This window comes from Dendrobates tinctorius, unplaced genomic scaffold (assembly GCF_039654945.1).
Source record: "Dendrobates tinctorius isolate UK_male_01 unplaced genomic scaffold, ASM3965494v1 ptg000105l, whole genome shotgun sequence".
NCBI classification, from domain to species: Eukaryota; Metazoa; Chordata; class Amphibia; order Anura; family Dendrobatidae; genus Dendrobates; species Dendrobates tinctorius.
This window is the reverse complement of record NW_027361773.1, coordinates 4,520,179-4,592,267: the sequence shown is the minus strand read 5'-3', so window position 1 is coordinate 4,592,267 and position 72,089 is coordinate 4,520,179.

Here is a 72,089-nt window from a genome sequence, read left to right as displayed (position 1 = left end):
TGTTCTCCCTCACAGGTCATTCCCCTTTGACTATTGGGCCGCTAAATTTGACGCCTGCCCTGAATTGGCACAATATGCCTTACAGGAGCTCGCTTGCCCTGCTGCTAGTGTGCTATCGGAAAGAGTCTTCAGTGCTGCTGGCTCAATCCTGACAGAAAAAAGTACCCATCTGTCGACCCAAAATGTTGATAAACTAACCTTTATTAAAATGAACCATGGATGGGTTTCAAAGGATTTTGTCCCACCTTCACCTGAAGACACATAGGTTGCCAGAAAAATGGCTCGCTTTTATTCTCCTCTTCCTCGGACTTCTCCAATTTCTCCATTTGCAGCTGCTGAATGTCCAACATCAACATATGACATTTTTTAAACCTCCCTAACTGGGCTGCCTCCCCCCCATGGCTGGGGTCACCACCTAGCGCACGCAACCGTGCGAGTGCCATTGCCCTGGACAGGTGGGTGGGCCGACTCTAGGGCGCCGGCACTGGCACAGGGTCCCTCATAGTGCAATCAAGTGTCTCTGTCGGTGGGGGTGCACACCCGCCGTCAGACACACCGGCGTACTATGAGGGGCCCAGTGCCAGTACCGACGCCCACGAGTGGGCCCCCCTTGCTTGGGCAGGGCCCCAGCATTTGCAATATTTACCTCTCCCTGCTCCTCCGCTGTGTAGTCTGGGCTGTCAAATCCATCCCTGGGACTGCCACTACAAATTTGGTGAACTGATAGATGATGGTTAAGACATAGCTATGCCCTGTCCTGCTGGCCGGGCTCTAGCTTCAGATGATCAATGGCTTCCATTTCTTATGGACGACGACTCACAGTGAGATGCAGTGGTGGTTTATCATCAGCTTTCACAGTTTTCCTACACACAGACGTGTGACATTCCTGCCCACATTTTTAAATGTGCCCTCTCATGCCAAACCAATAGAATTGTCTACAGCCTGCGGCTTCTGTCTTTTGCACTCCAAAGTTACCTGACAGATCATGATAGGCAGTGAGGACCATGTCTACATCTCTCCCTGTGATCAAAATTTGATGGAGATGAGTAACGGTGATAGGATCAATGATACTGCGATACAGCAACCCTTTCTTCACAAAGAACTGTTTTCGCTGTCTCCACACACAAAGTAATTGAGGGTCAGCATCGCCTCTGAGAATTCTCCAGGGAGTTTTTCCCATGATTAGTAATTCCTGAATTTCTGCAATCACTCGACTTTATGTCTGTACTTTTATCCATCTCGCTTCCTCTTGTGGAGAGTCTGGACTGTCTTACTGAGACAGAAATATATATGAAGATTTAAAAACATCCCAACAGTGTATACGGGTGTACGCTTCAAAAACATTTCCTTTTTTCTACTTTTTAGATTGTTGTCTAATCCATACTGAAGCTGTGAGTGTCTTTGTCGGACTCCGGAAATAAACACGGAGATTTTAAATATTTAAACTATGCTATATATACCTGTTATCCGGTGATACTGTACACTTTCTCAAACTTCTGCAATCTTGTTGAATCCATACTGTGCCTGAGACCGTCTGAGTCTGCCTCTTGATTACAGATGAGTGGTGTTTGAGTGGAACTGTTGGCCAAGTTCAAATTCTAGCTGTTTTGGTTGGTGTTAGATCCGTTCGTCGAACTACAACACTTTGATTAAAATTCGGCTGTTCGAGTTTCCGTACGAGAATGTTTCGTTAAACAAAAGTGGATCTTTTTTTCACATTAATAATGGTTTTCAATGATAATAGACAGTTTTAGGGCATAGTAGCGGTGTCTGGTAGCCAGCGGTGTAGTACACCTGTGAAGGAGCTACACCGTGTGTGTTTCTAATAATTTTTTACCGCATATTGTCCTGAAAATCCTTTTGGGCCTAGTAACTGTGTCTGCTACTCAGATGAGGAGCCCACCCGTGAACCGAGCTATGCCGCCTGTTTATGAAAGAACCAGTTTTTGACTGCATTTACATCACTTAATACTTTGTTCCTAGTAACTGTGTATGCTACTTAGCAGAGTTGGCCACCCGTGAACCAAGCTATGCCTCCTGTTTATGTAAGAACTGTGTGCTACTCAGCAGAGGAGCCCAGCTGTTAAGCAAGCTACAGCACCTGTGGTTTGGACACTTAATTTTTTTACACTCTTTCTGGAATGCCGTTTTGGCCTAATTCCGGAATTACGGTTGACCTGCAATTACTGGGAAATGCTTGTTCGCGGGGAAGAATTGCAATCCCAAATCCCCATCAATAACGGGGTTCAGCGTATTATCCACACCTGTAAGCAATACACGCTGGTCCTTTCATTGTAGCACGCGTGCAGCCCCGGACATGTAAGGGCATGACAGACCTGTTATTGGCCTATCTTGCATGCCAGAGCCTCGCGTGTCCCTCTAGTAAGCTGGACACGGACCGTGGGGGCATGCCTGAGTCTCGTTCGTTAATGGAATTAAGCTTGCTATCTGTGCAGCTTTTTTGTGGATGGCATGGTTGAGGTTGCCCATGTTGAGTCCAACTAAGCCGCAGGCTCCACTCCTGGTCGTGCCCTTCTTGACATTCCTTTAAGGTTCAGCTTTGCAACCATACTGCCCCCGGAAACCAAATATTTTTCCTGACAGTGAAATTCTGGTCAAAGAGCGCGATGACATCACGTCTGTACACCCTCTGCCTAAACAGTCCAAGTGCAGAGAGATGGAAGATGGGGATGACGAGGAGTCCAGAGTACAGGGATTCCTTAGCGAGGAATTGTTTTAAAGGTTGGGAGCACTTTTTGGGGAGCACGATACTCTGGATAATGATATCTGGGGCCCACCATACACTGGAGCATTCCAAAGGTGGACATCAGTCACTGGAGCAGCACTTACAGGGCCCATTATACACTGGAGCATTAGAAATGGGGCCCATTATATATGGAGCATTATTTGGGCCCATAAGACACTGGAGCTTCATCCATGGTGAACAACATATACTGTAGCATTATATGGAGCTCATCATATATTGTATCGAACAATATATGGGACCAATGATTCTGTATGGAGAAATATATGGGCCTCATTACTCTGTATGGCTCACTATGCGGTGGCCATAATGCTGTATGGAGGAATATACTGTCTGTTTTTGGAGCTATTGGAGAATTTAAAATGGATATCAGTCATGTGATGTAAGAATTGAAGTAATTTTCATTGTACTGTACCGCTATTTCTCTGCCGTATCAAAGGATCATGAATTGTGTCATGTGTTAAAGGAGCCCAGTGATGCTCTTTGGCCCTGGGCCCACGAAAATTTGGAGCCAGCACTACCCCCCCACAACTTTAGCCAAATAAACCCCTGTTTTCAATGCCTAACTATTAGTGTTGAGCATTCCGATAGCGCAAATATCGGGTATCGATCGATATTCGTAGTATCGGAATTCCGATACTGAGTTCCGATACTTTTAGCATATCGAATACCGGAAACGGAAGTTCCCATAATGCTATGAGCCAGTTTGATTTGATTCAGCCAATGACAATCCTCAGAAGTGTTGGCACATCGTGTTAGGCATATAGGCATGTTAAGTAATGGCATGGCTGTGATTGGCTGCTGAAATGATGTCATGATGCAATATAAAAGCCGCCGCCATTTCGTGTTCACTCTGCTGTGAATTCAGTTAGGGACAGGCTGCTGTTCAAGACTCTAAGGGACAGTTAGAGATAGCGATTTTACAAATCATATTGTGCTTTACCCAGGCTACATAATCAACCACTTTAGCTTTGTTTTGCCTTGCAGCAGTGTTCACAACTGTCTGCAAGGTCTGTGTGAGTGCAGATCACACTGTGTAGTGTGTCCTGCAGCCACGTCTGGTTGTAGGCCGCTCAGCGTGCGTCACTGCCTCATACATATTTTTCTTTTATTGCTGCTCATTTTTCATTCTCCTATTAGTGTGCATCCATCCGTATCCATCTACATTGAGAACACATGAAACTTGCACAAAAACTGAACGGGTCAATAAGACCTTGTTCACACCACCCAAGAACTAAGACACAGAAACAGAACACAGTATGACAAACGTGCATAAATACTCTGCTGTAAAATATATGTAACTGTAAGTAGCAAGTGCTAGTAAAAGATGTTAACAAAATCAGGGTATTTTGTTGATACGTTTTTCTGCAAAAAAATGTACGCTAAGCCACTCCGCCGCGTCAAGGCATACCCTTCTCGGAGCAGTCCTATCTAATATATTTAAAAACCTGAACATGTGAATATACCTTCATGAGCAGGATTCAGAAAGGCACTGCCCAGTATGGGCTCGCTGGGCGAAATGGCTTTTTATGGATGTCCCAAAAGAGAGAGGCGGGGATCTCCCAAAGCTTGCATAAGCAAGAAATCAATAGATTCAGAACACATGAAACATGCACAAAAACTGAACGGGTCAATAAGACCCTGGTTTTGTTAACATCTTTTACTAGCACTTGCTACTTACAGTTACATATATTTTACAGCAGAGTATTTATGCACGTTTGTCATACTGTGTTCTGTTTCTGTGTCTTAGTTCTTGGGTGGTGTGAGCAGGGTCTTATTGACCCGTTCAGTTTTTGTGCATGTTTCATGTGTTCTGAATCTATCGATTTCTTGCTTATGCAAGCTTTGGGAGATCCCCGCCTCTCTCTTTTGGGACATGCATAAAAAGCCATTTCGCCCAGCGAGCCCATACCGGGCAGCGCCTTTCTGAACCCTGCTCATGAAGGTATATTCACATGTTCAGGTTTTTAAATATATTAGATAGGACTGCTCCGAGAAGGGTATGCCTTCACGTGGCGGAGTGGCTTAGTGTACATTTTTTTGCAGAAAAACGTATCAACAAAATACCCTGGTTTTGTTAACATCTTTTACTAGTACTTGCTATTTACAGTTACATATATTTTACAGCAGAGTATTTATGCACGTTTGTCATACTATGTTCTGTTTCTGCATCCATCTACATTGGTTGGTTGCAAACACTATAGGAGTAGACAGCGGAACCTTTCTGCAGCCTTTCAGTGCTAGTGCCCAGTTATCTGCACTGTTCACGGCTGTCTGAGAGGTCTCTGTGTGTGAGTGCAGCTCACACTGTAGTGTGTCCTGCAGCTATGTCTGGTTGTAGGCCGCTCAGCGTGTGTCACTGCCTCATACATATTTTTGTTTTATTGCAGCTCATTTTTCATTCTCCTATTAGTGTGCATCCATCCGTATCCATCTACATTGGTTGGATGCAAACACTATATAGGAGTAGATAGAGGAGCCTTTTTTCTGGCTTGTGCCCTTCAGCCACAGCCAGATTAGTATTACCCTATTTTTTGGAGCCTCATCTTTTGCATTGTAGGTTACCTTCCTGCATTGTAATAGCTCCAAAAAGTTTGTGATACTATCGCTTTCAAATCTTTGGTCACATCCTTTTTGTTTTTTTGAAAAAAACAAAACAAAATAAAGTTCACCAAACACTCCATTTGACAGTTGTGTAGGCCACATTAGCTCATATTAAAGTGTAGTCCACACACTTTATAAAATTAGTGTTTCTTATACCTGTTAGCAGCTGTTCAGGAATAAGCACACTAAGCCCCCCCTTTGTTCTTTTCTGCAAAACTTTATCAGTCTACCAAGATGAAGAAGGCAGGGAGTAAGGCACGTGGGCGTGGAGTTTCAGCAGGGAGAGAACGTGGGGATTCTGCAGGGAGAGGATGTGGGGATTCTGTGCCTGCTGCGGGCACCAGTGAGTCAGCATCCCCCAGTTTTACCAGGCAACAGTCCTTTATGAGCAGCTTTGTAGGACCTCGCCATACCCCACTGCTGTGGGAGGAACAAATTGAAGCCGTTGTCAGATGGATGGCAGCTAACGCATCGACTTCAATGACTTCCACATCCTCTCAGGGCCAGAGCACTGAAGAGCAACCATCTGTCTCTTCACCACCTGCCAAATTGCCCAGGCAGTCAGAGAGCCCTGGACAGGAGCCATCACAGTCTCTACTTCTGTTCTCTGAATCTGTTGGCTTGGAAAGAGGCGGCCAGTCAAGCAGCATTCAAGAATGTGAAGAATAGGGAGTATGCAGTGAGGCGCAACTGCTTTGTCCCTCTGAATCTGAGGAGGCGGGTGGGCCAGTGCCTATGGTCAGCACACCTCAGTACACATCAGATGATGACGAGACTCAGGTGCCCCTTTCTGGTGCGTACGGTGCTTGCGAGACTACCCAGGAGAAGCAGGTGTTTGAAGAGGGGAGTGTAGATGATGAGGTCCTTGACCCATCATGGCGTGAGGAACAGGAAGGTGGTGGGAGCAGCTCTGAGGAAGAGATTCCCTGAATGACCAAAACAGGAGGGAGAGGGAGGGGGCAGACTTGGTTGCCAGTAGCCTCCACTTCGGCACCCGTTAGGAGCATTCCTCTTCCAAAAGCCATAACGGGCGCTCCCAAGACTTGTAGTGCGTGGTCCTTTTTTGACACAGTTGCAGATGACATTTGCTTTGTCAAATGCAAGCTGTGTCATCAGAAAGTCAAAAGAGGGAAAAGTGGCAGCAACCTCAATACCACAAATATGTGGAAACATGTGCGGATCAAGCACGTGGTGGAGTTTCAAAGACACACTAAAGACATAGGCCAACCTACAGCACCTACCCCAGTAACACAGGAACAAGTGTTGATTGTGCAGACTCCACTTCTGAGCAGCAACTAGCAGTGTTGGAGGCCAGGGTAAATACTAGAGACAGAGTGAAGCCAGAGGCCTAGTTGGAGCATGTTTAAAGTCAGTAGTAGTCTACAACAGATATTAAACTTGATGAAATTAGGCCTCAGCCTACACCCTGATTGACCCTGGGCTCCAACAACACCAGTTGCTGCTCAGAAGTGTCTTTGGCACGGGTACTCCCTCCTGCCCAGCCTAGGTCCAGCACGCCTGCTGTTTCCGGGTAGTGTCAACGTCACTTTGCCACCAACACGTTGTCCTGTCGTGTTGCGGTCGTGTTAGCCGAGTCTATGGTGCCTGCAGTTTAGTTGCTTCCTATGTGGGCTGCGGGTTCTGGTAATAAAGGCTGGTTCCATAGTGCCAATAGGACAAGCACCCCCTGTAGGACTGTGGGTTTTGGTAACTGCGGCCGGCTCGCAGCCTTGCAACTTTGCTTTTCATGGGTACCTTCTGCTATCCATCCGGGTTCCAGCACCATCAGCTGGTTCTCGGCAGTGCCTGTGGCCTAGGTGCCTCCTTCTCGGTATCCGAGTTCCAGCAATGTCTTATGGTCCTTGGTAGTGCTTTGTAGCACAGGTACCTCCTGCTTAGTAACCGTGTTCCAGCACCGTCAGCTGGTCCACAGTTGTGCCATTGGCTCTTGTTCCATCTGCTGCCCCTCCGGGTTCCAGCACCGTCAGCTGGTCCTCGCTAGTTCCATTTGCTCTTGCAGCTTCTGCTACCCATCCGGGTTCCAGCACCATCAGCTGGTTCTCGGCAGTGCCTTTAGCCTAGGTGCCTCCTTCCCGGTATCTGAGTTCCAGCAACGTCTGCTGGTCCTTGGTAGTGCTTTGTAGCACAGGTACCTCCTGCTTAGTAACCGTGTTCCAGCACCGTCAGCTGGTCCACGGTTGTGCCATTGGCTCTTGTTCCTTCTGCTGCCCCTCTGGGTTCCAGCACCGTCAGCTGGTCCTCGCTAGTTCCATTTGCTCTTGTTCCTTCTGCTAACCATCCGGGTTCCAGTACCATCAGCTGGTTCTCAGCAGTTCCTCAGCCTTCTTGTACCTTCTGCTACTTTTCCAAGTTCAAGCTCGAGGAAATGGTTTTTGGTTCTCACTCTGGATCTCCCTGACGATGACCCTGAAGACCACACCGAAGAAGACCAAAAAGATGACCCTGAAGAAGATGACCAAGAGGACAAAGAACATGAAGACAACCACCAAGATGCAGAACAACAAGAGATAGAAGACCAAGAAGCAGAAGAACAAAAAGCATAAGAACCAAAATCAGAAGAACATTAAGCATATGACTAAAAATCAGAGCAAAAGATATTATCTAAATCATAAGCAGAAGAAGACTAAGCAGTGTATGGGGGTGAGTCCGTTCCTCCTCCTGGTGCCCCTGGAAAATGCCTGCTGCTGCAGGCCAAACTGAACATGGACAAATCTTTTGTGACAGGCAGAACGGAATGTGTAATCTTCAAACTTTTATAGATAACAACTACAGGAATGCCTGTCACAAATAAGAATATGATGAAGAAGAATAGGAAGAAGATAAAGAAGAACTCCGAACGTCTTAAAAAAAAAAAAAATTAATTCCTGCTACTCCATTTGATTGGGCTAAACCTCTATGCCTTTAATGTCTCCTCCACCTCCCCCAATACATTCTACAATATTCTTAGTTGTTTTTCTTCATGTAGAATTAACCTACAAGGAAATAAAGGGTTTTTTTAAATTCCGATATTTCGGTCCCATTGGCTTGAATGGGACTTCCAGGATCGGAATCGGCGATACCCGATACTTTTTGGATATCAGCCGATCCAATCCGATCCGATATTTCTCAATATCGGATGGTATCACTCAACACTAGTTTAGACATATACGCTTGGCTTACATGACAGCAAAATCAATCAATGTTTTGGCAAAAAATGCCTTGTTCATGATTCATCTAAACATAAAGAAAATAAGATAACTAAGCACATGTTATACACAATATTAACAATAAGTACATTATAATATAAAAAAAAGATATTCCAGATATATCAGACATCATGATATTTGAAACAAGAATCATCTATCCTCAAGGACCAACATCTAAAAAATAAGAATTTCATGATTCATGTTAGAAAAATATGACCAGCTATCAAAACTCCACCCTTTTAATCTTATACAATGTGAATAGTAATTCAGTCAGGGAGGTGTAATGGAGATGTAAATAAACACACCGCGCTCTCCATTACACCTCCCTGACAGACTGCGGAAACAGCGTCACAGGTTACACAGCAGCGTACCTGCATGGCTGTTATAGCGGTCACTGACCACCAATACTCTGATCTATCTAAGCACTAAAGGGTATGTTCCATTTTATGTATACATACCTTCTATGATATCCCACACTGATCCTGATATTTATGCCCTCTTTCTTACCATTATAGATTTTTCTGCTACATTGCATGTGAGATTCTCACATGATCTCCTATGTTTTTCCTAGGTAGGTTGTCTCTTCATTATCAACTTAGATATTGGCTCATGCAATTTGGATTGTTTTCCTAAGGGTTATCTACCAACTAACACATATTTGACCTATGCTTGATGTATAATTTTTTGTATATACTTTTGTTATTTAGATTAATTTAGTGGACTTTATTTTCTTTAGTAGTACACTGATGAAGGTCTATTATGACTGAAACGTTTGTTACTAGTGGCTACTGTATGTATTAAAATTATCTTCTCACATCAGAATCTCACGAGTGTGCCCAGTATTTGTTAAATATTTTAAAGGTTTAGAAACATACTGTCTGGCACCTCTAATACTGGCTGTGCTAACATTTCTATATATATATCCATCCATTACTAATCCTATAGTTGTATTGTAAATAAACACAGACACCAAGAATAATGTCCTTTATTTGAAAAAAATGACACAGACACCTTTATTAATATCAATTAAACCATACTTAAAACCATGCATAATCCAAGCAAAGCCCTCCATCTCCTGTAATAAAAATAAAATAAAAAAGCAACAATATGCCATATCTGTCTGTCATTGTGTCCCATATCTGGGGGATATACAGTTTTCAACCTGGACCGTGCCAAGATACGACCATTCTGGCTGAAAACCACTGGTGAATGAGCTGCTGGGAATGCAGCGTCAGTGACCAGGGGTGACGCCATAGAGGTTACCTTCGGTCACTGAGCTCTGTTCCCAGCCAGGCTGAGCTGCAATCAGATCCCGGCTAGCACAGTGAGCGCTCACGCCTCACGGTGCTAGCGGGGATCTCACTGAAGTCACTGCAGCTCTGCCCAGCTGGGAACGGAGCCCAGTGACCAGAAGTTACCTCTATGACGTCACCCTTGGTCACTGACGCTGCATTCCCAGCAGCTCATTCACCAGTGGTTTTCAGCTGGGACACTTGCATCTTGACACCGTCTAGGTTGAAACTGTATATCCCCCAGACGTGGATTACAACGTGGGATACAACGACGGACAGGTATGGTATACTGCTGATTATTTATTTTATTTTTATTACACAAGATTGAGGGCTTCGCTTGGATTTGGGGTGGTTGTATGGTTTAATTGAGATTAATAAAGGAGTCTGTGTCATTTTTTTCAAATAAAGAATTTTATTCTGGTTGTGTCTTTATTTACAATACAACTATAGGATTAGTAATGGGGGTGTCTTATGGATGCCTCTCCATTACTAAGTAGTTGGCTTGATGTCACTTGAGATCAACCTGACAAATATTACACCACTTGCCACCACTGCAGGGCAAGTGATAAGTGCCTGGCAAAGCACTAAAATTGGTGCATCTAATAATGGATGTGCCTTTTCTGGGCAGCTGCGGGCTGCTATTTTTAGTCAGGGGGGTCAATATCCATGGCCCCTTACCAGCCTGAGAATACCAGTCCCCAGCTGTGAGCTGTAGCAAGGCTGGTTGTCAAAAATGTTATTATTTATTTAAATAATTATAAAACAAGTGTGGGGACCCCTCTATTCTTGATAACTAGCCTTGCTGAATCTGAAAGCTGAGGGTTGCAGCCCCCAGCTGTGGGTTTTGTCTGGCTGATTATCAAAAATAGGGGGGAACCCACACCGTTTTTTTTTTTTTTAATTACCATATTTATTTACAGCTCCTGCTGTAACTGTTATTAGCAGCAGCATATGTAGGCTGATGGGAGTAATATTGCCATCAGCGGGCCGCCTGATGTCTCTTTTATTACTTAAATGTAGCTCTCATCATTCTCTCTTACTCGTGCCGATCACCTGGCACCAGGGAACATCGCTTATTGTAACTCTTCTTCCCCGGCGCCGATGCATGTCACATGGATGATATCAATGTGTGTTATGTGTATGCATGTGTGGGGGACATTTTATGGCCCATGCTGACAAAAAAAATGGACATGTCAGTGCCTTCTGCTCATGGACGCATGGTCCATGGAAACACACAGACATGTGCACAGACCCATTCACTTGAATAGGCAAATAGCGCTCCATTCCTCCCAAGTCTCTCCACATGGCTAAGTAGTACTGTACAGCCACATATGGGGTATTGCCACATTCAGTAGAAATTATGGGACAAATTTTGTTGCCATTTTTACCCACAATTTTTTTGTTTGGAAGTTATAAGGGTTAAAATTGATCAGCGATGTCTCATTTTTACAACACCTTTTTTTAAGGACCTCATCACATTTGAAGTCACTATATGGGTCTATATGATAGAAAATACCCAAAAGTGACACCATTCTAAAAACTGCACCCCTCAACGTGCTCAAAGCCACATTCAAGAAGTTTATTAACCCTTCAGGTGCTTCACAGGAATTTTAGTTGCAGAAAAGCGGAAAAACGTGGATTTAAACCACGCTGTAGTAGTTGTAGATGTCAGTTAGTCTTCCACATAGCCCCACAATGATGATCAGTGACAAAGGATAGATGAGGGGCTGCGCTGGGGAAGATGACATCCTTGTACCTGACGTGCAGCTGCACGTCATCCTCATCCTCCCAACCGCAGCCCCTCATCTATCCTTTGTCACCGAGCATCATTGTGGGGCTGTGTGGAAGACTAACTAACATTTAAAACTACTGCAGCATGGTTTATATCCACGTTTTTCCTCCTTTCTGCAACTGTGAATTGGTCAGATGATCTGATCTGTGGATCTGCGGCAACTGTTGACTCTGAGGAGTCCTATATGCGTGTCTAATATGGATGACTAGATGAGTGCAAATTAATTTTTATTTGTGAAATTATCATCGGATAAGACACCATTTGCGCCTTTCTCTCCTAGAGGTGTTTGTATCACAGGAATTTCTGGAATGTTTTAAAAAAAATTAACATTTAACTTTTTTTCACCAAAAATTTACTTTAGATCCAATTTGTTTATTTTACCAAGGGTAACAGGAAAAATTGGACCCCAAAAAGTTGATGTACAATTGTCCTGAGTATACTGACACCCCATATACTATATTCAGGTAAACCACTGTTTGTGGGCATGGCAGAGCTCGGAAGGGAAGGAGCACCATTTGACTTTTCATTGGAAAAGTGGCTGGAATTGAGATCGGACAACATGTCACGCTTGGAGAGCCCCTGATGTGCCTAAACAGTGGAAACCCCCCTCAAGTGACATCATTTTGGAAACTGGACCCCCTAACGAACTTATTCAGATGTGTGGTGAACACTTTGAACCCCCAAGTGCTTCACAGAAGTTTATAATGTGGAACCGTTAAAATACAAAATCATATTTTTTTCAGAATTTTTTATTTTCCCAAAGGTAACAAGATAAACTGGAGCCCAAAGGTTGTTGTGCAATTTGTCCTGAGTATGCTGATACCCCATATGTGGGGTTAAACCACTGTTTGGGCACATGGCAGAGCTCGGAAGGGAAGGAGCACCGTTTGACTTTTCAATGCAAAAATGGCTGGAATTAAGACCAGATGCCATGTCACGTTTGGAGAGCCCCTGATGTGCATAAACAGTGGAAACCACCAAATTCTAACTCCAATCCTATCTCCAACACACCCCTAACCCTAATCCCAACCCTAACCCAAACCCTAACCACAAACCTATCCCTAACCACAAACTTAATCCTAATCCCAACCCTAACACTAATCCCAATCGTAACCGCAATCCTAACTTTAGCCCCAATCCTAACCCTAACTTTAGCCCCAACCCTAACCCTATCTTAAGCTCTAACCCTAACTTTAGCCCTAACCCAACCCTAACACTAATGTAAAAATGGAAATAAATACATTTTCTTACTTTCTTATTTTTCCCTAACTAATGGGATGATAAAGAGGGGTTTGATTTACTATTAATAGCGGGTTTTTATAGCGGGTTTTTATGTTTGGCAGCTGTCACATACTAAAAGATGCTTTTATTGCAAAAAAATAGTTTTTGCATCACCACATTTTGAGAGCTATAATTTTTTCATATTTTGACCCACAGAGTCATGTGAGGTCTTGTTTTTTGTGGGACAAGTTGACGTTTTTATTGGTACAATTTTGAGGCACATGACATTGTTTGATCACTTTTTATTTTTGTGAAGCAGAATGAACAAAAAACAGCAAATCATGAATTTCTTTTGGGGGGGCGTTTATACTGTTCCACTTGTGGTAAAATTGACAAGGCAGTTTTATTCTTCAGGTCAGTATAATTAGAGTGATACCTCATTTATATAATTTTCCTATATTTTGGCGCTTTTATACAATAAAACTATTTTATATAAAAAATAATTATTTTTGCATCGGTTTGTTCTGAGAGATATAACTTTTTTATTTTTCCGGTAATGGAGCCATATCATGGCTTGTTTTTTGCAGGTCAAGATGACATTTTTAGCGGTACCACGTTTATTTATATCTGTCTTTTTGATCACGTGTTATTCCACTTTTTGTTCGGCAGTATGATAAAGCATTGTTTTTCTTGCCTTGGTTTTTTTTAATGGTGTTCACTAAAGGGGTTAACTAGTGGGACAGTTTTATAGGTTGGGTCGTTAAGGACGCGGCGACACCAAATATGTGTACATTTAATGTTTAGATTTTTTTATTAAAATATTTATTTATTGATAGAATAAATATTGATTTATTTATTGTTTTTTTATTTTTTTATAAATATTTTTACAATTATTTACATTTTTATTTTACTATATTCTTACTTTTACACTGTGTCCCACTATGGGATACTCATTTTGTGCAGGCTGATCGCTTACATGGCATGCAGATGAAGCAGTATCTTAATGCCATATAAACTGTCCAGCGCTGCACTTTCTGCACACTGACCTGAGAAACTTCCTGACATGCACTGTGAATGACAGGAAGTTTCTCAGCTCTGGTAACCCGAATGTCATCATGACGACATCGAGTTACCATGGAGCGATGGGGACCCCGCGTCAAGCCGTGGGGTCTCCGATCCAAAGGCTGAGGGGCTGTCAGCCTCTCTGCCGTAACTGGAATGCTGCGATCTTGTTTGATTGCAGTGTTCCGGTGGTAAAAGTGTCTGTGACCGCTCCAGGCACTTAGTGCTGGGTGTCAGCTGTGAGAATCAGCTGACACCCAGCCGCAATTGGCTGTGCTCCCCGTGAGCATGGCCGATCGCCATGACATACTATCCCATCCATGGTCAAACAGGCCCAGGGCACATGGACAGGATAGCACGTGAGAGGTCAGACAGGGTTAATGCTTTAAATTGTAGCACCTATAGGAAAAGCAACACTTTAGCAAAGTAATATTTGCCAATTATATTTTAGGGTTTACATGATTAGATGTGTGTGAGAATATATTGCACATAGATTTATAGGTTTTATTAAAAATTGTTAACAATAAAATAAAATTAACACTAGTATTAATACTTCTGATTTTCTCAAATTATGGTTTTCATTCAATGCCTTTTCTCTCACAATTAAATTTCCTCTGTCATGCTTTTATTACATGAGATTTCTTGCTAACCTCTGATAACTTTTTCATCCATTCTCTTCTTTGTGATTTTAGAAAAAGAAGATAAAAAGAAAACATAGTAATATAGTAGGAAGCGTCCTTCATAAGTCAATTGATGAATTTAATAATCTTTTTAGAAATAAACTGTAGAGCTATGAGAAAAATGTGTGGGTTAAAGGCCTTCCAATTAAGAAGGTTTCTCTGTGGATTTATAGACTGGTGGTTCATTCTTCCTGTACGTGTTTCCACGGCAACTGTCAGGTAGATTTTCTGCTGCTTGCTAGGAAGTTAGAAATGTTGAGAGTGGTTTTGCTTTTTCAATTCACTGAAGCTTAAATGAAATTCTGTACAAGAATCTGGCATTTAAGTTGGGTCATTTATTCATATCTAGAAGAAAATCAATTATAGTAATCAAATGCGCAATATTTTTTATTGGTGTTTACATTCAAAAGGTTTTCTCAACTCATATAGATTATAATGCATTTTTGTTAATTGCCTTTCTAAATTAGATATTTATCCATCATTTGGGAAATGTACATATTTTTGAGACATTGCAAATGTGTATGTAGGGATGGGGGTCATTGTGATTAATTCATATAGCAAAACTCAATGAATATAGTATGAAGAATAGAGATGAGCTGACTGATCTGAAAAGAATCAAATTTCACTTGAATTTCCTGAAATTCGTAGGTCCCTGTAACTTCAAACATTTTCCGATTCAATTTGTGAGGGCCATAAAGTTAAAAATAAAATGTTCAATCCAATTTCACACAGTGCTGAAGCATTATAGAGCAGGCTAATGATGCTTTGGGCAGCCAAGTTGGTTTCCCTATAATGACCTGCACATAGTCTAGCGCAGCCTATCTGGGGGATTATCAAACCCTGTATAAAAGACTAGGCATGTAATCCAGGAGTCATTTTAGGGTGATTTTAGGTAATTGTAATGACATTAAAGCTCAGCAAATCAATTTTGGAACAAAGCAAGTCAGACATGTCACTCGAAGCAAGGATCACCAAGCTACAATTTACCTACTTTGGACACATCATATGAAGACAGTTAACGATAGAGAAGGACATCCTGGTTTGAAGAATAGAAGGAGCAAATCGACAAGGAAGACCAGCAACTCTATGACTTTATACTATCAAGATAACGCCAGAGAAGATTTTGGTAGACCATTCATCCATCAACTCGCCACGGCTCGAGATGGAGCTGAAAGTCATTAAAAAAAGAGCTCAGCCATCAGGACAGGAAGACAATCCCCAATAATATTTTAGTCAGTAATATGCAGTACAACTGCAATACGGGGGAAGTAGTAGTTTACACTACAGATTTTCCATCGTTAAGGAGAGAGCGAGTGATAGATGGTGTCATGTTGTGACGGTCTTAGGTAGAGAAGGAGGTCTTCAAACTGTCCCTAGAACTGAAACCCTATCTATCCCTTTCCCAGGGGTTCTCTTGATGGTGGAGAGGCCCGAGTCTCTGACCTCACTATGCTCCTGTTAATCCCTGGTCTGCCCCTCCTCCACCCCATGGAGCCTGGGACAGAAATGTAATGTAAACAAGACACATAAGACAAAAAATGGGATGACAGAAACCCTCTATCCTACAAAAGCACCAACCAACAATAGAGAGAACGATAGGGACAGGGAGGCATAAACTAAACTGGAAACAGGGACCAGGAGATAAACACACTCATACAACAGAACACGTTTACAACAACTTCCCTCCAAAATTCTTAGCTTAAGCACACCATACAGGAAAACGAATCTCTAATAGCAACAAGAAACTCCTATTTAGCAGAGCGTCTCCTAAGACTGTGTTCCTATCAACCGAATGAGCAGCACTTTGGAAGCAATGTATTTTTGCTGCATCCAAAACGCTGCCTTCTATTGAATGCAGGTAAATCCGCATGTGTTCACTGAACAATGTGAATTTGCCACATTCAATAAGTTCTATTGAATACATTTCTGTGTAGAGAAATTGACATGCTACTGTCTTGAAAGACATGCCACATGTCAGTTTCCGTGCATGTTCCTCAGGTACACATGCATCCACTATGCTGTAACATCTGACTTCTGCGGTTTTGATGCTACATAAATATGCATCATCAAAAACGTAGAAATTCCTGAACATGAAGAAGGAAGAAAAGCTTTTACTGGCAAGACAGAGTCTTGGCAGGTTTTATATGAAGAGTTAATGACCAGATCAGAAGCAGTTGAAATGGAGCTGCATGTTTCTGATCAGCATAGAAAGGGTCTCTAACCTCTTCACCACCAAAAGAAACCAAATTAATTTAACATGGGATCCAATCACTCATGCTAAATGGAAGATCTGCTATTCACAATTTGCTGTGATCTTCTATCCCCAAATCTCTCAGGCCGGTGTGACATACTTGTGACTGATAATTAATTAAATAAACCAGTACCAGAGTAATTAATTACTAAAATCTATCTCTTTTCTCTGCAATTTGCTTCAAACAGTGACTGATCAAACGCAAAAAATGGTCCATTTGTCTTCAGTGGTTTTTTTATCAATGTTTGGTCAGTATTTCAATTTTTACCATCACTGTTTCATCAGTGAATATCATGTGGAAAAAATATACATTGCAAAGCTCTCTCTTTCTGCCTCTCCCTTTCTTGTCTCTTCCTCTCCAATGTTAAATGATTAAGGGCCTTCCTTAGACATTAGTAGTGTTGAGCATTCCGATACTACAAATATCGGGTATTGGCCGATATTCGCTGTATCGGAATTCCGATACCGAGTACCGATATTTTTACAATATCGGATACCGGAATCAGAAGTTCCCATAATGCAATGAGCCACTGTTGTGGCTGTGATTGACTGCTGAAATGATGTCATCATGATGCGCGGTCTGTGCGCATTATGATGCGTGGTCTGTGCGGGCCTGCTGGGGGTCTGTACGGGCCTGCCGGGGGTCTGTGCCAGCTGCCGGGGGTCTGTGCGGACTGCCGGGGGTCTGTGCGGGACTGCCAAGGGTCTGTGCCGGCTGCCGGGGGTCTGTGCGGATTGCCGGGGGTCTGTACGGGCCTGCCAAGGGTGTGTGCGGACTGCCGGGGGTCTGTACGGGCCTGCCGGGGGTCTGTGCCGGCTGCCGGGGGTCTGTGCGGTCTGCCGGGAGTCTGTGCGGGCCTGCCGGGGGTCTGTACGGGCCTGCCAAGGGTCTGTGCGGACTGCCGGGGGTCTGTACGGGCCTGCCGGGGGTCTATGCCGGCTGCCGGGGGTCTGTGCGGACTGCCGGGGGTCTGTGCGGGCCTGCCGGGGGTCTGTACGGGCCTGCCGCGGGTCTGTGCCGGCTGCCAGGGGTCTGTGCGGACTGCCGAGGGTCTGTACGGGCCTGCCGGGGGTCTGTGCCGACTGCCGGGGGTCTGTGCGGGCCTGCCGGGGGTTGTGTGTGTGTGCAGGCATCGTCCAATGGGACTACAAGCAGCATGTTGCATTTTGGCGTTCTCGGCGCACCTTCAAAAGTGCGCAGCGCACTCAAAAATCCTACTAGCGCACGGTCAGCTCACGGTCTGCGCACCCTATATTAAAGATTGGGTGCGCTGATCGCATGCGGCCATGTGCGATAATAGGCGGTGATGTCAGGAGGGGGCGCGGCAGGGGGCGGGGCTTATCAGCGGCCATGCGCAGATGGCAGAAACACTAGTGTGAAACTAGCCTAAGCATCCAAGCCATTAACTCTGTCCCACTCAGCCAGGGGAGGGTGACCCAAGTTGTAGATGATATACACCTGCGTATAGGAACTCATCATGAAGAGTCCCTGTCGTGTTATGTCTTGAAGGGAATGCCAACTTCCATCGTTTTAGGCCTCCCTTGGTTGAAGAAACACAACCCGGTCATAGATTGGCAGTCGAGGGAAGTACTCTGCTTGGACCAGTTGTGTAAGGACTGCTGCTTGGGAGCTACGTTCTCTGCCGTCCTTCTACAACCTACCCATTCTTCTCCAGTGGGGGCAGCAGATGTGGTTCCAGGGAGTAGGGGCAAGACTCAACCCCCACCACAAGCTAACCCTGAGTGTCGGAGTCCCCTTAGGAGGAGGTGTCAGGGGAGAGTGGTGGTTCCTTCTGTGCATAGTGAGGGTGTGAGTGTGGTGACACAGGGGGATGCCTCTGTTGTCAGTTCCTCAAAGAGTTCATCATCTTGTGGCAAACGCATGCGTGGCAATAAAAGTTCAGGTCCCGACCTGTGTGTGAATGAGTTTGTGTGGTGTCCACCAAAAACATCATGTGGAAGAGTGCTACTGGGACCTGGAGTTCTAGGGTTATTGGGCCATTCTCAGCCGGGGGGACTTTCCAGTTCGATTTACCCCCAGTTATGCATGTACACAACTCATTCCACAGGACGGCACTCTGGAGATTTGTGGCGCCTTCAGAGTTTATGTTATTGTCATCTACATTGGGCTGCATTCGCCGTAAACCTGAGGATCAGGTGATGGCAGAGGTGAACACTGGTGGATCGAGGCATCCTCCTCACCTTAAGTCATTTTCTGGTGAAGTCTGGTGTTGAGGGTCCAGATGCCCCTTATTGAAAGTGGGGTACTGTCACAATCCATTTTTGGATTTGTGGCAGCTCTTGTTCCTCTCAGTTAAAAATTTTTTCCTTTCAGGCCATCGGGGGTTAATGTCAGTTTTTCCCCCACTGGCAATCAGGTGTTACTGCAGTGCTGCTGGGTCAGCTGATGCAGGTGGTGACCACTCCCACCATCCTTTAAAAGGTAACCTGATGCATCAGCTGAATGTTGGTGATACAGGTCTTTTCTGGAGACCAGCCAAGCATTTCTCTTGTGTCAGCCACGTCTGGCGTTTGGAGTCCAGTTGATGTTATTATCTGCGGTGTGGAGCTTAGCAGTGGTGTACATAAGCTAAGACTAGTGTTTTGTTACCTTGTCCGTTTGGAGTTTATCACTTCCCCCTGTGTTTATTATCTGCAGAGGTGAGGCTAGTGCTCCTTGCCGGCCAGTGCACTAGCCAGGACCGAGTTAGGTGACAAATAGGGACAAGGTATCCTGACTGCAGTGGGGGAAAAGGACCCGCATAGGGCATTAGGTGAGTGCAGGGACAGGCTCAGGTTGGAGCTCAGGTGCTAACCAGCCCTCATGCTCTATCGCAAGGGCCTTCCTCTCACATTTACCATCCCATTGTATGTGAGTTGTGCCGTTAGTTGACCGACCACCCATTGGGTCATGTCACTCTGTGACACTAGGTTTCCCCCAAAACAATGTTGTATCATATTGCATTCAACTGCTGGATAATAAATTGCTTAGTTTCTAATTGCTTTTTAGAATTGTTCTGCATTTTTTTATCCTGCTGAATAGCTAATCATGCTGTACTGTTCTCGAAAAAATTTAGAACCTGTATTTTGGGAGGAACTAAAATAAATTCAGCTCAGCCTTTCAGTAACACAGCAAAGCAATTTGCTTACAATTGCTACTGAACCTTCCTTCTCTCTGCTAGTGCCTTTATGCAGCATTACTTTTTTCTATCGGTAGCAAAACAATTAGTATAAATAAGAACACTTAAAAAAAAAAAAAACACCTATGCTGAGATCTTATTATTGTGCCATAAAGTACATAAATATAAGAAACAACTACTGTAAAAAGAACAACTTCATAATCAGGCCAACAGAAATTATAAAATCCAAGTTTATTGAGATATACATTAAAACCAAGCCATGAAAGGCAAAAAGAAGATAAAGAAGTGAGAAATCACAGATGAGGAAGATAGGTGGCAAAGCCCAGACACATGCAATAAGGTAATGAGAAAACACATAATAGGAATAGACCAAATAGAGCATGCATGCCTGTATAATAAGAGTAAGGCCAGAGTCACACTACCATAGAATACGGGCAAGTGCTATGTGAGAAAGCATCGCATAGCACTTGGCCCAGTGTTAATCTATGGGGCAACTAAGATCAGCGTTTATTTTTCTCATCCATAATCGGCATGTGTGTAAAATTACAGCATACTGCATTTGTCACGTAGACTCAGCAGAGACTCGCCAATGCAAGCCTGTGAGTTCGAGAAAAAAATTGCACAGCATTTAGACCATGCAAGTGCTTTCTGATTTTTATGCACCGGTGTCCTTTGAAAAGACGGCAGTTCATGTGCCGCATACAGTAAAATCGCAGAGTGACAGGTTAGAATAGAATAGATAGAATAGATATATACGCATAGAATACATAGATACAGTATTTAGATGTCAGTGACACACATATACAGTATATGTATATATGTTACATACTGTAGATAATTCAGTAAGTCACGTAGAGTAAAATCACAGCAGGAGCGGACAGGATAGAATAGATGGATTACATTCAGTAAATACAAATAGAATAGGTTGATAAATAGATGTCTGTGACAAATACAATTAGTACAATGGGTGTGCAGCTTACTGTACATGTATTTAACTAATAAAAGATAAATTTTCTGAAAAAAATGGTGTGGGATGCCGTGTGATTTTCGTAACCAGCAGGGGATGGCTGGGGGCCAATGTTTATAGCATGCGAAAGGGGATAATACCCATGGAGCTTCTCATGCTCACAACTGTATACTTATCCTTTACTAGCTATTAAAATGGGGGACCCTAAAAAAATGACGTAGGGTCGCCCTGTGATTAATAATCAGCAAAAGCTATGCAGACAGCTGCAGGCTAATATTAATAGCATAGGAAGGGGTTATGGATACTGACCTTCCCCAGGCTGAAAATATCAGCTTTCAGTCACCCCAGAAAAGGCGCATCTCTAAGATGCACCAATTCTAAAACTTAGACTCGCTCTTCCCAATTGCCCTGTAGCGAAGGCAAGTAGGGTTGGGGGGGTTGATGTCACCTTTGTATTGTCAGGTGACATCAAGCCCCGAGGTTAGTAATGGAGAAGCATCAAGAAGACACCCCCATTATTATCTCCCTAGTCACATTGTATGAAAACATAGACACCCAGAAAAAGTCCTTTAATCCAAAGAATGACACAGAATCCTATAATAAATTTTAATTAAACCATACTTACGACTTCGCACATCCCATCGATGCCCCTGTCATCTGCAAAAGAGTTAAAAATCAAAAACAACAATTTTCCTCACCTTTCCGCAGAGATGCTGATAATCCAGTTGTCCCACAATGGGTGTAGCTCTGCTAAATCTAGATGGCTAGCTGCATGGTTGTATGATGCAACCATACATCCTGTCATCCAGCAGAAACACTGAGCAGCAAGTGCTCAATGCCTCCTGTGAACTCCTATTCTCTGTGTGAGCACACTACAAGCGTGAGAAAGTTCTCCTGCTCTCTGTGTTATCAGACAGGTCCTGTGAGTTCACAGCCAATGAAAGCACTTCACCTTTCTAACATCAATGCAAGCTCCATGGGAAAATTCAACTGCCCTAACTATCAACCCAATAAGTGCCAGAATTTCTTTTCTGGGGTGGCTGAGAGCTGATGTTTTTAGCCTTTGCTGTTGTTAATTATAGGGGGACCCAACATCATTTTTTTAGGGTCCCCCATTTTAATAGCCAGTAAAGGCTAAGTATACAGTTATGAGCTGATATTAATAGCCTGAGAAGCTATGTGGGTATTACCCCCTTTGCAAGCTATAAATATAGGCCCTCAGCTGTCAGCTTTCCTTTGCTGGTTGCGAAAATTACACAAGGACCCACGCCACTTTTTTCAGAAAAAATATCTTTAATTAAATACATGTAAAGTAATCTGCACCTACACTTTACTAATTGTACAGGATTTGTCACAGGCATATGTACTATATATCTACCTATTCTATTTGTATTTACTGTATTTAATACATCTATTCTATCTTGTCGGCTCCTGCTGTGACTATACACTATGCGGCTGCTGAATTGCTGGCTTTTCATCTAACTATCTTTTAGCACCACGCCGGCTTCCCGGCGTGTCAGTTCACTCACCCGCGCTGCAGTTTGTTAGGCGACGGGTTTCTTCCCCTGCACAGGAGAAATCCCGAGCCTTGCCTTCTGCGGTCTCCCATTCACTCCCGACTGCAGGGGAGGCTGCTCAGCAAAGACGTCGATCCCGGCATCTTGCCCAAGCTAGTGCTGTCAGTCTGGTTGCTGCTGCCATCCCTGGGTCAGCTATTACAACCTGCACTAGCCAGCAGCGAACAGCTCCTGGGACTAAGTCCTTCTTTCAGACTACTGAGTATGCCCGTGGGTCAATCTCTCATTGGAGGTCAGGGGTCACATGCTCAGGTTTTATTGCTTTCCCAATTGATCCACGGGGAAGGTTCCAGAAGGACGCTGTTATAAAAGGCTTGCATGGCCGCTCAGCCATGAGCTAGTATAGACTATTTTTGCTACTTGTGTGTGTGATGATGGATGCATAAGACTGGTGGCTGACTCATTATGACTCTCTCCCTATGGTTGTGCTTTCTCGTAGAGTTTAGGGTTTAGAGTCAGCGCCTACTAGTAGCATTGTCTTGCGCCACTGAGCTACCTGTTCACAGCACCTCAATTAGTGCCATATGGTGCCATTCTGTTCTAGGCACCTCTGTACCGCATAAAGTGACTGCATCCGTCAGTGCAGCACCATACGCAAGTAAAGCGCTTTCCTCCCCTGGTCTGGGTGGTTAGTGGCATCCGCCAGAGCGGTGCAGAGCGCACTTGGTGCACTTATATATTTCTGTTGTTCTCATGCTGGCACCGCAGCTGCGGCGCCAAGCGCTAGTGGTCTAGGGGGACTCTAAACCTTTGCCTCTGGGGCAACTCTAACCCTTTGCCTCCTGTGACTGTTTTTACTAGCGCTCATCCGGCCGAGCCCTGTGAGGTTAACAGGCTTTGGTAATTATACTTAGTGGCAAGGCAGTTCTGTGAAGCAACAGAACTCGCCCCTGTACACATCTGGTGACACTAACCCATGTGTGCTCCTCTATTATTTTGCCATGTAGCCTCCGCCATTACCGAGCAGCAGGAAACATCTCTGCATGGTGGACCCCGGGCTGCGAACGCACCTCGTTATCTTCCTTTATTACTTGGTGCATTCCGCTAGCCCTAACACAGTTGGTTCCTCTCTTCCTCATGCTCCGCATGCTCCCAGGGCACTTCTAGCTGGGTCTCTAGCCATGTTCTGAGGGCACGCATGCGCTCCCGCCTTCTTAAAGGTCCAGCGCGTCCACTTGCTATTTCCTCACCAGCCAATGGTTTTGAGGCATTATGTATATATTGCTTCCTACCCACTGGGAGGTGCCTTAGCATCCTTCCTATTTCGTCTATGTTGTGTACGGTCGCATACCAATGTATTGACTATTTCCTTTGAATATGATGGGTAAATGGCAGAGAATTGCTCTGTGTAAAAGCTCATGCTAAAAATCGCACTGCAATCGGATAGCAATCGTACCGTGTTTGGATCTAAATCGGATGCTAGGTGTGAAAAATCGGATTGTACACGCAAGACACTTCCATTACACTCATGCAACTCTTGGCAGAGAGACTCGGACCAATTTTTCATATGTTTAGTATAACTAAGGCCTAAGATAAGATATCCATTACCAATGAAGTAGAGCAAGGTTCAGGCATTCAACACACCCAGCGCGCATTTTACATTGAAATGATTCATCCAGAGGTGTTTAGACACTGGTAGGTTACCTTTTTATAGTGTATATAGCAAGCTAGTTGAAAATTATCAAACAATTAAAATTAATATACTTTATTTCAAAACTAAGTTAAAAAGAAACCAATGGTTCCTAATAAAGTGCATGTGGAACAAAGAACAGACAAAAATTCACACATATATAATTCTATGCGATATACGGAGACACTAAAAATTCCTTAACAAGGATTCTATCAAAATGACAGTACTTGGAAATACCTAAACCTCACAAATTAACCCCACAGAGGACTGTCTCAAAAACTGTTGGTGCCTATAAAAGCATTCACATCATTACTGATTCATTGGAGACATTCTCCTAATTGAATGCTTTAAGTGGTCTATGATATAAAGAAAAATTAATTTCTCAAAGGAACCAATTAAGGTCTACCCTGCAGTAATTTCATAAATACATACACAGGTCCCATAGACAATATAGCAGCATATTAATACATAAAGTGTGCAGCATAGAAGGCAAACTGGGGTATAAATATTAATTTACTGGTCATGTTACTCATTCCCAAATATCGGCACATACCACCATTATTCATTCATCACCCCTCAAAAATAGTTTGCATTGCACAGCTGCATATATCAAGGAAGGATCACACCCCAATGGACAGTGGCATTGGGTCACTTCATTCTATCACTGCTCCCTTCTCCTGATGCGTTTCGTTGTAAAAAAGCTCATCAGGGGAGTTTTCGTGTATAAATTCATGCCATCATGCTCCAAAATGCCCTCTCATTCTGGCCGCCGGTGCATGCAGCTCTTCCTGCTGAGCAATCACATGGCTCCTCTCATTAAGGTAATGAATATGCACTACTCTCCACTCCCATAGGCATGGAGTGGATATTCATTACCTTAATGTGCGGGATCACATGATCGCTCGGCAGGAAGAGCTGCAGGCGCTGGTGGCTGGAATGAGATGCAGTGCCAGTGGAGCGCCCCGTGGGGCCTGGGGGTACTCGGTATCGGGCCCGTCGACTTCCATGGGGGACGGTGTCACGGCGGCGGCGACCTGGTCCGTAGCCCAGAGGCGTCCAGTAATAAAATAGGGGAAAGTTGTGTGGTATTTATGTGGCAAAAATGAAAATAAAGTTATTAGATGGTGAAATACGTGACAGCACATGTGGTATTCTAGTCAGAGGTGACCAGCGCTGCGGTATTGCTTCTCTGGGATGGATGTTGGACGCAGCTATGATGTTGTAGCCCTCCACAGGTAGGGCTGTAGTCCCAGGGCAAAGATGTTAAATAAATAGTAAAAATGGCTGTAAACATTGGGGTGCAGAGAAATGAGAGAAAGACACAGAGAGGTGCAGATTCTTTACCTTTAACTGGTAATAGGTTGCAGTCCGGAGTACCACATACAGGTGATGGAATGAGTCTGGCTCGCCTGGAGGCATTCAGGGGATCCACCTTGCCAGGTGGGGATTTAGAACCTTCCTTTCTGTGCTTTGTGTGTGGGTCTTCGCTGTATATATCTATGCTGCGACCCTCTATTCGTGATGGTTTCACTAACCTGTATGGCTGTCAGCGTGAGCCTATTCCATGGGTACCGTTCTCTTCACCGTCGGCCCAGGGCTCCTTATCCGCTGCCGTTCCCTCAGGTGATTAATCTGCACAGGAATTTACAATCCCCTGTACTTTCAGATTCGGCTATCAGGACGTACAGTTCCTGTCAGCCTAGGACTCTGATGTCCCTTTTCTCTTTATTAGCGCTTCACTCAGGAGTCTGCTATATGCAGTATTTTAGCTTCCCTAGAATCTCACAGTCTCTGCTCATGTCCTTTTCCTCTTGTCAGATCAGCTGCCTGTCTTGAACTGACAGGATCTTCCAGAAAGATCCTTTTACCTCACGTCCTCACGTTTAACTGTCATTTTTCCTTTCTCCTCACAGCTCACAGCTGCTTCATTTCTATGACAACTCCCTCAGCTGACTTCTAGCTGACTCACCCACCCCCTCTGCTGGCCAGAATTTATAGGGCATCTCCCTTTTCTGACAAGCAGCAGGAAATTGTGATTTAATCTATGCTGCCTGGCATGGGGGTCCCTTTCTGCCTCTAAGCATGACTTTACCCATTAGAGGGAGGTAATGTCATTGTGACAACCGGACTCTGGGGTGTCACATTCCCTCCCAGTTAAGTTCAGTACTCCTTGACTAAGGAAACATAACAAGAATTGTTAACAACAACAATTAATGCAAATCTACAAAGTCTTAAAAATGTAAAAATTATCAAAAACCAGACAAGAAAAAGAAAACAATAGCACAGTTACTGCAGCGACCAGTCCTTAAGCTGCCATCCAGGAATTGTCTTTGTGCTTGTACCTGGAGTTTGTTTGGTGGGAACCGCCTTAGCCCACTTTGTGTGTTGTCCCTGGGTGTGGCTACAGGGCACTCTGTAGATGGGCCTGTTTTTCGGCCTCGCCAGCGGCTTATTTCAAAGGCCTTTTTGGAGTAACTATTTACAAATACAGTTCTGACCACACATAGTCCTGTGGCCCAATTGTCCTTTAACTGGTTATTGTGAATACTTAAAAAGGTTCTTACAGTAAGTCTCTGTAGGCTCTTATGCTTAACGGTTACAACTATACATTCTTATTACTTTAGTTACATTATGTAAAATCTGTAACGGACAGGGATCTGACCTCTAGTACTACGAGTGGATCTACGCAGTATAGGTATTTCTGATGACCTGACCTGTTCTCTGATGTCTAATGTTGGTGCATTAGTCACTACGCTATAAGTAGACTTGTGTAAGATAGGTATTCTAGACTGCCTTCTCTCTACTCCTAGACTCACCATGAGTTTGTCAGATTCCTTGTTGGCAGGGGACAGATTTCCGCATTTCTTCTGCAGATGTGGTATTTGTTACTGGAGCCATTTCATTTAGAGTCTCTTCTTCATCTGGTGCAGTAGGCTGATGAAAGGTTAGTACTGGTACCACTATTGACTGATTTACCTGTGTCCATGTCCGAGGAAATTCTCCAAGCATAGCTTGAATCTTTTCTTCCACATCTACTATGGGCTGTGGAGTGTCTTGGACTTCTTTCTTGTCCTTCAATTGATCAGGGCACATCTTTAGACGATCTCTTGAGACTGCTTCGAAGGTTTCTCCTCCATCTTTGCTGATGATACATACTTTTGGTGTTATTAAAGTATGAAGGTATCACGGTGTATGGCTCTGCTTCCCACTGGTCATCTAGTTTGTGAACACGTCTCTTTCTTTTAAGTACTTGTTCTTCTGGTGTCAAGGGAACTGCAGGGGCGTGTTGGTTGTAATTTCTTTCCTGACTCTTTCTGGCTTGGGACAAACTTTTCTCCACACATTCTTGCACTTTGTGGTATTGTTGCTGCCGCTCTGTATCCCAGTCCGCATCTAGTGATGTTGCCTCTGGTGTTAAGACTCCCATGTCCAAATCAATGGGTAACTTGCCAGGTCTTGCTCTCATCAAGTAGGCCGGAGTTCAATTGGTGGCGTTTACCGGTATATGATTATATAGATCTACCAGATCAGGCAACTTCTCTGGCCACTGGTTTCGTTCTTGCAGAGGTAAGGTCTTCAATAAGTCAATTGCCACCTGGTTCATCTTCTCACACATGCCATTTGTCTGTGGATGGTACGGCGTCGTTCTGATTTTCTTGCAACCGTACATGTTACAGAACTCCTGAAACACTTCTGCCTCAAAGGCTGGACCTTGGTCAGTAAGCACTTGTTCAGGGTATCCGTGCGGTCGACAAAAGTGTTGCTGAAATGACTTGGCTGCTGTCTTCGCTGTTTGGTCTTTAACAGGTACGACTACCAAGAACCTTGAGTAATGGTCCACGATGGTCAAAGCATAGGTGTAGCCATTCCTACTCGGAGTTCACTTCACGTAATCCAAGGTTACCAGTTCAAGCGGCTGTTTTGTGATGATCGGCTGTAATGGGGCTCGCTGGCTGTTTTGGTCTTTTTTGCGCAGGTTGCATGGGCCACATTGTCGGCACCACTTCTCAATGGAACTCCTCATGCCAACCCAGTAGAATCTTTCATGAAGTAGAATTTCCAACTTCTTCCAACCGAAGTGTCCTGCTGCATTGTGTTGCGCCTCTAAGACCATTGGCGCATCCCTCTTTGGGACAACCACCTGCCAGACCAGTTTGTGGGTCCACAGTTGATGTTCCTCTGACACAGTTTACCCTCGTAGATGAACAGCTTGCCTCTTTCCTTCCATAGCTGCTGTGCTTCCTGTGGATCATCTGGACCAGGGTGTGCATCAGCTTCTACCAGGCACTCCTTTACTAGGCGAACAGCTGTATCACTATTTTGTGTCTCTGCCCACTCATGATGAGGTAATGGGTTCAACGTTACCTCTCGTACGATAAAGCGCTTATTCCTTATTCCTTGAGAGCGCTGGGCTGCAATTGGACGGTGGAAGGCTGGTAACTTGATTTCTTCGAGTTCTTTTGGATCTTCTCCCCCGTCTGGTGAATTGGGCATCCTGGACAACGCATCCGCATTAGCGTTCTTATGTCCTGCTCTCTACTTGATGGTGAACTCGTAGTTGGACAGCAGGGCCCATCCATCGCTGCTCAAGTGCCCCGAGCTTTGCCGTTTCAAGGTGGGTTAGCGGATTATTGTCCGTGTAGATGGTGAACTTTGCTGAAGCCAAGTAGTGCTTGAAGCGCTCTGTTACCGCCCAGACTATGGCGAGGAACTCCAGCTTAAAGGAACTGTAGTTGTCGGGGTTCCTCTCAGTGGGACAAAGCTTCCTGTTGGCGTAGGCAATCACTCCCTCTCTGCCTTTTTGCACTTGAGAAAGCACTGCTCCCAATCCCACGTTGCTGGCGTCAGTGTAAAGTACAAATGGTTGGTCATAGTCAGGGTAGGCCAGGGCCTCATCTCCCGTGAGGGCCAGTTTCAACTTGGTGAAGGACTCTTCTATCCTTTTGTTCCACTCGAACGGAAGATTTTTGTTCTTGGCCTTCTTGGATTGGCCCACTAGAAGATCTTGCAGTGGTGCTGCTATCTTGGTGAAGTCCTTGATAAATCTTCGGTAGTAGCCTACTAACCCAAGAAATTGCCTCACTTCATGGATAGTGCTGGGTCTTTTCCAGTCCTGGATAACAGTAACTTTGTCAGGATCGGGTGCCACACATTCCGCGTTCACCACATGGCCTAGGTATTACCACCTTGGGTTTCAAAAGGTGACATTTGGATGGTTTTATTTTCAGGCCAAAGTTTGACAGGGCTTCGAATACCTCGGCTAGGTGCTTCAAATGGTCTTCGCAGGTTTTGGAGAAGATGATGATGTCATCCAGGTACAGCAGAACAGTTCCAAAGTTTTTATGTCCAAGGCAGCATTCCATTAACCGCTGAAATGTTCCTGGTGCATTGCTGAGCCCGAACGGCATGTAGTTAAACTCGCAGAGGCCCATTGGTGTTGTAAACGCTGTCTTCTCTTTGTCTGCCTCTGCCACAGGAACCTGCCAATACCCACTGGTGAGATCTAAGGTAGAGAAATAATTATCAGTTCTCAGTGCATCTAGTGATTCCTCAATTCTAGGCAATGGGTACGCATCTTTATGTGTAATGCTGTTAATCCGCCTGTAGTCTACACACATTCTCATAGTACCGGCTTTCTTCTTAACGAGGACTAATGGAGCTGCCAAGGGTCTACAACTATCTCTGATTACCCCAGCCTCCTTCATCTCTCGTAACATACTCTTGGCACATTGATAGTGTGCTGGTGGTACAGGCCGGTGCCTCTCTTTAATGGGTGGATGATCTTCGGTGGGGATATAATGTTTGACCCCTTTTGCCTGCCCGAAATCTAGAGGATGCTTGCTGAAGACCCGTTCAAATTCTCTAGCCACCCGGTAAGCCCCATGCTTTTGGTGTGAAGGGGTGGAGTCAGTGCCTACGTATAGCTGCTGACACCAATCCTCCTGCTGCCCTTCAAAGCCATTCTCTTCCATCTTGTCAGACGGAAGCAAGGGTTCTAGTGTCTTGATTGCATTGTAACTGATGGTGAACAATTTAGCAAGGGTGGCATACCGGGGTAACTGGACCTCTCACTCCCCACAATTTAAGATGCGTATTGGTACTCTCCCCTTGCAGACATCAACTACCCCTCTGGCTGTCAGGATAGTGGGCCTACTATCAGAGTACATGGGTTTTACCAGGGCTTGGTAATCTTGACCCCTTAGGCCTATTGCTGCCCGGCATCAAATTAACATTTCACTTCTGGGAGGTACTGCAATGGGGAAAGGATCACTTACTCTGACGCTGCCGACTTCTCCACCAGACAGCTCTACCTGTTGTCTCTGCATCAGGGCTCTGATCTCCTTTTGCAGGACCCGTGGCTGACTGGAGCTGGCGGTCTCAGCTACCTTTTGTAACAAAGCAATAATTTCTCCAAGACAATTTTCAATTACATTAGTGCCTAAAGTGATCATAGGATGGCATTCTTGTTTGTCAATATCAATTATTATCAAACCTTGCAATTGCAATTCTACTCGGCCAATCTTGATGGTCACCTCTTTATATCTCATCTGAGGCAAGGGCTGACCATTGCTGGCAAAAATGGTAAGGTCTTTATCTGGGCTATGAGTAATGTCTGAATCTGCCCAGTACTGCTTAAAAAGAACATATGGTATCGTTGTCACCTGGGAACCAGTGTCCAGTAAAGCGTTCATCGGAAAACCGTCAATCACAACAGGCAAGACTGGTCGTCCTCCTACGTACTTGTCTCGCCAATTTGGTGGGCCTGGTCGTCTTACTCCTGGGGGTTGGCCCTTTACCCCAGGGGTTGCTTGTTTAAATGACAGTATCTTGCTAGGTGTCCTGCCTTGTTGCAGCGGCAACAGATGGGTTGTCCGTCCTCGTCGTAACGATCACTATCTCTCCCTCTGCTCGATGGGATCCTCTTCTGCTGTTGCCACGGAACATCTTCTGGACTGGAGGCCAGCTGGATCTTCTTCTTTGGAGTCACTTGCAGGGACTGCACAGTTTTTGTGAGTGTAGCCACACTTTTGGTTAGTTCCTTGACTTGGAGACGTAAGTCTGCAGCAGAATCATCATCTTGGGACAGCTTGTTAGTCTGAATAGAGGTCTTTTGAAAGGATGCTGTCTCCTGCTGGTATGGATGCAGGATGCTTAGAGAGGATGCAGGATGCTTAGAGAGCTCTGTGCTGCTAGGGTTCGGTTCACGCAGCACTCTGATGGCTCTATCCTTAACACTAGAACTACTGAGGTAGTCATTTTGACTACTTCGCACTATGTATTTCTCCTCTGTGACTACATTTTTTGGAATTCCGGCTTGAGACTCGGTGACTTTTCCTCAAATAGGATGTTAAAAAAGATTTTGTGGCAATAAATAATTTAGGTGCAAAAATTGCGCATTTATTTCAAAATTCACCTATAACTACTAAAGGTAGTCATTTTGACTACCTACTATATTTTGCTGTCATTTTGTCACTAAAAGTTGCTGTAAAGTTTTGTGCATAATTTTTTCACTGTATCTTATTTACCCTGATGTTCATATAGATGTAGTTTAATTCAGATGTCAACTTTTCACATTTTCATTGTGTTACCTGGTTGTATTACTGTGTAATGCTGATCTGAATAGAGCTTTTTTGTAAAACTGTAGGCTCTTATCTTATGCTAACGAAGGGAGGTGTTTTTCTCTGGTCCTAGCAGTAGACAGTAAGTCTGGATAGTAAATTACTTTCATTTCACTTGGAGAGACAAAGACAACAGATGCAGACATAAGAGCTCTGAAAACTCCTACAGGTATATACAACATTTTATTGTCATATTATTCGATTATTTTGTACTGTATAGTGTGAAGCAGCAATTTTTTGGGGGAAAAACTATATTTGCATACAGCTTGATGTTATTAGTTATAGTTTACAGCTAGAAAGAATATTTTTTTATCTGCAAATGGACAATATGCATGAATATAGCAATAATGCAATGTAATGGTTTATGAGGCGAAAACGATAAAAATTACGTGTTTTTTTCGTTTTTCTTTTGTTTATGATCAACCATGTTCACATACAGTATAATTCTGTGAAAAAATGTATAAATAAACTAAAACATCAAGACTTTTATAGGTCCAGTCAAAAATGACTGAACATTATATTTGTATAGTGGTAGCAAAGAGAACAGCAGGGATATGTTACTGGTGATTATCATTGTATGATGTGTTATATGAATATACTGTATACTGTATAAATGTCCAGTATTGCTATTTTCTGTTGTAGTTTTACAATGATCCTAGCAATTAAAGTTGTAAAGGACCCCCTGCATCTACCTCAATGAATTGTTAGGAAAGACTTTAGCTGTCTGTCAACTGATTCAACCCACCTACGTTTGAAGGTGGCAGAACATGTATTATTTCTTAGGCTTCTTTCACACATCAGGTTTTCGCCGTCAGGCGCGATCCGGCGCTTTTGACAGAAACCGGATCCGGCGAAATGCAATGCCGGATCCGGTTTCCCCCCCATTGACTTGCATTTGCGCCGGATCGCGCCGGATGGCCATGCGTTTCATCCGGTTTTCGCCGGATCCGGCAATGTGTCGCAATGTGTCGCGATCCGGCGTCTGGAAAAAACGTCTACTGTAACGTTTTTTGTCTCCGGTGAAAAAGCCGTACCCGCCGGATCCGGCACGTCCGGCTTTTTCACACAATGAAAGCCTATAAGCGCCGCAATGCGCCGGATCCGGCGAAAGCCGGATCCGGTGGCCAGATCCGGTTTTTTTGGTCTGAGCATGCTCAGTAGCTCTGCCCACAGGAGATATATAAAAGCAAGACAATGGGACCCTCAGCCACACCCAACATGCCACCCAAGCCAAGAACCAGGAGCAGGAGAAGGCAGCAGACATCTGCAGCAGCAGCACCATCAGCACCACCCCAAATGGAGCAGCATGCTGAACGGGAGGGGAGTCCAGAAGCAGATGAGAGACGGTAATTATCAAATCCCCCATTCCTCCAAACTAGGGCCATGGAATATCAAGATATTCATTGGCCCTTTGTTTCTCTTTATTCAACAGCCGCCAAAGAGATGCAGCAGCAGCAGCAGAAATGGCATCACTGGCAGCAGCAACACCCACAGCCATGGAGTCTGGCCATCAACAGGACAGCACATCTTCTTCTGGGAGCCCTCCCTCGCATCGTCAGCGTTTGACGGTAAGTTTTTATTTCCAAAATCCATCATCTCTGTAATATATGTCTATTCATTGCCTTTTATTTCAAAACAGGAATCACAAGATGAAGAGGAGCTCCCAGAAGAAGAAGGAAGGGGTGGACAGACACCTGGAGTGGGCTCACAATTCGTAAGTTTTTTGCATCAAACGCAGAAACACAACATCACACTACACACAACACATAGAAAACAATGTTCTGCAGACCACACACAGCAAACAAATGCCTACATCCAAAGACATAACATTTTTTGTTTTCTTCTCTAGTCTTCCCAATCTGGTGCTCGGCCAAGAGGTCCTCGCAGTGCCTCCCAGGGTCGTCTACGACAGCAACGCGGCGGTCACCAGCGTGTAAGTATAAATATTTTTGCTTTGTTTTTTTGCACTTTTTATTCCATTTCTTTTGTGGAGGCTAATTATGTTATTTTTGTCTTTTTCTTTAACAGCCTTCACAGCGTGCTCCCGACTCTGACGGTGAGGATGGAGGGATTGATGTGGACCGCCTCATCAATCTCGTCAGAGAAAGGGAGCCGCTCTGGAATATGGCTGACCGCCGCCACGCTGACCTGATCATTACCCGACGACTCTGGGAGGAAATCTGTTCTCTCCTTGTGGGCCGCTGGGAGGACCTCGAAGCTCGGGCCCAGATTAAAGAGCGTAAGTATATACAGTAACGGTTGCTTGATGTAAACCAGTGTTTCCCGAACTCCAGTCCTCGTGGTCCCCACGGATCATGTGTTCAGGATTTTTTCTATTTACTATGGAAATCCTGAAAACATGACCCCTGGGGACCATGAGGACTGGAGTTTGTGAAACACTGATGTTGTATACTAACCACTCCTTTCTCGTTTCAGGGAACAGAATTGTGAATCGGTGGCGGTCTGTGAGGGATCGTTTCAAGAAGGAGTTCAATAAAGAGATGCGGGCCCCGAGTGGATCTGGAGGACGCAGGAGCAAGTACAAGTACGCACAAGCCCTGCCGTTCCTCCGGGAAACAATGCTCACCAGAAGGTAAATATTACACACCACATGTGAAAAAAATGTTAGATGTAACTTTTTTTTTTCAGCCAGGGCCATACCATGTCAGTATTTTAATTGTTTTTTTTTCTCTTTATTCCACAGCACGGTGAGCAGCACTCGGGAGCCTGCACGATTGGACCCTTCTGAGGCGATCCCTGAGGAGACCGGCACCGAGGGACACTTCGACCGCCCCGGTACATCTGCACCTTCCCAGCCTTCCCACACATTCGACCCATCTGTCCCATCCACCAGCACAGGAGCATCGTGGCCGCCTACATTACATGAAGCTGCTGGTGAGGAGATCGCTTTCCCTTTACCCCACCCTTCTGCCCCTGCCGCCTCTAGTACACCTGCGGGTACTGGGCGGCAGCGGCAGAGGGGTCAGGAAAAGAGTTATGCGCAAGAGTTATTGCATCTGAATGCATCTTTCCAAAACTGTCTCAAAGTCTTGTCAGAGCAAATCTCCGCAGGCTTTCAGCAGATCAACTCCAGCATTCTGGAGGTGAAGACACTTCTGCAAACCATGCATTCAGAAGCAAGATCTTCGCCAAACCACACCTTTTTCAGGTCTGTTGTGGAGCGCATGGCAACACTATCTCCTACCCAGCAGATGCATGTAATGCATTCGTGCCACGGTGCTCTACAGCAGGTTACCTCCCAACCTCCACCTCCCACCACTGTAGTTCCTCCACCTGCACCCCCTCCAGCCACTTTCCATCCTCCCCCTCCTATTACATCTGCACCCCCTCCAGCCACTTTCCATCCTCCCCCTCCTACTACATACCAGCAACCTGCCCAGTACCAGCAACCTCCCCAGTACCAGTCATCTCCCCACTTCCAGCAACCTGCCCCGTACCAAACTCCTTCCCCGTACCAAACTCCTTCTCCGTACCAAACTCCTTCCCCATACAACTTTACATCAACATCATCTGCTCCTACAGTCCCTGCCCAACCCTCCACTCCACCACCCACCACCTCTTCTGCTTCCCACATGTCCACCCATTCTGTAGTTTTTTCCACACCTTCACCTCTAACTGTTCCTTCCCCACCACGATCCCAGTCCTCTCTCCACACACCCAGTGTCGAAGTGTCCCGCAGCCCCTCCAGCAGTATTTCCACCCCACAGTACACAGAATTGTAATGTGTGTTTTTTGTAATAAAAATGCCCATTGGGTTTAAAACCTTTATTAAAAAAGTTTTTTGCACTTTAAAAACATTTTACAAAAAAAAAAAAATTTAAATAAAAGTTAAATTATCGTTTCACAATGGTTGTCTGTCATTTCTTTCTGCGGCGAACTATGTTTTAAAAAAAGGTTAAATACAGGGTATTTCAAAGGTAAAAAGGTATTCAAAACCAGGTATAACTGTGGGTAAATTTTAGCTTTTTGCCACAGTTGTGTTCCTGGTTGTGTTTGAAGCAAAGTATTTCACCGAAAAAGTTGTGTTTATTGTTGGTGATTTCCTACCAATGTACACAACTTTTGTTAAAAGGTGAAATACTTTGCATAAAACACAACCAGGTACACACCTGTGGCCTAAAGGTAAAAATAGTAAGACCATGACAAGATAGCCAACTTTGGTTGGCAAAGGTATATATTGTTGGTCCAGAAGGTACACAAGTTTAGGGCAAAAATCTCTCACACTCTGTCATCCCAGTGTACTCTGCCTTGAGGTGACATAAAGTATAGTGGAAAATTGTCCCTGAAACCGTCACAGAACTTCTAGTGGTAATATTTCCAATGACAACATCCATCTTCGCCAGTAACTTGCTCTTCTCTCCAACCTGCACTTTCTTCTCTACAACCTGTCAAAGAAGGGCTGTAGGAACATGCTATATCTAGTTTTCCAGTAGCCAATCCCATTCGGAAGGCCACAAGGGTCAATTTTAAAAACCGGATCCGGCGTAATCCGTCGAAAAACGGATAGAAAAACGGATAGAAAAACGGATGAACCGGATGAGACGGATCCGGTTTTGTCTGTCAAGAACAAGACGGATCCGGCAGAAAACCGGATCCGGCACTTCAGGTTTTACAAAACATTTGCCGGATCCGGCATTCCGGCACGACGCCGGATCGCGCCTGACGCCGAAAACCTGATGTGTGAAAGTAGCCTTATAGTTTTCATTTAATTTCTATTTTTCAGCAGTGAACCAGTGAACTCTCAAGTGGAATTTCTCCAATTTACTAATATGGCTTGAAGACGTGCGGTAAAGCCTGAAGATATTCTGGCTATTTTGCAATCCATACCAGAGGATGAATCAGAATCCGAATGTCAGGATACTCAAATTGATACGGACAGTGATGAAGATTTCAATCCTCAAAACATTTCGAGTGAATCTGAAGACTCAGAAGAAACAAATCTGGAAGGTAAGTAGTTACGTGTATTTATTTGTTCTTTCACACACTGAGTTACTAAACAAAAATTCTAAATATTCATCAACTTTTTTGACAGACGTTGCAAGCTCATCAACTGGGGATCAGGCTCATGCATTGATGTTGCCTCGCGACCATCCTCCCGGTCGTGGACAGAAAAAATCTGCAAAACTTCCCAGATATGTATCCACAACAGAAGATGATGGTGGCGAAGGCGATGCAACCAACACCACAGAAGGCGAATCTCCAGGAATACTAGTTTCAGCTGATAGTATTCAATGGAAACCTCTTGAGATTGGAGAAAACTTACCAGGTAGTTACCGGTTGTACTTCATAATAACGGTTGGTCGGTTTTATTGAGATTCTGCGCCATATTTTCATTTTTCTTCTCCTTCACTTACATTTTCTCTGCTTGTTGTTCTTGAGTTGTTGTTTATATGTGTGCACTTTAATAATAAATTATTTTAAAACGTCTATTATTATTGTTTTACTAAGTTTACTTTTGTTATTTCCTGTAGAAAAATATGAAAAAAAATCAGAAAAAAAACATTCCAAAGCATTACTGTTGGATCTCACAATAATAATACATTCAAAAAATATAATTATTAATAAATAACCACAAATGAAACTCTAATAATAAACGAAAACAAGTCAGTAGTCAAAATGACTACATTCAGTAGTTCTAGTAGGTGTCACGAGTACAGTAGTTCTAGTGTTAAAGTGTGCAAAGTCCAGATCAGGATTTTGTAAGGCCATTATGCGCAGCTGTGTCCTTTGATTGTTAGACTGGAGTCCCTCTATGAACTGCTCTGTTAATAATCTATCTTCATCTTGCACGCTCTTAGGATCAACGTGCTTTACAGCCCGTAGTGCCTCCTGAAGTTTAAGGGCATAGTCCCGTATACTGTCCTGCACTCTCTGTTTGCACCCAAAAAATCTCATTTCTATCTCTGTTGCAGTAAGGTTATCAAAAGTGTCTTTCAGTCTGGCTAAGATTTGTTTTGCAGTTCTTTTTTCAGTGTCCCGTCAGGACTTTACTTCCCTCTGAGCCGCACCAGTTAACTTGCCAGATAGGATATTGACTTTTTGGCTCTCTGACAGGGGGTACACTTGGAACAAAGTACATAGTCTTTCTTTAAAATTGCTCAGGGTGTGCGACTCCCCTGAGTACTGTGGTAACCAGGCTGCTCCTGGTATATATGGCATTGATAGCGGCATTATTGAGGCTGCAGCTGTGACCACCGCTGAATCTTCACCTGCGTTGGGCATTTTTTTCTTCCTGTTTTTCACTTGCTCACAATAGAGAGCAGCTCTAGCTTCACTGACATGCCCCTCTCTGCTCGCACGCACTGTGTGACACAGTAATGGCAGTTATTTGAAAGCGCATTAAAGTCTCTAGCACTCAATTTAATAAAGTCTATGGCGCACAGTACCCAGCTTTGCCAGGCTCCTTTACCCAGCTTTGCTAGGCTCGCTAAATCCTGTTCGTGATGCCAGTTGGAGTGCCCCACGGGGTCTGGTGGTACTCGGTACCGGGCCTGTCGACATCCATGAGGGACGGTGTCACGGCGGCGGCGACCCGGTCCGTGGCACAGAGGCGTCCAGTAATAAAATAGGGGAAAGTTGTGTGGTATTTATGTGGTAAAAATGAAAATAAAGTTATTAGATGGTGAAATACGTGATGCCACCTGTGGTATTCTAGTCAGAGGTGACCCGCGCTGCGGTGTTGCTTCTCTGGGATGGATGTTGGGCGCAGCTATGATGTTGTAGCCCTCCACAGGTAGGGCTGTAGTCCGAGGGCAAAGATGTTAAATAAATAGTAAAAATGGCTGTAAACGTTGGGATGCAGAGAAATGAGAGAAAGACACAGAGAGGTGCAGTTTCTTTACCTTTTACTGGTAATAGGTTGCAGTCCGGAGTACCACATACAGGTGATGTAATGAGTCTGGCTCGCCTGGAGGCAATCAGGGGATCCACCTTGCCAGGTGGGGATTTAGGACCTTCCTTTCTGCGCTTTGTGTGTGGTTCTCCGCTGTATATAACAATGCTGCGACCCTCTATTCGTGATGGTCTCACTAACCTGTATGGCTGTCAGCATGAGCCTGTTCCATGGGTACCGTTCTTTTCACCGTTGGCCTCGGGCTCCTTATCCGCTGTTGTGCCCTCAGGTAATTAATGTGCACAGGAATTTACAATCCCCTGTACTTTGAGATTCGGCTATCAGGACGTACAGTTCCTGTCAGCCTAGAACTCTGATGTCCCTTTTCTCTTTATTAGCGCTTCACTCAGGGGTCTGCTATATGCAGTATTTTAGCTTCCCTAGAATCTCTCAGTCTCTGCTTGTGTCCTTTTCCTCTTGTCAGATCAGCTGCCTGTCTTGAACTGACAGGATCGTCCAGAAAGATCCTTTTACCTCACGTCCTCACGTTTAACTGTCATTTTTCCTTTCTCCTCACAGCTCACAGCTACTTCATTTCCATGACAACTCCCTCAGCTGACTTCTAGCTGACTCACCAACCCCCTCTGCTGGCCAGAATTTATAAGGCATCTCCCTTTTATGACAAGCAGCAGGAAATAGTGATTTAATCTATGCTGCCTGGCATGGGGGTCCCTTTCTGCCTCCAAGCATGACTTAACCCATTAGAGGGAGATAATGTCACTGTGACAACCGGACTCTGGGGTGTCACACCAGCACCCAGGGCGCGCAGGTAGGTGAGTAGGATGTTTGCTTGTTTTTCTTTCAATGCATACCAGGACAGGGACAGGGGAGGCATGCATACAATGACAGGGATGGGGGAGGCATGCATACAATGACAGGGACTGCGGAGCTATGCATACAATGACAGGGACCGGGGAGCCATGCATACAATGACAGGGACTGGGGAGCCATCCATACAATGACAGGGACCGGGGAGCCATGCATACAATGACAGGGACTGGGGAGGCATGCATACAATGACAGGAACAGGGAGGCATGCATACAGTGACAGGAATGGGAGAGGCATGCATACTATGACAGGGATGGGGGAGCTGTGCGTACAATGAGAGGGACTGGGGGAGCCATGCATACCAGGACAGGGATGAGGGGATGATGCATACCCGGCTTATACTCGAGTCAATAAGCTTACCCAGTTTTCCATGGTAAAAGTAGGTGCCTTGGCTTATACTCGGGTCGGCTTATACTCAAATATATACTGTAGTTGGTAAACATAAAAGAAAGGGAGTAAGGTGACAAAATGTGACTCAATAGACATATAGAGTCAAAGTACATCAAATAGACATATATGCAGAAAATAATATAGATAAATAAAACATTGATATAAGAAATAATAAATAATACAGTTGTGCTTTGAAGTTTACATACCCCTGCAGAATTTTTGCTTTCTTGGCCTTTTTTCAGAGAATATGAATGATAGCATCAAAACTTTTTCTCCACTCATGGTAAGTGGTTGGGTGAAGCCATTTATTGTAAAACTACTGTGTTTTCTCTTTTTTAAACGCTAATGAAACCCCAAAACATCCAAATGACCATGATCAAAAGTTCACATACCCTAGTGATTTTGGCCTGACAACATAAGTTGACACATAATGGGTTTGAATGGCTACTAAAGGTAACATCCTCACCTGTGACCTGTTTGCTTGTAATCAGTGTGTGCATAAAAGCTGAGTGAGTTTCTGGTATCCAGACATTCTCTTGCATCTTTCATTCAGCCCCTGAAATTTCTGGATTGTGAGCCATAGGGAAAGCAAAATAATTGTCAACTGATCTACAGGGAAAGGTTGTTGAACAGTATAAAACAGGAAAGGGATACAAAAAGATATCCCCGGAATTGATAATGCCAGTCAGCAGCATTCAAACTGGGCTACATGGTCGAGTGACCAGAAGAAAGCCATTACTGTGCAAATGCCACAAAGTATATCAGCTACAATATGCAAAATAGCACAGAGACAAGCCTCAAAACTTCTTGAACAAGATAATTTGGAGTGACAAGACCAAAATTGAACTTTTTGTCCACAACCATAAATGTTACATTTGGAGAGAGGTCAACAAGGCCTATGATGAAAGGAACACCATTCCTACTGTAAAGAATGGAGGTGGATGGCTGATGTTTTTGGGGATGTGTGAGCTCCAAACACAAAGGAAGCTTGGTCAAAGTTGAAGGAAAGATGAATGCAACACATTATCAGCAAATATTGGAGGCAAATTTGCACTCATCAGCCCAGAAGCTGCACATGGTATGTACTTGGACATTCCAACATGACAGTGATACAAAACACAAGGCCAAGTCGACCTGGCATTGGCTACAGCAGAACAAAGTGAAGGTTCTGTAGTTGCCATCTCAGTCTCCTGACCTCAATATCATTGAGCCACTCTGGGGAGAGCTCAAGAGTGCAGTTCATGGTAGACAGCCCAGGAATTTACAGGAACTGGAGGCTTTTTGCCAAGAGTGGGTAGCTTTACCATCTGAGAACATAAAGAACCTTATTCACAACTACCACAAAAGACTTCAAGCTGTCATTGATGTTACAGTGGGCAATACAGGTTATTAAGAAATGAGATATGTGAACTTTTGATCAGGGTCATTTGGATGTTTTGGGTTATCATTTTGATTTAAAAAAAGAAAAGACAGTAGTTTGACAATAAATGGCTTCACCCAACCAGTAACCATGAGTGGAGAAAAAGTTTTGGTGTTTTCAATAACCTTTTCTGAAAAAAGGCAAAGAAAGCAAAAATTCTGCCGGGGTATGTAAAATTTTGAGCACAACTGTAAATAAGCATAAGCACACATGTATGGAAAAGAGTACCAGCACATAAATAAGAGAACACAGGCTTATATAAAAAAGAAAAACACCGACGGAGAACATATAAAAAACTACACATACATACAGTATACATGAACGCAGGTATGTGAATATGTAGATCAATATACATTTAGAAATATAAAGTGCAAACAAGTGCCAGAGCGCCAGAGAGGTGCAGGAGCAGCATTCAAAAAGGGATCAGGCAGCAGGAAAAAGATATATGAATTCCAGATCCGTATGTAATTATTAAGAAGACTTCAGAGGTTGCATATCAATTCATATAAAAAATGGTACAAAACTATTCTGATCATTTAGAACAAATGGAGAGATAGTATTCAATTTATAAATCCATTTGGTTTCTTTCTGTGCAAGAAGGTGTTTCCAGTTGCCTTCACGTGGACCAATGAAGACCCTATTAATTCCCTTAAAGTGTAGTCCTGTAGAATCTCAGGTATGCACTACTTTGAAGTGAGGAGGGATAGGCTTAAGTGTGGTAGGGTCATCCTCAAGTCTTGCTCCTTCTATTTTAAGGACATGCTCATAAATGCATCTTCTAAATTTTATGGATATAAATTCACATGGGCAAGCAGCGTGTTAAATCACTGCTTTTGTGGTACAGTTTATATTATATGTGATACATTTCTTACTCGAGTCTGAATTGACATTCATTGGCTGTATCCACATTTTTACATGCTACACACTTCCCACAGAGGGAACAACCTCATGCTGGGCCTTTAGAGCCAAAATGATATCTTGTAGTTTCACCTTTATGGCATCTATGCACTTGTTGGTCCTGTAAATTTTGAGCTCTCCTATAGGTTAAACCTGAGGTATTGTCAATAAACTTTGACAATGTTTTGTCCAGGGATAAAGCAGGCCAGTGTTTTGCAATATTTTATACATATCATCACTCCAAGAATTAAAGTTCAGTATGCATCGTACCTTGCAGTTCGTCAAATTTTCTTTAATGGATTTATTTCTCAGATTATCATTCCGATCACTTGAGCGTGTTCTGGTATAGGCTTGGCTGATTGATTTTTTGCTATAGCTATGATCACTGAACTGCATGTATAAATCTTCAGCCTGTTTCTCAAAAAGGGAATTATTGGAGCATATACTCCTGGCCCTCAGGAATTGCCCAATCGGGACGTTGTTCAATAGATGTCTCAAATGCTGTGCTTTTGTGGAACAGGTTTGTCTGGATATTCCTGGAACAATCCACCTTAATGGAAATACCCCAAAATTCCATAAGATGCCTGCCACATTTGTAAGTCAATTTGATAATAAATTCATTGACATTGAGATGATTGGAAAAAGAGTCCAGATCGTCCTGAGTCCCATGTAACTAATACCTTGGGAATGGATGGAAAGACGTTTCTCTCCCACAGCCACAAGAAGAGGTTCACATATGAGGGCACACAAGATGCCCCATTGCAGTCCCTTGGAGCTCCAAGTAGAGGACATCCCTGAACGTGAAAATATTGTGCATTAGAACAAACTGCAGGGCCTTAATGAGAAAGTCACATAGATCTCTGACTAGGCTGCTGGATTCCAAGAAAAATTGGACTGCCTGTACACCATCTTTGTGTCGAATCGAGGTGTATAGTGACCGACTAGACACATATCAGCATCCAATTTGACTCCATCGAGTCTCAGATAGTAGTTGATAAGTCTACATATGGGGTCAAAAATGTTATTAATCCCAGAGACAATCGGTTTACCTGGAGAGGCCACTGGGTCCTTGTGTATCTTAGGAAGTAAAAAGATCCCTGCCACTGTTGGTTCATCTATCCAGAGACGCTCCCTTTGTTTAGATGTTAGGATTCCTTGTGTAATGATGCAGGGTGAATCTGACAAATTAAATGCACAAGTAACCTTTTTTTTTTCCTGAGAGCTGTTTTGCTCAGGGTTGGTTTTGTCCCCGGTGGCCAGTATGGTCATTGCACTTGTGCTTAGAGATAGCTTTACCCTGGTGGCCAGTATGGTCATTGCACTGGTGTTGTTAGAGATAATTTGCCCCCGGTGGTGGTTAGAGTGTTGCACGTAATTATAAAACAGGTGTGATTGCTCTATAAAAGAGTGTCAGGTGTGGTAATCACGGTTGGTGATATTATTATTGTTTGGCTTTCCAACCATCCTGGGTGAAGGAAGGAGCTGGATGGGAAGCTGGAGGAGAGTCCAGGGTGGCTCATTCAGAGTCCTGGAGTGGCAGCCATGGTGTCAGCGAGGAGTACGTGTAAAGCATGGGGGAGTGGCAGCTATGGTGTCAGTGAAGAATTCCTGCAAAGCTTGGTGGAGTGGCAGCTATGGTGTAGAGCTGCACTCAGTTTGCTGGACTCAGTTGCTGGACAGCTGCACTCAGGTGCTGGACTCTGTTGCTCCAAGGCGGCACTCAGTGCTGGATGCTGTTGCTGTATAGCTGCACCCAGGTGTTGGACATGGTGGGAGGAAGATACACTCAGGTGTTGGACTCTGTTGCCATGAGCAAGTGCATCAGAGCAAAGCTAAGTGTTTCCCTGTTTGTCACTTTTCCTCATGTTGGTGTTAGTGCAGCGGTGGGGCCAGTGCCTGTGCCACCCAGCTCCCTAGCAAGGGATAGGTGTAGGGTGTGCCAGGGCTAAAGGATCCTGAGCGGCGCCCAGTGTGGCACCTGCAATACGGAATGGGGAACGTGGGGACACTGCACTCCCCTGAGTCAGTGTCCCTAACGCTCCTAACATTCCCTATGCCGGTTCCGCACCACATTAACACACATAATCCCGCCCCCCACCACATCACCACACATAATCCCACCCCCACCACATCACCACACATAATCCCGCCCCCAACTACATCACCACACATAATCCCGCCCCCACCACATCACCACACATAATCCCACCCCCACCACATCACCACACATAATCCCGCCCCCAACTACATCACCACACATAATCCCGCCCCCACCACATCACCACACATAATCCCTCCCCCACCACATCACCACACATATTCCCGCCCCCACCACATTACCACACATAATCCCGCCCCCCACCACATCACCACACATAATCCCGCCCCCCACCACATCACCACACATAATCCTGCCCCCACCACATCACCACACATAATCCCACCCCCCACCACATTACCACACATAATCCCGCCCCCCCACCACATTACCACACATAATCCCGCCCCCCCACCACATCATCACACATAATCCCGCCCCCCACCACATCACCACACATAATCCCGCCCCCACCACATCACCACACATAATCCCACCCCCACCACATCACCACACATAATCCCGCCCCCAACTACATCACCACACATAATCCCGCCCCCACCACATCACCACACATAATCCCTCCCCCACCACATCACCACACATATTCCCGCCCCCACCACATTACCACACATAATCCTGCCCCCCACCACATCACTACACATAATCCCGCCCCCCACCACATCACCACACATAATCCTGCCCCCACCACATCACCACACATAATCCCACCCCCCACCACATTACCACACATAATCCCGCCCCCCCACCACATTACCACACATAATCCCGCCCCCCCACCACATCATCACACATAATCCCGCCCCCCACCACATCACCACACATAATCCCGCCCCCAACCACATTACCACACCTAATCCTGCCCCCCACCACATCACCACACATAATCCCACCCCCACCACAGCACCACACATAATCCCACCCCCATCACATCACCACACATAATCCCGCCCCCCCACCACATTACCACACATAATCCCGCCCCCCCACCACATCATCACACATAATCCCGCCCCCCACCACATCACCACACATAATCCCGCCCCCACCACATCACCACACATAATCCCACCCCCACCACATCACCACACATAATCCCGCCCCCAACTACATCACCACACATAATCCCGCCCCCACCACATCACCACACATAATCCCTCCCCCACCACATCACCACACATATTCCCGCCCCCACCACATTACCACACATAATCCTGCCCCCCACCACATCACTACACATAATCCCGCCCCCCACCACATCACCACACATAATCCTGCCCCCACCACATCACCACACATAATCCCACCCCCCACCACATTACCACACATAATCCCGCCCCCCCACCACATCATCACACATAATCCCGCCCCCCACCACATCACCACACATAATCCCGCCCCCAACCACATTACCACACCTAATCCTGCCCCCCACCACATCACCACACATAATCCCACCCCCACCACAGCACCACACATAATCCCACCCCCATCACATCACCACACATAATCCCGCCCCCCCACCACATCACCACATTCAATAAGATTGGCGTTCTCCTACCTGATCCTGTATTCACACATGGTCAATTATACACTGCATTCTCTAGAGTAACAAGTTGTAAAGGTCTTTCAGTTCAAATTGTACCTGGTAGAAGTCAAGGAAAGATCTTTGAAAATGACTATACATTTAATTGTGCTTACAGAGAAATTTTAACTTAATTTATGTTTCGTTATGAAATTTGTTTAGATGCTGGAATGAATAAAAAACGCACATCTTACTGAATCCAGTTTGCTTTTGATTTTACACTGTGAATAAAATGTATCATTAGTATTATTCAGATTTTTAATGATTTTTATTGTTATTAACTTCATTTTAATTTAATTTACCACCTGTGTAAGCGCTATTGAATGTTGTCATTATTTACTTTAGTTTAATCACCAGCAGCATTAATTAGATAGCAATGAGCGTGCCGAGCATTAGCTGGCTGGAAACAGCTAGTATAGTGCAGTATATAGTTGAAAAGAGTTGGAGAAAAGGGAACTTTATCCATCAAATGTCTAGAGAAGAAAGTAGGTGGATTTTTTATCTTGATTAGAGTTGAGCGATCCCGTCCGATACTTCAAAGTATCGTATCGGATGGTATCGGCCGATCTTTAAAAAAAGTATCGGTATCGCCGATTCCGATACCGGAAGTCCCATTCAAGTCTATGGGACTTCCGGTATCGGAATAAGAAAAACCCTTTCCTGCCCTTGTACAGCCTCTCTGGGGTCTGTACGGGCCTTTCGGGGGGCTGTGCCGGCCTGCCAGGGGGTCTGTGCAGGCTCCGGTGGTCTGTGCCGGCCTGCCGGGGGGCTGTGCCGGCCTGCCGGTGGTCTGTGCAGGCTCCGGTGGGCTGTGCCGGCCTGCCGGGGGGCTGTGCCGGCCTGCCGGGGGGCTGTGCAGGCTCCGGGGGGCTGTGCCGGCCTGCCGGGGGGCTGTGCCGGCCTGCCGGTGGTCTGTGCAGGCTCCGGGGGGCTGTGCCGGCCTGCCGGGGGGCTGTGCCGGCCTGCCGGTGGTCTGTGCCGACTGTCCGGGGGGCTGTGCAGGCTTCGGGGGTCTGTGCAGGCATCGTCCGATGGGACTACAAGTCCCATCGGGCGATGCCTGCTACCATGACAGTGATTGACACATTAGCCAATGATGGGACAGTAATAGTCCTATCATCCGGCTAATGTGTTGAATGTAAAAAAAAAAAAAAAAAAAAAATTACATGCTACATACATACAACATGCATACTACATACATGCTACATTCATACTACATACTACATACATGCTACATACATGCTACATTCATACTACATAAATACTACATGCAACATACATACTACATATATACTACATACATACTACATATATACTACATGCATGCTACATACATACTGCATGCTACATACATACTACATGCTACATACATACTACATGCTACATACATACTACATGCTACATACATACCACATATATACTACATACATACTACATACATACTACATGCATGCTACATGCATGCTACATGCTACATACATAACACATATATACTACATGCATGCTACATACATAGTACATGCTACATGCATGCTACATACATACTACATGCTACATACTACATATATAATACATGCATGCTACATACATACTACATGCTACATACTACATATATACTACATGCATGCTACATACATACTACATGCTACATACATACTACATATATACTACATGCATGCTACATACATACTACATGCTACATACATACTACATATATACTACATACATACTACATGCATGCTACATACATACTACATACATACTACATGCTACATACATACCACATACATACTACATACATACTACATGCTACATACATTCATACATATATACTACATGCATGCTACATACATACTACATATATACTACATGCATGCTACATACATACTGCATGCTACATGCATGCTACATACATACTACATACATACTACATGCTACATACATACCACATATATACTACATACATACAATACATTCATACAATACATACATAGACATACAGTACATATAACATAGAGTAACATACTTACCAATACTTGTCACATTGTTCCCCGAAGCCATTGTCTTTTCCGGAATAAATATTAACATAACAAACCACAAAAATACTCACCCACGATCCGAAGCAGTCCACGAGTGTGTCCCATGACGATCTTGGGTAGAGAACTGCAGCATCAGATGATGCTGCCGTTCTCTACGGGCTGCAGGAATCCAATGACGGAAGGTAGGTATCCTTCCGCACTGTATTCCTCCGCCACTTAAAAAAAAAAAAGTCCCTAGTCTCACTTTATGCCATTGCTGTGTGGGAAATTCCCACACAGCAATGGCATAAAGTGAGACTAGGGACTTTTTTTTTTTTAAGTGGCGGAGGAATACAGTGCGGAAGGATACCTACCTTCCGTCATTGGATTCCTGCAGCCCGTAGAGAACGGCAGCATCATCTGATGCTGCAGTTCTCTACCCAAGATCGTCGTGGGACACACTCGTGGACTGCTTCGGATCGTGGGTGAGTATTTTTGTGGTTTGTTATGTTAATATTTATTCCGGAAAAGACAATGGCTTCGGGGAACAATGTGACAAGTATTGGTAAGTATGTTACTCTATGTTATATGTACTGTATGTCTATGTATGTATTGTATGAATGTATTGTATGTATGTAGTATATATGTGGTATGTATGTAGCATGTAGTATGTATGTAGCATGCATGTAGCATGCAGTATGTATGTAGCATGCATGTAGTATGTATGTAGTATGTATGTAGCATGCATGTAGTATATATGTAGTATGTATGTAGCATGTATGTAGTATGTGTGTGGTATGTATGTAGTATGTATGTAGCATGCATGTAGTATATATGTAGCATGTATGTAGCATGTAGTATGTATGTAGTATGTATGTAGTATGTATGTGGTATGTATGTAGCATGTAGTATGTATGTAGCATGCATGTAGTATGTATGTAGTATGCATGTAGTATGTATGTAGCATGTATGTGGTATGTATGTGGTATGTATGTAGCATGTAGTATGTATGTAGCATGCATGTAGTATATATGTAGTATGTATGTGGTATGTAGTATGTATGTAGTATGTATGTAGTATGTATGTGGTATGTATGTAGCATGTAGTATGTATGTAGCATGCATGTAGTATGTATGTAGTATGTATGTAGTATATATGTAGTATGTATGTAGCATGTATGTGGTATGTATGTAGCATGTAGTATGTATGTAGCATGTAGTATGTATGTAGCATGCATGTAGTATATATGTAGTATGTAGTATGTATGTAGTATGTATGTGGTATGTATGTAGCATGTAGTATGTATGTAGCATGCATGTAGTATGTATGTAGCATGCATGTAGTATGTATGTAGTATGTATGTAGTATATATGTAGTATGTATGTAGCATGTATGTGGTATGTATGTAGCATGTAGTATGTATGTAGCATGCATGTAGTATATATGTAGTATGTAGTATGTATGTAGTATGTATGTGGTATGTATGTAGCATGTAGTATGTATGTAGCATGCATGTACTATGTATGTAGCATGCATGTAGTATGTATGTAGCATGCATGTATGTATGTAGCATGCATGTAGCATGCATGTAGTATGTATGTAGTATGTATGCAGTATGTATGTAGCATGCAGCATGTATGTAGCATGTATGTAGCATGTATGTAGTATGTATGTAGTATGTATATAGCATGTAGTATGTATGTAGCATGTAGTATGTATGTAGTATTTTTTTTTTTTAACATTTAACACATTAGCCGGATGATGGGACTACTACTGTCCCATCATTGGCTAATGTGTCAATCACTGTCATGGTAGCAGGCATCGCCAGATGGGACTTGTAGTCCCATCGGACGATGCTTGCACAGACCCCCGGACATCAGCACAGCCCCCCGGCAGGCCGGCACAGCCCCCCGGCAGGCCGGTACAGACCCCCACAGGGTGCACAGACCACCGGCAGGCCGGCACAGCCCCCCGGCAGGCCGGTACAGACCCCCACAGGGTGCACAGACCACCGGCAGGCCGGCACAGCCCCCCGGCAGGCCGGCACAGACCCCCACAGGGTGCACAGACCACCGGCAGGCCGGCACAGCCCCCCGGCAGGCCGGTACAGACCCCGGGCAGTCCACACAGCCCCCCGGCAGGCCGGCACAGCCCCCCGGCAGGCCGGCAGAGACCCCCGGAAGGCCCGAAATGACGGTGCATCATGATGCGCACACACCTCGCATCATGATGACGTCAGGCTGTCAATCAACTGAACTTCCGATTCCGATGCCGAATTCCGATATTGAAAAAATATCGGAAGTCGGTATCGGAATTCCGATACAGCAAGTATCGGCCGATACCCGATACTTGCGGTATCGGAATGCTCAACACTAATCTTGATACATTAATACCAAATAGCCTCAATAGTGAAATTGAATTGTGTGCCTTTAACACATGATATCACAGCACAGGCCCCGTATCTATATATATAATAGTCTTATGGTGTCTATCTGTCTGTAACCGAAATCCCGCTGCGTTGACTGGTCGCAGCCGCCAGGCCGTGACCAATCAGCGACCGGCACAGCTGTGTGTAACGGTAAGCTGCACCTGCCGCTGACTGGTCGTGGCCGCCAGATTGCGACCAATCAGCGGCAGGCGCAGTCGGGCTGAGCACCCAATTGAGCACAGCGCATCTGTAAAATATAGAATTAAAATGAAAAACGGTTATACTCACCTTCCGACGGCGTCCGATCTCCACTCCACGCGCCTGGCCTCGCAGTCCCAGTAATGCCTTGCGCCTTAGACTGGAGATGACATCACTCGAAAGAGAGTGCAACGTCATCAGTGGTGTTTCACGCAAAGCATTAATGGGACCGTGAGGCCGAGTGCGTGGAGTGGAGATCACGGACCGTCGGAAGGTGAGTATATAACTATTTTTTATTTTAACAGAGACCATGCATACCAGGAAAGGGGGGGTGATGGGACCATGCATACCAGGATAGGGGGGTGAGGGCACCATGCATAGCAGCAAAGGGGGTGAGGGGACCATGCATACCAGGATAGGGGGGTAAGTGTGACCATGCATACCAGGATAGGGGGGTGAGGGTGACCATGCATACCAGGATGGTAAGGGTGACCATGCATACCAGGATAGGGGGGTGAGGGTGACCATGTATACCAGGAAAGGGAGGTGAGGGGACCATGCATGCCAGGAAAGAGGGGTGAAAGGACCATGCATACCAGGATTGGAGGGGGACCATGCTTTCCAGATAAGGGTGGTGAGGGGACCATGCATATCAGGATGGGGGGTGAGGGGACCATGCATATCAGGAAAGGGGGTGAGGGGGACCATGCAAACCAGGAAAGGGGGGTGACGGGACCATGCATACCAGGAAAGGGGGGTGAGGGGGACCATGCATACCAGGAAAGGAGGGTGAGGAGACCATGCATACCTGATAAGGAGGGTGAGGGTACCATGCATATCAGGATGGGGCGTGAGGTGACCATGCATACCAGGAAAGGGGGGTGAGGGGGATCATGCATACCAGGAAAGGGGCATGAGGGGACCATGCTTACCGAGAAAGAGGGGTGAAAGGACCATGCATACCAGGATTGGAGGGTGAGAGGACCATGCATTCCAGGATTGGAGGGTGAGGGAACCATGCTTACCAGGATTGGGGGATGAAGGGAGCATTGCATATCAGGATTAGGGGTGAGGGGATCATGCATATCAGGATTGGGGGGTGAGGGGACCATGCATACCAGGATAGGGGGGAAGGGTACCATGCATATCAGCATTGGGGGGTGAGAGGACCATGCATATCAGGATTGGGGGTGCATTATTGCATTATTATTAAAACTTCATAAATAAACTACATACATATTCTAGAATACCCAATGCGTTAGAATCGGGCCACCATCTAGTAGTATATAAAGCGCGCACATTGTGTATTGGACCATTCATGACGAAGGAATCAGAGCATTCCAAAACGCATTTGATTGTGGTCCTCTGTACGCTCCGTAGCCAGTCACGTGAGTCATTACATGACCGTGACATCACGCAAGGTCCTGCAGCTTCTCTGCACCTTGCTGGCTTTATTCCGGACATTGTGTGAACGCTAGTCCCACGTGGCAGCGCGACACACTCCAGGAGAGACGTCAGTCACCGGCTGGGACAGCGTTCTACTATATTAGAGTATCATCTTCCCTTTATTATTTTTGGGAAGGATTTTTTCCTGAAGGATTTCTACCTCAATAACCAATTCTGTGCCGAAGCATTATCTGTTCTCAGAAATGACCTTTATCAAAGTGGGGACTATCTTATCAGTGCGGACAATTTCCTGTATAAAGGTAATACCATATGGGAATAGTGATTTTTTTAATATAAATTTATTATTGCTGTATTTTTTATGTATAGGATATTAACAGAAACTCGTGTTGTTTTACTTCTTCCCCCTCTATGAACATCCAGGATTTACATCCAACTCGAGCCTAATAAGACTATGATTAATATGACAATCTAGGACTCTAGATCTTTGATTCCAAGATACATGAGAAAGTGTAATCCTCTCTGTCAGAAAACTATGACAACACACCTCATTCATACTGTAACTTTCATATTCATTTGAGGTATATGATAAAACTAGCTGTTTCCAGCCAGCTAACGCTCGGCACGCTCATTGCTATCTAATTAATGCTGCTGGTGATTACACTAAAGTAAATAATGACAACATTCAATAGGTGGTAAATTAAATTAAAATGAAGTTAATAACAATAATAATCATTAAAAACCTGAATAATACTAATGATACTTTTTATTCACAGTGTAAAATCAAAAACAAACTGGATTCAGTAAGATGTGCATTTTTTATTCATTCTAGCATCTAAACAAATTTCATAACAAAACATAAATTAAGTTAAAATTTCTCTGTAAAGACAATTAAATGTATAGTCGTTTTCATCATTTTCAAAGATCTTTGCTTGACTTCTACCAGGTACAATTTGAACTGAAAGACCTTTACAACTTGTTACTCTAGAGAATGCAGTGTATAATTGACCATGTGTGAATACAGGATCAGGTTGGAGAACGCCAATCTTATTGAATGTGGTGATGTGGTGGTGGGCGGGATTATGTGTGGTGATGTGGTGGGGGGGCAGGATTATGTGTAGTGATGTGGTGGGGGGTGGGATTATGTGTGGTGATGTGGTGGGGGTGGGATTATGTGTGGTGATGTGGTGGGGGCAGGATTATGTGTGGAAATGTGGTGGGGGTGGGATATATGTGTGGTGATGTGGTGGGGGCGGGATTATGTGTGGTAATGTGGTGGGGGTGCGGGATTATGTGTGGTGATGTAGTGCGGGGGCGGAATTATGTGTGGTGATGTGGTGGGGGGCAGGATTATGTGTGGTGATGTGGTGGGCGGCGGGATTATGTGTGGTAGTGTGGTGGGGGGCGGGATTATGAGTGGTGATGTGGTGGGGGTGGGATTATGTGTGGTAATGTGGTGGGGGGGCGGGATTATGTGTGGTGATGTGGGGGGGCGGGATTATGTGTGGTGATGTGATGGGGGCAGGATTATGTGTGGTGTTGTGGTGGGGGGCAGGATTATGTGTGGTGATGTGGTGGGGGGCGGGATTATGTGTGGTGATGTGGTGGGGGAGTGGGTTTATCTGTGGTGATGTGGTGGGGGGTGGGATTATGTGTGGTGATGTGGTGGGGGGGCGGGACTATGTGTGGTAATGTGGTGGGGGGGCGAGATTATGTGTGGTGATGTGGTGGGGGGCGGGATTATGTGTGGTGATGTGGTGGGGGGTGGGATTGTGTGTGGTGATGTGGCACTGGGGCCGGATTGTGTGTGGTAATGTGGTGGGGGGTGGGATTGTGTGTGGTATTGTGGTTGGGGGCGGGATTGTGTGTGGTAATGTGGTGGGGTGGGATTGTGTGTGGTAATGGGGTGGGGGGCGGGATTATGTGTGGTAATGTGGTGGGGGTGGAGCTACTCTGCAGGGGGCGGGATTAGCGAGTAATCACAATGCCTCTTATATATATATAGACATCATCCCCACCAGAGATTCTTCTGCTTCAAGCCCCCCAAATTCACAACTTTTACTCATCAAAAAATTCTAAAAACAAAAATGAAGGTAGAAAAAATGGAAAAACAGTAGAATAACACTAGAATTCATGGTTGGATGGGATTCTCATATAAATCACCCATACATTGGAAAAACACAATTTTGTTTGGCTACACCATTCTGTAAAAAAATTAAATGTTTCCTCATCCTTACAGTTGAGATCAGAAAAAAGACCAGATTGAAACATCTGTTGAGACCCATTAACACACCCATTAACATCTACCAAAATGTCAATTTCAAAGCCCGAAAAAGATATTTGTTTAAATCCAGGAAACAGAAATTCATACAATTATCTGGAAACTGACAGTATGATTTCTATTATTTTAGAACCTAGTTTTCAAATCCACTTAAACTGTTTTTCAAACAATCAATATCATATAATACAAATGTATTACTTTATCAGAAGAAAAGAAGGTACAGTATTTCATTTTTACACCTTTCAATGTACATCACTCACATTTTTGTCAGCTGTGTGGAAATGTTGCTTTTACTTTCCCTGTGGCACTTATCCCCACCAAGTGCCATGCTGTTAGCCTGCAGGAAAGAAAGAAATTCAACTAACCGCTAAAGAAGCTAAAGTTACACCTTTTATCCAGCTGCTCTATAAGATGATGAAAAAGTTTTCTTTCTAAAACGTGCTGTTTTTTTTCTTCGCACAGAATCTTTATTTTCACTTAACCCTTAACCATTGCCTTTATTTCTTGATTTTTTTGATCAGCTCAGAAAAAAGCATCCTGAATAAAGTCAATGCAGCATAAAAAAAATATCAAACACGTTATGCTCTTTTGAGCAGAGCAGTAAACTGATTCTTTTTATCTTTTTTTTTATTATTTATTATTTTTATTTACTTAGCTTTACTTTATTATTCTCTACTACTTCTATTGTAAAACACAAAGCCAAGCCTTATAAGCATCAAAATGTTCCATTTACCCTTGTAGTTGTCAATTCCAGTGTATTTGACTTGGAAAAAATGTTCCTACAGGTAAATATGTCTTTTTATGCAGGGGCATAACAATTGCAGTAGCAGAGGGTATGGCCATGACCCGGCCCGTGCCAGTGTCTATTTCAGCTGGATATGCATTTGAGGCTGCACACCCAGCTGAAAAGTAAAGAACTGCAATACACATACTGAGCCAATCAGAAGCCAGCAAATGATTTTGGCTTGCCTGTCACGGGTGGAACATGGCAGCAATGTTAAGCATCGCCCATTGTAGGCAAATCCAAAGTCAGCTGAAATCCTCTGCACCAGGTGTGGAAGAGGATGCTACACATAATCACAGGAGGGGAATGGGTCCAGGATGGGGGGAAATTATTACAGGATGAGGCTAGGATGGAAACATGATTACAGTAAGGGGCACAACTTGGGATGCATTATTACAGGAAAGATTCCAGATGGAGCACATTATTAAATATAGAGGCCAGGATGGGGGACATTATTTTAGGAAGTTGCCAGGACCGGGAATATTATTTCATGGGTGGGCAAACATATGTCTTTATAGGATCTAGCCTGTTACAAGGGCCCATACTGTACATCTATCCAATATGCAGGTATGTGCCCAGGTCCAAATTTTGCAACAGGGACCATCAATCTTTAGTTACGCCACAGTTTTTATGGATATGAATTGCATGGCATTAATGTATAATCTGTACTTATTAGAAGAATTAAATGGAATGTGTAAATAGAAAAATTATCTATTGGTTAAATCTAGAGTTGAGCGACTTTTGCTTTTTTATGGTCGAGTTTCGTTTCGTGAAACCCGACTTTTCCAAAAGTCGGGTCGAGCAAGATCGGCCGATTATAGGGAAAAGTCGGGGTCGTCCCGAAACACGAAAACCAATGTAAGTCAATGGGGAATAAAAGTCGGCAGTGAGAGGAGGACAGGAAACACACCTACAGTGCTCATTTGAATGCAAAAAGCATCAATTCTTCTTACTTAAGCTGGTCAACCTTAATTAACTTCATAATACAAGTTACGCACTGAAAAATGGGGGTTATTTGGCTAAAGTTGTGGGGGGGGGGTAGGGCTGGCTCCAGGTTTTCATGTGCCCTGGGCGAAAGAGCGCCCCTTTAACACATACCACAACTCATCATGCTCCGATACGGCAGAGAAATAGCGGTATAGTACAATGAAAAATACTACACTTTTTACATCTCATGACGAGGCCCATCTATTTCTCCATACAGATTCATTGGTCCCATATAATGTTTGAAACAGTATATGATGCGCTCCACATAATGCTACAGTATATGTTGGTCCCCATGGATGAAGCTCCACTGTCTTATGGGCCCAAATAATGCTCCAAACATAATGGGCCCCATTTCTAATGCTGTAGTGTACAATGGGCCCTGTAAATACTGCTCCAGTGTCTGCTGTCCACCTTTGGAATGTTCCAGTGTATGGTGGGCCCCATCTATCATTCTCCAGAGTATAGTGCTCCCCAAAAATTGCTGTCCCAACATTGAAAACAATGAAATAAGTCTCCTCGCTAGGGAATCCCTGTACTAGTCTGGACTCCTCGTCGTCCCCATCTTCCATCTCACTGCACAGTATTTCAACTTTGCAAGTGCTGTGATCCTGAGCAAGCAGGGGGGGCCCACTTGTTGGCGACGGCACTGGCACTGATAGTACGGTGGTGTGTCTGATGGAGGGTGGGCCGAACCTGCACTTTCATCTGCAGCTTCCTCTTTGTCACTGTGTAAGATGGAACTGTATATGGGAAGGGTAACCTGAGTTTCATCAGGGTCAGATTCAGGCCGTGTAGCGTGCGAGGTGAATGTAGTGGTCTGGGTCAATGTACCAGCAGATTCATCGAGCAGTGGCTGGGCATCAGTGCACTTGTGTCGCCCCCAGGAGTACGGTCGCCACAGTGGCATTACCTTCCTCCTAGGGAGTGTGATGTCATGCTTGGGAGCAACGAAGGATCTCTCTAGCAGGTTAACTGATTGGGCGGCATTATTCCCACGAGTCATGACCCTCCAAACAGCGTTCATGAAGGCAAAGTGTTTGTTTTACGTGGGCAGTATGGTTGCAAAGCTGAACCTTAAAGGAATGTCCAGAAGGGCACCACCAGGAGTGGAGCCTACGGCGTAATTTGACTCAACACGGGCAACCTCAACCATGCCAGCTACAGAACAGATGCACACATTGCAAGCTTAATTCCGTTAACGAACGAGATTCCGTCATGCCCCGCGGTCCGAGTCCGGCTTACTAGAGGGACACGTGAGGCTCTGGCACATGAGATTGGCCAATAACTGGTGTGTCATGCCCTTACATGTCCGTGGCTGCATGTGCGCTACACTGAAAAGGCCAGCGTTTGTCGCTTACAGGTGCAGATAACCCACTGAACAACGTTAGTGATGGGGATCACTGATTACAATTATTACTCGCGAACGATGATTTCCCAGTAAGTGCAGGTCAACCGCAGTTCCGGAATTAGGCCTAACCGACATTCCTGAAAAAATGAAAAACTTACGTGTGCAAACCACAGGTGCTGTAGCTTGCTTAACAGCTCGCCAGCCGTTCTCACGCCCAGTATGGATTACACGTGATTGCACAAAGGTGAGAAAGGGTACCGTATCCCTGGATAACATGTATGGATAGCGTACACATTCAAAAGATATGTCTATACATCAGGAGGCAGGCTCAGATGGTGTTAGGCCCAGTATGGCTTGCAAGTGATTGCACAAAGGTGAGAAAGGGTACCGTATCCCCGGATAACATGTATGGATAGCGTACACATTCAAAAGATATGTCTATACATCAGGAGGCAGGCTCAGACGGTGTTAGGCCCAGTATGGCTTGCACGTGATTGCACAAAGGTGAGAAAGGGTACCGTATCCCCGGATAACATGTATGGATAGCGTACACATTCAAAAGATATGTCTATACATCAGGAGGCAGGCTCAGACGGTGTTAGGCCCAGTATGGCTTGCAAGTGATTGCACAAAGGTGAGAAAGGGTACCGTATCCCCGGATAACATGTATGGATAGCGTACACATTCAAAAGATATGTCTATACATCAGGAGGCAGGCTCAGATGGTGTTAGGCCCAGTATGGCTTGCACGTGATTGCACAAAGGTGAGAAAGGGTACCGTATCCCCGGATAACATGTATGGATAGCGTACACATTCAAAAGATATGTCTATACATCAGGAGGCAGGCTCAGACGGTGTTAGGCCCAGTATGGCTTGCAAGTGATTGCACAAAGGTGAGAAAGGGTACCATATCCCCGGATAACATGTATGGATAGCGTGCACATTCAAAAGATATGTCTATACATCAGGAGGCAGGCTCAGACGGTGTTAGGCCCAGTATGGCTTGCACGTGATTGCACAAAGGTGAGAAAGGGTACCGTATCCCCGGATAACATGTATGGATAGCGTACACATTCAAAAGATATGTCTATACATCAGGAGGCAGGCTCAGATGGTGTTAGGCCCAGTATGGCTTGCAAGTGATTGCACAAAGGTGAGAAAGGGTACCGTATCCCCGGATAACATGTATGGATAGCGTACACATTCAAAAGATATGTCTATACATCAGGAGGCAGGCTCAGACGGTGTTAGGCCCAGTATGGCTTGCACGTGATTGCACAAAGGTGAGAAAGGGTACCGTATCCCCGGATAACATGTATGGATAGCGTACACATTCAAAAGATATGTCTATACATCAGGAGGCAGGCTCAGACGGTGTTAGGCCCAGTATGGCTTGCAAGTGATTGCACAAAGGTGAGAAAGGGTACCGTATCCCCGGATAACATGTATGGATAGCGTACACATTCAAAAGATATGTCTATACATCAGGAGGCAGGCTCAGATGGTGTTAGGCCCAGTATGGCTTGCACGTGATTGCACAAAGGTGAGAAAGGGTACCGTATCCCCGGATAACATGTATGGATAGCGTACACATTCAAAAGATATGTCTATACATCAGGAGGCAGGCTCAGACGGTGTCAGGCACAGTATGGATTTGACGGCCCAGACTACACAGCGGAGGAGCAGGGAGAGGTAAAGATTGCAAATGCTGGGGCCCTGCCCAAGCAAGGGGGGCCCACTCGTGGGCGTCGGTACTGGCACTGGGCCCCTCATAGTACGGCGGTGTGTCTGACGGCGAGTGTACACCACCACCGTCAGAGACACTTGATTGCACTATGAGGGACGCTGTGCCGGTGCCCGCGCCCAAGAGTCGGCCTACCCACCTGTCCAGGGCAACGGCACTCGCACGGTGTCGTGCGCTAGGTGGTGACCCCGGCCATGGGGGGGGAGGCTGCACAGTTAGGGAGTTTTAGAAAGTGGCATATGTTGATGTTGGACATTCAGCTGATGCAAAAGGCGAAATAGGTCAAGTCCCAGGAAGAGGTGGACCAAAGCAAGCCATTTTTCTGTCACCCTATGTGTCATCAGGGGAAGGTGGGACAAAATCCTTGGAAACCCATGCATGGTTCATTTTAATGAAGGTTAGATCATCCACATTTTGGGTTGACAGACGGGTCCTTTTTTCTGTCAGGATTGATCCAGCTGCACTGAAGACTCTTTCCGATAGCACACTTGCAGCTGGGCAAGCGAGCTCCTGTAAGGCATATTGTGCCAATTCAGGCCAGGTGTCCAGTTTAGCGGCCCAATAGTCAAAGGGGAATGACCTGTGTGGGAGAACATCGATATGGGAGGAAAAGTAGTTTGTAACCATAGTTGACAACTGCTGTCTCCTGTCACTTTCCATCGATGCTGTATTACCAGTTGTGTGAGCGGTACTTGAAAAATCAGTCCACAACATTGTCATGAAACCCCTGTCTCCAACGTCACTTCTGCTGTGTGCACCATGAACACCTCTGCCAAGCTGCCCCCAGCCCGTACGGCTCGTGTGAGAACCATCACCGCTGCTGTGTGCTGGGAATGCCTCAAGCAACTGATTTACCAGAGTTGCTTGTTTATTAGCCAATATTAGGTCAAGGTTCTCCTGTGGCATGATGTTTTGTAATTTGCCTTTATAGCGTGGATCCAGGATGCTGGCCAACCAGTAGTCGTCATCGTTCATCATTTTGGCAATGCGGGGGTCCCTTTTTAGGATCCGCAAGGCATAAACTGACATGTGGGCCAATGTTCCCGGTGTCAATGATGCACTGTGAGTGCTGGTTGGAGGAGCACTTTCTGGCAAATCCACATCCCTCCAGTCACGCACAAACCCTGTACCAGACCTTGCCACACCAACATTTTCACTTGCCCCACGAGATGCATCCTCCTCCCCTAAGTAATCATCCCCATCATCATCCTCCTCCTCCTCTTCTTCCTCCAACTCGTCCAGGAGAGGTCCCTGAGCAGACAATGGCTGAATGTCATCAAGGATTCCCTCCACCTCTTCCTCCTCGTCAACATTGGCTGCAGACGCCTGCTCCTTGAGGTGCGTCAAAGTTTGCATGAGCAGATGCATAAGTGGGATGCTTATGCTTAGGATGGCGTCGTCTGCGCTTACCAGCCGTGTGCATTCCTCAAAACACTGAAGGACTTTACAGAGGTCTTTCAGCTTCGACCACTGCACACCTGTCAACTCCATGTCTGCTCTCAAAGTGCCTTGCTGTGTATCCTCCCACAAATGCATTATGGCCTGCCTCTGCTCGCACAGCCGCTCCACCATGTGCAGGGTGGAGTTCCACCTTGTTGCAATGTCGATAATGAGGCGGTGGTTGGGAAGGTGGAGCAATCGCTGCACCTTCTGCATACGAACGGAGTGTACAGGCGACCGGTGGATGTGCGCGCACAGTCTTCGCACCTTATGGAGCAGGGCTGTTAACTCCGGATAATTTTTCAGGAAGCACTGCACCACCAGGTTCAAGGTGTGAGCCAAGCAAGGTATGTGGCTGAGTTTTGAAAGGGCTATGGCTGCCACAAAATTACGGCCGTTATCACTAACTACCTTGCCTGCCTCAAGATGTACACTGCCCAGCCATGACTCAGTTTGTCGCTTCAAGTACTCGGCCAGCACCTCGGCGGTGTGTCTGTCGCCCAAACACATCATCTGCAACACAGCCTGCTGACGCTTTCCACTAGCTGCTCGATAGGGGGAAACCTCATGTGCAACAGTGGCAGCTGCAGATGGAGTGCTCGTACGACTGCGCTCTGTGGACGAGCTTTCGCTTCTGGAGGAGGAGGAGGAGGGTGGAACGCCTACAGCCAACTGTTTCCTATACCGTGGGCTAGGCAGCACTGTCCCACCACCGCTGTCCCCTGTGGACCCTGCATCCACCACATTAACCCAGTGCGCAGTGATGGACACGTAACGGCCCTGGCCATGCCGACTGGACCATGCATCAGTTGTGAGGTGCACCTTTCTGCTCACTGACTGCTTGAGTGCATGGACAATGCGGTCTTTCACATGATGGTGGAGGGCTGGGATGGCTTTGCGAGAGAAGAAGTGGCAACTGGGTAGGTCATAGCGTGGTACTGCATAAGCCATGAGTTCGCGGAAAGCTGCGCTTTCCACCAACCGATAGAGCATCATCTGAAACGAGATTAGTTTGGCAATGTGGGCGTTCAAACCTAGTGTACGCGGATGAGAGACTGAGTACTTTCTTGACCTACTCATAGTGTTTGGGAGGGTGAGCTGGACTTGAGAGCTGCATATGGTGGAAGTAGCGGTGGACAGGGCGGACTGAGAGAGGGTTGATGATGGTGATGGAGTTGGTGTTCTTTCTGATGGCCTAGATTCAGTATTTCGTTGATATAACAGTGGGATTCCCTGACTGCTGTGGCCTTGCAACGACACCTCAACATTTGCTGCTGTGCTAACCGGTGGGCTTACAGTGGGGGAAACAATGTAGCGTTGCTGACTACCTTCTTTGTGATCAGTTGCACATGTGGCACTTGAGGTTTGGTGTTGTGTCCACGCTTGCAAGTGCATGCTGGTTAAATGTCTAAGCATGCAACTGGTATTCAAATTTTTCAGATTTTTCCCTCGGCTAAAGGTCTTTGCGCACTTCTTACAGATAACCTTGGCCTGATCATGAGGATTTTGTTCAAAAAAGTGCCACACTGCACTCTTCCTACTTTGGCAGACATTTTGCGGCCTAGCACGCTGTGATGTTTTGACCCTCTGGACAAGCTGTCCAGCAACTCTTTTGATTTTTGGAACCTGTCTTTGGAGTGCTCCGGGCCTGCCAGATAACAGCTGTTGCAATGTTGATGTCTGCTGTGGATGCTCCTCATCTGAGCTATTGGAAGCAGCACCCTCTTCCCCCAATGGATGCCAATCTGGGTCAACAACTGGGTCATCCATCACCTCCTCTTCAATGTCATGTGCACCTTCCTCTGTGTCACCGTGTATGGTGGTATAGTGTGTGGGAAGGGGCACCTGAGTCTCATCAGGGTCAGAATCTGGCTCTGTACACTGAGAGGACAATGTAGTGCTCTGAGTGAATGTACCAGCAGAATCATCTATCAGCGGCTGTGCATCAGTGCACTCCATGTCAGATTCATCTTGGCCTGGGTAATTCACCATTTCACTTGATAATCCAGGCATGGTATGTGAAAACAGCTCCATGGAGTAATCAGTAGTATGGCCTGCGTCATCCTTCAATCTTGGTTGGGGTGAAGGACACAAGGAAAGGTGTGGTTCATGAACATGAGCCTCCAATGACGACTCAGTGCTTTTACTTTTTACAACTTCAGAAGAGGAGGCGATAGAGCTGGAGGCTGAGTCAGCAATGTAAGAAAAAACTTTTTCCTGAAGCTCTGGCATTAAAAGCGGTTTGCCAACTCCTAGAAAACTAAGCCTTCGAAGCCTTATGGAGCCAGACGATGACGCAGGCTCAACACCTCCTGCATTCGGTCCTATTTTGCTTTTGCCACTACCATCAGATCCGCCACCAACACCATCATTACCAGCTGCCAACCCCCGCCCAATTCCACGGCCTCTTCCACCAGCCTTCCTCATTTTTGGTAGAAATGTAGACAAAATCCAACAAACTATATAGTAATGTAAAACAAGGTACAAGGTGTCTATAGGACAGGGGAGATTTAGATTTTCTGCAGACACTTGTGGACACTGGACACTTGGATTGTGTGAGGCCCACTGAATATCAGAGCGCTATGTCACAGGCTCGATGGCACAGGTGTGAAAAAAGTGACTACAGGATAAGGGAGATTTTGAATTTCTGCAGACACTTGTGGACACTGGACACTTGGATTGTGTGAGGCCCACTGAATACCACAGCGCTATGTCACAGGCTCGATGGCACAGGTGTGAAAAAAGTGACTACAGGATAAGGGAGATTATGAATTTCTGCAGACACTTGTGGACACTGGACACTTTTGGATTGTGTGAGGCCCACTGAATATCACAGCGCTATGTCACAGGCTCGATGGCACAGGTGTGAAAAAAGTGACTACAGGATAAGGGAGATTTTGAATTTCTGCAGACACTTGTGGACACTGGACACTTTTGGATTGTGTGAGGCCCACTGAATATCACAGCGCTATGTCAAAGGCTCGATGGCCCAGGTGTGAAAAAAGTGACTACAGGATAAGGGAGATTTTGAATTTCTGCAGACACTTGTGGACACTGGACACTTTTGGATTGTGTGAGGCCCACTGAATATCACAGCGCTATGTCACAGGCTCGATGGCACAGGTGTGAAAAAAGTGACTACAGGATAAGGGAGATTTTGAATTTCTGCAGACACTTGTGTACACTGGACACTTGGATTGTGTGAGGCCCACTGAATATCACAGCGCTATGTCACAGGCTCGATGGCACAAAGTGACTACAGGATAAGGGAGATTTTGAATTTCTGCAGACACTTGTGGACACTGGACACTTGAATTGTGTGAGGCCCACTGAATATCACAGCGCTATGTCACAGGCTCGATGGCACAGGTGTGAAAAAAGTGACTACAGGATAAGGGAGATTTTGAATTTCTGCAGACACTTGTGGACACTGGACACTTTTGGATTGTGTGAGGCCCACTGAATATCACAGCGCTATGTCACAGGCTCGATGGCACAGGTGTGAAAAAAGTGACTACAGGATAAGGGAGATTTTGAATTTCTGCAGACACTTGTGGACACTGGACACTTTTGGATTGTGTGAGGCCCACTGAATATCACAGAGCTATGTCATAGGCTCGATGGCACAGGTGTGAAAAAAGTGACTACAGGATAAGGGAGATTTTGAATTTCTGCAGACACTTGTGGACACAGGACCCTTTTGGATTGTGTGAGGCCCACTGAATATCACAGCGCTATGTCACAGGCTCGATGGCACAGGTGTGAAAAAAGTGACTACAGGATAAGGGAGATTTTGAATTTCTGCAGACACTTGTGGACACTGGACACTTTTGGATTGTGTGAGGCCCACTGAATATCACAGCGCTATGTCACAGGCTCGATGGCACAGGTGTGAAAAAAGTGACTACAGGATAAGGGAGATTTTGAATTTCTGCAGACACTTGTGGACACTGGACATTTGGATTGTGTGAGGCCCACTGAATATCACAGCGCTATGTCACAGGCTCGATGGCACAGGTGTGAAAAAAGTGACTACAGGATAAGGGAGATTTTGAATTTCTGCAGACACTTGTGGACACTGGACACTTGGATTGTGTGAGGCCCACTGAATATCACAGCGCTATGTCACAGGCTCGATGGCACAAAGTGACTACAGGATAAGGGAGATTTTGAATTTCTGCAGACACTTGTGGACACTGGACACTTGGATTGTGTGAGGCCCACTGAATATCACAGCGCTATGTCACACGCTCGATGGCACAAAGTGACTACAGGATAAGGGAGATTTTGAATTTCTGCAGACACTTGTGGACACTGGACACTTTTGGATTGTGTGAGGCCCACTGAATATCATAGCGCTATGTCACACGCTCGATGGCACAAAGTGACTACAGGATAAGGGAGATTTTGAATTTCTGCAGACACTTGTGGACACTGGACACTTTTGGATTGTGTGAGGCCCACTGAATATCATAGCGCTATGTCACAGGCTCGATGGCACAGGTGTGAAAAAAGTGACTACAGGATAAGGGAGATTTTGAATTTCTGCAGACACTTGTGGACACTGGACAATTTTGGATTGTGTGAGGCCCACTGAGTATCACAGCGCTATGTCACACGCTCGATGGCACAAAGTGACTACAGGATAAGGGAGATTTTGAATTTCTGCAGACACTTGTGGACACTGGACACTTTTGGATTGTGTGAGGCCCACTGAATATCATAGCGCTATGTCACAGGCTCGATGGCACAGGTGTGAAAAAAGTGACTACAGGATAAGGGAGATTTTGAATTTCTGCAGACACTTGTGGACACTAGACACTTGGATTGTGTGAGGCCCACTGAATATCACAGCGCTATGTCACAGGCTCGATGACACAGGTGTGAAAAAAGTGACTACAGGATAAGGGAGATTTTGAATTTCTGCAGACACTTGTGGACACTGGACACTTTTGGATTGTGTGAGGCCCACTGAATATCAGAGCGCTATGTCACAGGCTCGATGGCACAGGTGTGAAAAAAGTGAATTGTAGAATTGGGCAGAATAGGAATCTCACTAGAGTGTAGGTCTGTAAGAACGGAACAAGTCCTCCACTTATCCTTCCACAGTGACACACAAATAGCTTCACTGTGGCTGTGATAACAGCCATTACACGGTACTGTGTGAGGAGCGTACACCGCTGTATAGTGTGAATAAATGCACGCTCAGTACCTTAGCAGGACAAAAAAAAAAATTGGGATTGCTTTTAAAAAAGCAGTTTGCAGAGCAGTGGGGAAACAGCAATGCAGCTGTCAGGAAGCCTTAGAAGGCAGCCTAACAACCAACACCGCTGATCCACCACAATATAGCCTCCCCTTGCACTGCACACACAGTGACTGGTGTGTTGCACAGGCAAAATCGCTAGCAGCAGAAGCAGTTTTTTGTCTTCTTCCCTGCCTAACGCTCTCCCTACAGAATCAGCAACCTCTCCCTATGCTAAGATCGGCAGAAGTAAGATGGCGGTCGGCGTGCACGCCCTTTTATAACCCCTGTGACGCCCACCAAAGCAAGCCAATCAGTTGCATGCCCTTCTGAAAGATGGTGGTGACCCCTGCCTATGTCATCACGTTGCCCACAGTGTCCGTGGATCCTGATTGGCTGAAAAAGAGTGCTAAACAAACTTTTGAAACGCGACTTTGGCGCGTAAGTCGCCGACCTCGTGGCCGACCTCATCCTAGGGTCGGGTTTCGTTTCATGAAACCCGACTTTGCCAAAAGTCGCCGACTTTTGAAATTGTTCGACCCGTTTCGCTCAACTCTAGTTAAATCAGGTATTTATATTAAATACATTTTTTTTAAAAGTGAGTAATTTTATTTTTGATTTTTCATATCACAATTTGTATTAAAAATTCATATGTATAAAATCACATTGGCAGCCAGTCACTAAGATCATCAGCTTTGATCAGCTCATGTATTATACATGGGAAGAACTGATGAGATCACTAAATGGCTACAGTGCTTTTGATGGGACATAAGTGCTTCAGACATTAACAAAATGCTGGGCACAGTGGTGCAGCTTCAACACTTGATGCAGGAAGATTGAGTAAATCTTGGTCTGATTTTTTTTAACCCCTTTCTGTCATGTGACATACTATCCCATCCATGTGCACTGGGACTTAATTCCCAGGGATGGGATAGTACGTCACAGCAATCAGCGGCGCCCACGTGGTGAGCGCCGCTGATTGTAGCCGGGTGTCAGCTGATTATCACAGCTGACACCTGGCACAATGTGTCAGGGGCGGTCACGGACCACCCCCAACACGATAACCCCTTGTACACTGCGATCAAACACGATCGCGGTGTACCGGGGGTTAAAGGGAAGCATCGGCAGGGAGGGGGCTCCCTCCGTGCTTCCCTGAGCCCCCCACAGTAGTGCAATGTGCAGCGCTGCTGCGGGGGGCTCTTTCCCTGCAGGTCCCCGGATCCAAGATGGCGACGGGGACCTTCGGGGTCCTGCAGGGAGCTGGCTTCCTCAGTGCCTGCAAAGCGCAGGCAAGGAGGAAACCTGCACACTGCCTGTGACAGATCGCTGATCTGTCACAGTGATCTGTGATGTGATAGATCAGCGATCTGTCACAGGACAGTGATGTCCCACCTGGGACTATGTAATAAAGTTAAAAAAGAAAAGTGTAAAAATAATTTTTAAAAAATCGCTAAATAAATTAAGAAAAAAAATATTCCCTAATAAATTCATTTTTTGGAAATAAAAAAACCCAAAACAATAAAAGTACACATAATTGGTATTGCCACGTCCGTAACAACCCGCCCTATAAAACTGTCCCATTAGTTAACCCCTTTAGCGAACCCAAAATGAAAATAAAAAACGAAGCAAAAAATGATTTATTGTCATACCACCGAGCAAAAAGTGCAATAACGCGTGATCAAAAAGACACATAAAAATATCCATAGTACCACTGAAAACGTCATCTTGTCCTGAAAAAAATGAGCTGCCATACAGCATCATCAGTGAAAAAATAAAAAAGTTATAGCTCGCAGAATAAAGTAATGCAAAAATAATTATTTTTTATATAAAATTATTTTCATTGCATAAAAGCGCCAAAACATAAAAAAACCTAAATGAGGTATCGCTGTAACCATACTGACCCGAAGAATAAAACCGCTTTATCAATTTTACCGCAGGCGGAACGGTGTAAACGCACCCCCCAAAAGAAATTCATGAAGCGCTGGTTTTTGTTCATTCTGCGTCCCAAAAATCAGAATAAAAAGCGATCAAAAAATGTCATGTGCCCGAACATGACACCAATGAAAGCGTCAACTCATCCCGCAAAAAATAAGACCTCACATGACTCAGTGTGTCAAAATATGGAAAAATTATAGCTCTCAATATGTGGTGATGCAAAAACTATTTTTACAATAAAAAGCGTCTTTTAGCGTGCGACAGCTGCCAAATATAAAAACCGCCATAAATAGTAAATCAAACCCCCCGTTATCACCCCCCTAGTTAGGGAAAAATAATAAAATAAAAAAATGTATTTATTTTCATTTTCCCATTAGGGTTAGGGCTAGGGCTAGGGCTAGGGCTAGGGTTAGGGCTGGGCTAGGGTTAGGGCTGAGATTAGGGTTAGGGGTGTGTTGGGGTTAGGGTTGGAGTTAGAATTGGGGGGTTTCCACTGTTTGGGCACATCAGGTGCTCTCCAAATGCAACATGGCGTCTGATCTGAATTCCAGCCAATTCTGCGTTGAAAAAGTCAAATGGTGCTCCTTCCCTTCCAAGCTCTGCCATGCGCACAAACAGTGTTTTACCCCCACATATAGGGTATCAGCGTGCTCAGGACAAATTGCAAAACAACTTTTGGGGTCCAATTTCTCCTGTTACCCTTAGGAAAATAAAAAAATTGGGGGCAAAAATATTATTTTTGTGGAAAAAAATGATTTTTCTACTTTCATGCCCGGGCGTCATAAACTTCTGTCAAGCACTTGGGGGTTCAAAGTGCTCGCCACACATCTAGATAAGTTCCGTGGGGGTCTAGTTTCCAAAATGGGGCCACTTGTGGGGGGTTTCCACTGTTTAGGTACATCAGGGGCTCTCCAAAAGCAACATGACACCCGCAGACCATTCCATCAAAGTCTGCATTCCAAAATGTCACTACTTCCCTTCCGAGCCCCGACGTGTGCCCATACAGTAGTTTTCTCCCACATTTGGGGTATCAGCGTACTCAGGACAAATTGGACAACAACTTTTGGAGTCCAATTTCTCCTGGTACCCTTGGGAAAATAAAAAAAAGGTGACTAAAAGATCATGATTGAGGAAAAAATGCGATTTTTTTTTTTATTTTCACGCCCGGGCGTTATAAACTTCTGTGAAGCACTGGGGGGTTCAAAGTGCTCACCACACATCTAGATAAATTCCTTGGGGGGTCCAGTTTCCAAAATGGTGTAATTTTGGGGGGTTTTCAATGTTTTGGTACATCAGGGGCTTTCCAAACGCGACATAGTGTCCGATCTAAATTCCAGCCAAAAACTTCAAATGGCGCTGCTTCCCTTCCGAGCTCTGCCATGCACCCAAATAGTGGTTTACCTCCACATGTGGGGTATCAGCGTACTCAGGACAAATTGCACAATAACTTTTAGGATCCTGTTACCCTTGGAAAAATAAGAATTGAGGGTGAAAAGATCATTTTTGTGGAAAAAATATGATTTTGATGTTACTTATTAAGTTTTTTGTGTGCCCTATCTCTGTGATTTAAGGGCATAAAAATTCAAAGTTGGAAAATTGCAAAATTTTCAAAATTTTTGCCAAATTTCCATTTTTTTCACAAATAAATGCAAGTTATATGAATGAAATTTTAACACTGCCATGAAGTACAATATGTCACAAGATAAAAGTGTCAGAATCACCAAGATCCATGGAAGCGTTCCAGAGTTATTACCTCATAAAGGGACAGTGGTCAGAATTGTAAAAATTGGCCCAGTCATGAACGTGCAAACCACCCGTGGGGGTTAAGGGGTTAAAGAAAACTATGTCTGGTGACAGAAGCCTTTAAAAAATCAAGATAGAGGACAACCACGTGCTTACCCTAGTGTATTGTGGAACTTACCTCCATATAGAAGCTGATCACAATAGTTTGACAAGACCAATCCCACATAAAACTCATGTTAATGTTTGGTAATATGATTATTTTTATTAAGATGCTCCAGAATAACCTGTTTTAGAAAACCCTTAACTGTTATTTTTATTTCATAAGTCAATAGTACACAGAGAAATAAGAAACTTTGCAACATATCTTATCAGAAAAATATGTTTCTTTCTCTTCCAAAATTGATCAGTCTTTATGAAAATTCTCAATCTTGAGGTAAAATTTGTATTCAGCAAAGACAGACTCCCCTATTACTGAGATAGAAGGTGGCAGTTTGGCAGTTACTTCTGAAATAATTCTATGTAGACAGGAATAGAGAGAAGCTAGAGACAGAGCTCCTCCCTCCTCCTCCCCCTTCTATCTAGATAGAATTGTATCCATAGCAACTGCTACCTCCTATCTCAGTAATGGGAAAGTTTGTCTTCACTGAATACAGATTTTTCCTCTGAATTGAGAATTTTGATAATTAAACCCTTAACCCGGAAATATTTTCGCTTTTGCGTTTTCACTTTTTGCTCCTCTTCTTTCCAGAGCCATAACTTTTTTATTTTTGGTCAACATGGCCATGTGAAGGCTTGTTTTTTGCAGGATGAGTTGTACTTTTGAAAGACATCATTAGTTTTAACATATTGCCTAATGGAAAACATGAAAAAAATACCAAGTGTGGTGAAATTGCAAAGAAAATTGCAATCCCATAGTTGTTTTTTGTTTTGAATTTTTAATATGTTCATTAAATGCTAAAACTGACCTGCCATTATGATTTTCCAGGTCATTTCGAGTTCATAGACACCAAACATGTATAGGTTCTTTTATATCTAAGTGGTGAAAAAAAAATCCCAACTTTGTTAAAAAAAAGCGCCATTTTCGATACCTGTAGCGTCTCCATTTTTCATGATCTCGGGTTGGGTGAGGGCTTATTTTTTGTGCACCGAGCTGACATTTCTAATGATATTATTTTGGTGCAGACGCGAGCTTTTGATTGCTTGGTATTGCATTTTAATGGTGACCAAAAAAATGGTGTTTTTCTTTTTTTCTCGCCGTTTAGCTATCAAGTTAATCATTTATTATTGATAAATCTGGCAATTTTGAACTTGGTGATACCAAATATGTGTATATTTGATTCTTTCTATTGTTTTATTTTGAATGGGGTAAAAGGGGAGTGATTTGAACTTTCTTATTTTTTTATATTTTTAAAAACATTTTTTTTACTTTTGGCATGCTTCAATAGTCTCCTTGGGAGACTAGAAGCTGCAATAACCCTATCGGCTCTGCTACACCAGGCAATGCTTATAGCAATCAGGCAGTGACAACCTTAGAGGTCTGCTGGAGATCTCTGTTTGTCATGCCAATCCATCAGTGACCCGTAATCACATGATGGGGGTCACCGATGGATGGATTACCGGTGCGCTTGACAGAAGGACGTGTTAAATGCCGCTATAAGAGTTTTAGACTGGCATTTAACGCGTTAACATCCACAAGAGGATCACGATTCCTCCTGTGGCTGTTTGTAATACACTTTAATCGAAAAATGTGCTTCTTTCTTTGTCAAAATTGACCATTAACCCCTTTCTGACATCAGGCGTAATAATACATACTTGAGGGCCTCATGACAAAATTGTTTCCAATAGAAGAAAGCGTATCTCCCATCCTGTTTGCTTATGCATTGAATGCAAGGCCTGCCCTGCACCAATGTTACATGCACCCCAATAACTGTTTCAGCAGATGTACTTGAGGGCCTCATGACAAAATTGTCCCCATTAGTGGAAAGTGTGCCTCCCATACTATTTGCTTATGCATTAAATGCAAGGCCTGTCTTCCACCAATGTTACATGCACCCCAATAACTGTTTCAGCAGACGTACTTGAGGACCTCAGGACAAAATTGTTCCCATTAGAAGAAAGTGTGTCTCCATACTATTTGCTTATGCATTGAATGCAAATCCTGGCCTGCCCCAAAGTTACATGCACCCCAATAACCGTTTCAGCAGACGTACTTGAGGGCCTCATGACAAAATTGTTCCCATTAAAATAAAGTGTGTCTGTGTGTCTCCCATGCTGTTTGCTTATGCATTGAATGCAAGGCCTGCCCTGCACCAATGTTACATGCACCCCAATAACCGTTTCAGCAGACGTACTTAAGGGCATCATGACAAAATTGTTCCCATTAGAAGAAAGTGTGTCTCCCATACTGTTTGCTTATGCATTGAATGCATGACCTGCCCTGCACCAATGTTACATGCACCCCAATGACCGGTTCAGCAGACGTACTTGAGGGCCTCATGACAAAATTGTTCCCATTAGAAGAAAGTGTGTCTCCCATACTATTTGCTTATGCATTGAATGCAAGGCCTGCCCTACACCA